The following is a 72089-nucleotide window of genomic DNA, read 5'->3' as shown; positions in this document are numbered from 1 at the left end:
GATCATTACATCTACCTAAGCTTCCAGAGTGCTACCAGACCAGCTTGAAGTGGGGCGCTGCTATGGCTGGAGGTGTGTGCAAGACAACAATACATTGGAGATATCCTCATCCTGGACTCTAGGGCTCACTAACTGATTTGCTCATCAGGGCAACAATCCACCAGTGTGTCAGGTGTCGGTGTGGTCGGCCAGAACCTGAACTTGCTAATTTAAGAGAAGATTTCCATATAAGACAGGTATGGCCAACCTGCGGCTCTCCCACTGTTGTGAGACTACACATTCCAGCATGCTCTGCCACAGTTTTAGCATTTCCTAAAGTGTAGCATGGCATGTAGTTTTTATGACAGCTGGAGAGCCACAGTTTGACCAGGCCTGACCTATGAGTCTCCTACTAATGAACTAAACCTGTTCTGGTAACTTATCCTATATTATTCATCTGCAGTTTATATAAGTAGATTTTTTGTTTGAACTGTTTTAATATATTTTTCTTACAATTGGTAAAACCATTTACACCCTAAATGAATAAGCTAATTTAGCTAAAAAGGGCTTTGATATTTATGTGTTTTTATATGTTTATGTGAATTTTGTGAAGGTTTTATATGTGTTCAGCATAATAAATACTGTTTTATTTGTATAAAGAGAAGCCTTCTACCAATTTTATCAATAGGCAGAAATATACCAACAATATTTTGTGCAGTTTTCACCCTTTTTTACGGGGGACACAATGCATGTCACGGCATAATGTGAGTGACCGGTATTTATGTGTCTGTTGTGTGGTCAGTGAATGACGGTGAGTGAAGAGTATTTGTGTGTCTCTGGTGCAGTCAGAGAATGAAGGTGAGTGAAGGGTATGTGTGTGTCTGTTGTGTGGTCAGGGAATGATAGTGAGTAAAGGGTATTTGTGTGTCTGTTGTGTGGTCAGGGAATGATGGTGAATGAAGGGTATTTGTGTGTCTGCTATGTGGTCAGGGAATGATGGTGAGTGAAGGTTATTTGTGTGTCTGTTGTGTGGTCAGGGAATGATGGTGAGTGAGGGGTATTTGTGTGCCTGTTGTGTGATCACGGCATGATGGTGAGTGAGAGGTATTTGTGTGTTTGTTGTGTGATCAGGGCATGATGGTGAGTGGGGGTACTTCAGTGTGTCAGTTACAGGGTCAGAGAGTGGTGGTGAGATGAATTACAGATGGTTAAATATGGGGTTAGGAGTGGTGGTGAGTGAGGAGTATTTCATTTTTTTGAGGGATGATATCTGTGAGTGGTAGTAGTAGGTAAGAGGTTCTGTATTCAGCACTGATTGATGGGCGACAGTTATTCAAGTGGGTGGTTGGTAAGGTAGTGTAGCACAGGCAGCAATACTTACACCTGTGCCTGCACTAAGGTGGTGTGATATGTGCATTTCACCAGAGATGACTACTGTCAGCCTACATATACAGTATATAGGGACATTGAGGTGGCTGAAGGTAGGCGGTAGCTATGCCCATCATGGTGCTAGCCTCACCCCCTGTATGGTTTGTACCCTAAAGCACTAGTCACTCCCTCCACATCATTAGTCACACCTCCATTACACTGATCAGACCACTTATGTCGGCACAAAATAGGCCCATCATAAATTTCAGCTCTTTCAGCAATCTGGCACTGAATTTACCTGAAAGTATCATGCACAATAATTCTAATAGAGAAATGCTGGAGACAGAGACAAGTGATTCAATATTCTGCCACCATTGCCAGATACTTATAGCCATTGAGTTCCACCAGGTGTTACTGGTGATCACACAGCATTTTCAATAAAGCCCCATTTCTGTAGTCTTCTGCCCTAAAGATGGCTATAAACCTTAAAATTATTTGTCAAACCATCCAACTAGTTGGCTGGTTGGAACGAAAATCTGGTAATGTATAGGAATAAATTACAATTTACATTCACTCCTAAACGCCAGAAAGTAGACCAAAATGGTTGTTCAGACAAATTGGTTAAATCAAATGGATTTAAACAATTTGTCTTAACAACCATTTTGGTCCATTATTCAGAGTTTGGGAGTAAATGATTGATTGCCATTTGCTCATATACACTACCAAATTCGTTGGATGTTTGGACAGTGCTGCACTGTTATATTATGTGCAGCACTTGACTCTTGTCACTGTCTAGGAGCCAGCACTTCAGGGACAGCTCTCCCCGGGAGTCAGCCTCCCACAACCCCTAAGTGACAAAAAAAAGGGTGTCGGGACTTGAAGCCCCGTTCCTTCCCGCAAAGCTCTGCCCCCTTTTCGGTCCTTCTATGGACTAAAAACGGGTGCCATCCGCGAAGCCCTGCCCCTATAAGCCCTGCCCATTCCCACAAATCCCCACCCCCTTTTTCCCATTGCCACACCGGGTGTTAAGGAGGTGAGTGACGCCTCTGTGTGAGATGCCTGGCACACTGAGAGGGGCGGTTTGGCATGACTGCAATGATGTATGAGGACACATCTGTATGACAATATGTGAACCTTTAAATATGTCAGCCAGCCTGTCTGACAAGTGTACCAGATTTAAGCTCTTTATGTGTAACCAAATCCTGTCACCAATTAAATATCTCTTAGCTGGCCTGATTCAATAGGTTTCTGTTCCCTAAAACAAGATTATATTAAACCCTTGCAAATATTTAGTGACAAGGGTTTTTTAGTAGACCCACTGATCATTCTGGAGTTTCAGTTCAGGCACACGCTGGGAAAGCATCAACATAATTAAATATTTTCTTTAGTGATGAGCGGGTTCGGTTCCTCGGAAACCGAACCCCCCCCCCGAACTTCACCAATTTTACACGGGTCCGAGGCATACTCGGATTCTCCCGTTTGGCTCGGTTAACCCGAGCGCACCCGAACGTCATCATCCCGCTGTCGGATTCTCGCGAGATTCGGATTCTATATAAGCAGCCGCGCGTCGCCGCCATATTCACTCGTGCATTGGAAATGTTAGGGAGAGGACGTGGCTGGCGTCCTCTCCGTTTATTAATCTTGATGCAAATATTTGTGCTTATTGCTTAATTGTGGGGACTGGGGAGCAGCTGTATTATATAGGAGGAGTACAGTGCAGAGTTTTGCCGACAGTGACCACCATTATACGTTGTCTGCCTGAAAAACACTCCATATCTGTGCTCAGTGTGCTGCATATATCTGTGCTCACACTGCTTTATTGTGGGGACTGGGGACCAGCAGTATTATATAGGAGGAGTACAGTGCAGAGTTTTGCTGACAGTGACCACCAGTATATATAGCAGTACGGTACGGAAGGCCACTGCTCTACCTACCTCTGTGTCATCAAGTATACTATCCATCTAGATTCTATACCTGTGGTGCATTTTAGTTTTGCAGTTTGCTGACACTGACCACCAGTATATATAGCAGTACGGTACGGAAGGCCACTGCTCTACCTACCTCTGTGTCGTCAAGTATACTATCCATCTAGATTCTATACCTGTGGTGCATTTTAGTTTTGCAGTTTGCTGACAGTGACCACCAGTATATATAGCAGTACGGTACGGAAGTCCACTGCTCTACCTACCTCTGTGTCGTCAAGTATACTATCCATCTAGAATTTATACCTGTGGTGCATTTTAGTTTTGCAGTTTGCTGACAGTGACCACCAGTATATATAGCAGTACGGTACGGAAGGCCACTGCTCTACCTACCTCTGTGTCGTCAAGTATACTATCCATCCATACCTGTGGTGCATTTCAGTTGTGCGCAGTATATATAGTAGTAGGCCATTGCTATTGATACTGGCATATAATTCCACACATTAAAAAATGGAGAACAAAAATGTGGAGGTTAAAATAGGGAAAGATCAAGATCCACTTCCACCTCGTGCTGAAGCTGCTGCCACTAGTCATGGCCGAGATGATGAAATGCCATCAACGTCGTCTGCCAAGGCCGATGCCCAATGTCATAGTAGAGAGCATGTAAAATCCAAAAAACAAAAGTTCAGTAAAATGACCCAAAAATCAAAATTGAAAGCGTCTGATGAGAAGCGTAAACTTGCCAATATGCCATTTACGACACGGAGTGGCAAGGAACAGCTGAGTCCCTGGCCTATGTTCATGGCTAGTGGTTCAGATTCACATGAGGATGGAAGCACTCATCCTCTCGCTAGAAAAATGAAAAGCCTTAAGCTGGCAAAAGCACAGCAAAGAACTGTGCGTTCTTCTAAATCACAAATCAGCAAGGAGAGTCCAATTGTGTCGGTTGCGATGCCTGACCTTCAGGGCCGGAGCTTCCACTAGGCAGCTTTAGGCAGCTGCCTAGGGGCGCCGGGACCTGAGGGGGTGGCCTGCTACAGCTAAAAAAAGGTAGCATGGTCCTACCTTTCACAGCCACTGCAATCCCCCAGAATGCGTATCTTACAGTAGCCGTGACTGCTAAGCTCCCGTATTGCAGCCTCCAGCTCCACCTCCACCCGGCACAGGCAGTAACCTTGACAGCTCCTGGAGTCCTGGCTGGGGGGGACATGGAACACTGCTCTTCATTCCAGGCTCTTTCACAGACTATTCAATTCCAATTCTGCACTGCAGCCTGCAGGTAAGGTGGCTGCACAGTGCATTCTTTGCATTGGTAAGGAAAGAGAGCGAGAGCAGCGGTGTGGTGAGGGGGTGGGGGGGGGAAGAGATAAGGAGCAGGCATGCACACAGTCTGGGGGTGGGTGAGCAGCAGCATGCACACAGATTTTGGGGGAAATAGAACATCAGACATATAACAGAGTAGGGGGGAGGGGGTGAGAGCAGCATGCCTTTCACCAGAAGGGTTGGTAGGGGGAAGGGGCAGAAGGCAGAAGTTTTGCCTAGGGTGCCGAGAAACCTTGCACCGGCCCTGCTGACCTTCTCAACACTGGACGGGAAGAGCTTGCGCCTTCCACCATTTGCACGCCCCCTGCAAGTGCTGGAAGGAGCACCCGCAGTCCAGTTCCTGATAGTCAAATTGAAGATGTCACTGTTGAAGTACACCAGGATGAGGATATGGGTGTTGCTGGCGCTGGGGAGGAAATTGACAAGGAGGATTCTGATGGTGAGGTGGTTTGTTTAAGTCAGGCACCCGGGGAGACACCTGTTGTCTGTGGGACGAATATGGCCATTGACATGCCTGGTCAAAATACAAAAAAAATCACCTCTTCGGTGTGGAATTATTTCAACACAAATGCGGACAACAGTTGTCAAGCCGTGTGTTGCCTTTGTCAAGCTGTAATAAGTAGGGGTAGGGACGTTAACCACCTAGGAACATCCTCTCTTATACGTCACCTGGTCCGCATTCATCAGAAGTCAGTGACAAGTTCAAAAACTTTGGATGACAGCGGAAGCAGTCCACTGACCACTAAATCCCTTCCTCTTGTAACCAAGCTCCTGCAAACCACACCACCAACTCCCTCAGTGTCAATTTCCACCTTACACAGGAAAGCCAACAGTCCTGCAGGCCATGTCACTGGCAAGTCTGACGAGTCCTCTCCTGCCTGGGATTCCTCTGATGCATCCTTGAGTGTAACGCCTACTGCTGCTGGCGCTGCTGTTGTTGCTGCTGCGAGTTGATCGTCATCCCAGAGGGGAAGTCGGAAGACCACTTGTACTACTTCCAGTAAGCAATTGACTGTCCAACAGTCCTTTGCGAGGAAGATGAAATATCACAGCAGTCATCCTGCTGCAAAGCGGATAACTCAGGTTTTGTCAGCCTGGGTGGTGAGAAACATGGTTCCGGTATCCACTGTTAATTCACAGGCAACTAGAGACTTGTTTGAGGTACTGTGTCCCCGGTACCAAATACCATCTAGGTTCCATTTCTCTAGGCAGGCGATACCGAAAATGTACACAGACGTCAGAAAAAGAGTCACCAGTGTCCTAAAAAATGCAGTTGTACCCAATGTCCACTTAACCACGGACATGTGGACAAGTGGAGCAGGGCAGGGTCAGGACTATATGACTGTGACAGCCCACTGGGTAGATGTATTGCCTCCCGCAGCAAGAACAGCAGCGGCGGCACCAGTAGCAGCATCTCGCAAATGCCAACTCGTTCCTAGGCAGGCTACGCTTTGTATCACCACTTTCCATAGGAGGCACACAGCTGACAACCTCTTACGGAAACTGAGGAACATCATCGCAGAATGGCTTACCCCAATTGGACTCTCCTGGGGATTTGTGACATCGGACAATGCCAGCAATATTGTGCGTGCATTACATGTGGGCAAATTCCAGCACGTTCCTTGTTTTGCACATACATTGAATTTGGTGGTGCAGAATTTTTTAAAAAACGACAGGGGCATGCAAGAGATGCTGTCGGTGGCCCGAAGAATTGCGGGCCACTTTCGGCATTCAGCCACCGTGTGTCAAAGACTGGAGCACCAGCAAACAGCCCTGAACCTGCCCTGCCATCATCTGAAGCAAGAGGTGGTAACGAGGTGTAATTCAACCCTCTATATGCTTCAGAGGATGGAGGAGCAGCAAAAGGCCATTCAAGCCTATACATCTGCCCACGATATAGGCAAAGGAGGGGGAATGCACCTGACTCAAGCACAGTGGAGAATGATTTCAACGTTGTGCAAGGTTCTGCAACACTTTGAACTTGCCACACGTGAAGTCAGTTCAGACACTGCCAGCCTGAGTCAGGTCATTCCCCTCATCAGGCTTTTGCAGAAGAAGCAGGAGACATTGAAGGAGGAGCTAAAACAGAGCAATTCCGCTAAGCATGTGGGACTTGTGGATGGAGCAATTAATTTGCTTAACCAGGATTCACGGGTGGTCAATCTGTTGAAATCAGAGCACTACATTTTGGCCACCGTGCTCGATCCTAGATTTAAAACCTACGTTGTATCTCTCTTTCCGGCAGACACAAGTCTGCAGAGGTTCAAAGACCTGCTGGTGAGAAAATTTTCAAGTCAAGCGGAACGTGACCCGTCAACAGCTCCTCCTTCACATTCTCCCACAACTGGGGGTGCGAGGAAAAGGCTAAGAATTCCGAGCCCACCCGCTGGCGGTGATGCAGGGCAGTCTGGAGCGAGTGCTGACATCTGGTCCGGACTGAAGGACCTGCCAACGATTACTGACATGTCGTCTACTGTCACTGCATATGATTCTCTCACCATTGAAAGAATGGTGGAGGATTATATGAGTGACCGCATCCAAGTAGGCACGTCAGACAGTCCGTATGTATACTGGCAGGAAAAAGAGGCAATTTGGAGGCCCTTGCACAAACTTGCTTTATTCTACCTAAGTTGCCCTCCCTCCAGTGTGTACTCCGAAAGAGTGTTTAGTGCAGCCACTCACCTTGTCAGCAATCGGCGTACAAGGTTACTTCCAGAAAATGTGGAGAAGATGATGTTCATCAAAATTAATTATAATCAATTCCTCCGTGGAGACATTCACCAGCAATTGCCTCCAGAAAGTACACAGGGATCTGAGATGGTGGATTCCAGTGGGGATGAATTAATAATCTGTGAGGAGGGAGATGTACACAGTGAAAGGGGTGAGGAATCGCAGGATGATGATGAGGTGGACATCTTGCCTCTGTAGAGCCAGTTTGTGCAAGGAGAGACTGATTGCTTCTTTTTTGGTGGGGTCCCAAACCAACCAGTCATTTCAGTCACAGTCGTGTGGCAGACCCTGTCGCTGAAATGATGGGTTCGTTAAAGTGTGCATGTCTTGTTTATACAAAATAAGGGTGGGTGGGAGGGCCCAAGGACAATTCCATCTTGCACCTCTTTTTTCTTTCATTTTTATTTGCATCATGTGCTGTTTGGGGACAATTTTTTTGAAGTGCCATCCTGCCTGACACTGCAGTGCCACTCCTAGATGGGCCAGGTGTTTGTGTCGGCCACTTGTGTCGCTTAGCTTAGTCACACAGCGACCTTGGTGTGCCTCTTTTTTTCTTTGCATCATGTGCTGTTTGGGGACTATTTTTTTGAAGTGCCATCTTGTCTGACACTGCAGTGCCACTCCTAGATGGGCCAGGTGTTTGTGTCGGCCACTTGTGTCGCTTAGCTTAGTCACACAGCGACCTTGGTGTGCCTCTTTTTTTCTTTGCATCATGTGGTTTTTGGGGACTATTTTTTTTAAGTGCCATTCTGCCTGACACTGCAGTGCCACTCCTAGATGGGCCAGGTGTTTGTGTCGGCCACTTGTGTCGCTTAGCTTAGCCATCCAGCGACCTCAGTGCAAATTTTAGGACTAAAAATAATATTGTGAGGTGTGAGGTGTTCAGAATAGACTGAAAATGAGTGGAAATTATGGTTATTGAGGTTAATAATACTATGGGATCAAAATGACCCCCAAATTCTATGATTTAAGCTGTTTTTGAGGGTTTTTTGTAAAAAAAACACCCGAATCCAAAACACACCTGAATCCGACAAAAAATTTTCGGTGAGGTTTTGCCAAAACGCGTCCGTATCCAAAACACGGCCGCGGAACCGAATCCAAAACCAAAACACAAAACCCGAAAAATTTCCGGTGCACATCACTAATTTTCTTATACATTCTCAGCCACCAATAATATCAGTAAGATAGAAAAAAAGTTTGGTATTTTCCAAGATAACCAGCAACCCAGGAATAATAATGTTGTTGAAAGATATTTTGTCTTAATTGGTGGAGGGAAGAATATCTATAAAATCCTTGTTAAACAACCATTTCAGTGAGTATGTAGCTCAGCATGTCTTAATTACGCTTTCAGTAAAAACACAATATTTAAGTGTGTCAATTTTCATCTGCATGGGAAATACAGTGATTTTTTAGAGAGGTGGGCTGGACCATTATAGGGGGTCATTCCGAGTTGTTCGCTCGCAAGCTGCTTTTAGCAGCTTTGCACACGCTAAGCCGCCGCCTACTGGGAGTGAATCTTAGCTTCTTAAAATTGCGAACGAAAGATTCGCAATATTGCGAAAAGACTTCTCTGTGCAGTTTCTGAGTAACTCGAGACTTACTCGGCATCTGCGATCAGTTCAGTGCTTGTCGTTCCTGGTTTGACGTCACAAACACACCCAGCATTCGGCCAGACACTCCTCCGTTTCTCCAGCCACTCCCGCGTTTTTCCCAGAAACGGTAGCGTTTTTTCGCACACACCCATAAAACGTCCAGTTTCCGCCCAGAAACACCCACTTCCTGTCAATCACATTACGATCACCAGAACGAAGAAAACACCGTGAGTAAAATTCCTAACTGCATAGCAAATTTACTTGGCGCAGTTGCACTGCGGACATTGCGCATGCGCATTAGCGACTAATCGCTCTGTTGCGAGAAAAAAATAACGAGCGAACAACTCGGAATGACCTCCATAGTTGGTTTCTTCGTTCAGATTTGGTTTTAGATTCGGTTTTACCCAAATGCTGTGACTTGTTTTTGTTTTGTATTTATTCCAAATATTGACAAAAAAGCTAAATTCACATACAGTAAGTTTGGCCTTTTTTTGTTCCTAGAGTATTATTAACCACAATAACATTCATGTAAAAACATTTCCAGTTATTGCTGTTCCTCACTACACGCTCCACATGGGTTAACTTACCTGAAGAAAAGGCTTAGCCTTGAAACGTTGTAAGACTTCCATGTTTTGATTGCTTGCACAGTTTTTTTGGATTTGCCATGCTTTGCATATAAAGTATTTTCAAAGTCCTTGGAGTGCCGCCTCTGTCCCTTCCAGATATACCTGAGCCACAGGTGGGAAAGGCATGCTACTTGCATTAATTTAAGGAAGGCACCCAGGCATTTCCTTGCTTCATATTGAGTGCCGGATGTATACATCGATATATATATATATATATGTATATATATATATATATATATATGTATATATATATATATATATATATACTGTAACACTGTAGGGGTGCAAGGCGCCTTTTCCTGGGGAATATGGCCGCACGCAGCAGCTGAGGAACAACACAAGTCCAGTTTCTGGTACAACTGACCCCGGCCAGTTTTATTGAAACAGAAAATAAAACAAAACCCAAAAATAAAAATACCTTGCCTGTCCGGCACTAACTAAACATAAGATATTCCTAACTGTCACTAAACAAAACACAGAGTTCTTCAGTACATACTGTATAGCTTACTTGCATCAGAAAGCGTGTCTCTCACACACAGATCCTGCAGCCTTCCCAGGCAGTCTGCCCCTACTAATCAGGTTAGAAGCACTATAACACTCTTACACAGCTGAAACCCTGATTAGCCCTCTGTGAGGCCAAAGACCCGAACTGGGCCCAATGTCTAGAACTCGCCTTATCTCTCTCTCAGAGCCTTTACCCAGCTTTTACAGCAAACTGAAAAGGTTCAGACAAAACAAAAAGCATTTTTCCTAGAAGTTAACATTTTCTAAAACATGTAAGACAAGAACCTGGGACAAATATACCTGCCCTCAAACACTATCCCAGTGTTCTTGTCACATATCCCCCTCCCCTGTTTCGACCTAGGGGCCGGAACACTTGTAGCCCCCAAACAGAAGATGCGAGACAATGCATCTGCGTTGGCCAATTGTGTTCCCGGTCTATGTTCGACAGTAAACTTAAAGTCCTGCAACGCTAGAAACCATCTAGTTACACGAGCATTCTTGCCTCTATTTACATACATCCATTTTAAAGGGGCATGGTCTGTCACTAGTCTGAATTGTCTACCCAAGAGGTAATACCTCAAGGTATCTAGTGCCCACTTAATGGCCAAAGCCTCCTTTTCCACAATGGCATACCTTTTTTCATGCTCATTGAGTTTCCTACTCAAATAAATGATAGGGTGTTCGTCCCCATCTCTGGTTTGGGACAGCACAGCACCTATCCCTACCTCTGAGGCATCTGTCTGTACCACAAATTCTTTTGAAAAATCTGGTGTTATCAACACCGGTTGTGAACACAAAGCCACTTTTAACGCTTGGAACGCCTTTTCTGCATCAGGGTTCCATTTCACCACATTTGACTGCTTCCCTTTGGTAAGGTCTGACAACGGCACCGCTGTGGTCGCAAAATTAGGAATAAACCGTCTATAGTACCCAGTAATTCCCAAAAAAGCCCTTACCTGTTTTTTATTCACTGGACGAGGCCAGTTTTGAATAGCATCAACTTTATTCAATTGGGGCCTAATCAGACCTCTGCCTATGGTGAAGCCCAAGTATTTGACCTCCTCCATTGCGAGGCAGCACTTCTTTGGGTTAGCAGTTAACCCTGCCTCTCTGATTGAGTCCAGTACTGCTTGTACTTTAACCAAATGGGACCCCCAGTCTGTACTGTGAATTACCACATCATCCAAATAGGCAGCTGCATATTTTCTATGGGGCCTCAAAATTTTATCCATCGCCCGTTGAAAGGTTGCTGGAGCCCCATGCAACCCAAAGGGTAACATCTTATACTGGTACAGCCCCTCCGGAACCGAAAAGGCTGTTTTTTCTTTGGCGCTATCAGATAAAGGTATTTGCCAGTAACCTTTGGTCAGGTCCAATGTGGTGAGAAACCTGGCTGTTCCCAGCCTTTCTACAAGCTCATCCACACGGGGCATGGGGTATGCGTCAAACTTGGACACCTCATTTAACTTACGAAAGTCATTACAGAAGCGTATGCTACCGTCGGGCTTCGGGATGAGCACTATGGGACTGGACCACTCACTGTTAGACTCCTCTATGACTCCCAGTTCTAACATGGTTTTAACTTCCTTAGAAATAGCTTCTCGCTGAGCTTCAGGAATCCTATATGGCTTTAAATGAACCCTGACCCCTGGTTCTGTGACAATGTCATGTTTTATTATGGTCGTTCGGCCAGGCAGCTCTGAAAATACCTCCCTATTTTGGATGAGAAATTCTTTAACCTGATTGTTCTGATCAGCTGATAATGTCTCTGACACCTTCACTGCGGGAAGCAACCGGGGTGAAGACACCGAAGGGCAAGGCTCCGCTGACAGAGACAACCTATCTTTCCAGGGTTTGATTAAGTTAACATGGTAGATCTGTTCGGGTTTTCTCTTTCCCGGCTGGTATACTTTGTAATTAACCTCATTCACTTTTTCCCTAATCTCAAATGGACCCTGCCATTTAGCTAGGAATTTGCTTTCCACAGTGGGTACCAAAACAAGAACTCTATCGCCAGGAGCAAATTCCCGTATCTTGGCACTCCGGTTATAGACCCTCTGTTGAGCACTTTGGGCCTGTTCCATGTGCTCTCTGACAACAGGTACCACGGCTGCAATCCTATCCTGCATTTGTGTTACATGCTCAATAACGCTTCTATAAGGAGTGGGCTGTCCTTCCCACGTCTCTTTGGCAATATCCAACAGCCCTCTGGGGTGTCTACCATACAACAAATCAAATGGAGAAAACCCCGTAGAGGACTGAGGAACTTCTCTGATGGCCATTAACAAGTAGGGCAACAAACAATCCCAGTTTTTCCCATCTCTCTCAACAACCTTTTTTAACATACTTTTTAATGTTTTATTAAACCTTTCCACCAACCCGTCAGTTTGGGGATGGTAGATGGACGTCCTGAGGTGAGTGACCTTAAATAACTTGCACAACTCTTTCATGATCCTTGACATAAATGGAGTACCTTGGTCAGTCAAAATTTCTTTTGGTATTCCCACTCTACTAAATACCTGCACCAGCTCCCTAGCTATCGCCTTGGTTGTGATAGTGCGTAAAGGGACAGCCTCAGGATATCGAGTGGCATAGTCCATAATTACCAGGATATACTGATGGCCCCGAGCAGACTTTAACAAGGGCCCCACGAGATCCATGGCTATTCTGTCAAACGGGACCTCTATAATAGGCATGGGAACTAGTGGGCTCCTGAAATGGGGTCTAGGGGCATGATACTGGCATTCAGGACAGGAAGAACAATATTCAGACACTTCTTTATAAACCCCTGGCCAAAAGAACCTTTGTAAAACTCTTTCAGTGGTTTTTTCTGCCCCTAAATGTCCTGCGGTAACGTGACTATGAGCTAAATCTAGTACCGTTCTCCGATAAGGCTGGGGAACTACCAGCTGTTCCACCACATCCTCACCCCTTTTGACAATGTGGTACAAGAGCTCATTACAGATGGCCATGTGGGGATACGTAACCCTGTCACCTGGTACCACAGGTTCCCCATTAACAATCTTAACATTCTCTCTAGCCTTTATTAAGGTAGGATCCTTTAACTGTTCAGACGCAAACAGATCCTTCTTTACCTCCAGGTCAGGCACGCTTTCAGTTCTAACTACTATGTCTCTGTTCCCGGCAAGAGGGTCCTCACTGGACTCCCCATCTGTCACTTCCCCAGCCAAACTAGCAAAAGGCAAAGGGCCAGAAAGTTCCAAAGACCCACGTACATCCATAAAATCACCGGTATTATCAACTGGCTTTTTACTTCTCACATCTGTTGATAACCGTGATTCCCACAGTTTCCAAAAATGAGGAAAATCCCTCCCTATTATGGCCTCATGCACCAAGGTAGGGACCAGTCCCACTTTAACCATTGCTGACCCACAACAAGTTTCTATATTCACCTCAGCAGTGGCATAATGTTGGGTATCCCCATGTATGCAAGTTACCCCAATAGGTATTTGCTGGACCTTTAAGGGGTTCACTAACCCAGCTTTCACGAGGGTAACTAAACTTCCTGAATCTAGCAAGGCCTCTACCCGGTTACCCTCTAAGAACACATCACACATTTGTTTTTCCAGCTCAGGTGAAGGTACCACAGTACAGGCTAACCTAGCAAAGAAAGACATTCTGCGACATTCAAAGGCAGCATCACATTGCATGGGTTCTTGCGTGACTGGGCAATTGGCAATAACATGACCTGGCATACCACACCTAAAACATTTAACCACACGATTATCAACCCGTTTGGGCAGCATAGACCGTTCTAGCCCCATTGGCCTGTCTCCAGGGCCAGTGTTTACAGTCTCTCCAGCCCTGCGTTCTCTTAACCGCCCAGCAACGTTTTCCCACGGAACAGTCTTACCAGTCTTTACTGAAGGGCGCTGTCGAGGATCTATGGGTTGCTGGGTGGTCATCAGTAGTTCCTCTGCTGCCAAATACCTCTCTACCATGTCCACTAATTGGTCAGCAGTACCCGGGTTTCCATGGCTCACCCACTTGCGCAGGACCATGGGCAAAGATCTCAAGTAGCGGTCCATGACGACTCTTTCCACCATCTGGGGACCAGTTAATGTCTCTGGCTGTAGCCATTTTTTTGTTAGCTGAATAAGGTCGTGCATCTGGGAGCGCGGAGGCTTCTCCATGGCGTACAGCCAACGGTGCACCCGTTGTGCTCGTACTGACAGCGTGACTCCCAGGCGGGTCAGGATCTCAGTCTTTAGTTTATCATAGTCCCGAGCCTCAGCAGGGCTTAAATCAAAGTAAGCTTTTTGGGGCTCACCTGACAGGAAAGGTGCCAGCAGACTGGCCCACTGTGCTTTTGGCCAGTTCTCACGCTCTGCAGTCCTTTCAAACGTGGTCAAGTAGGCCTCCACATCATCAGCCTCTGTCATTTTCTGCAGGAAGTGACTGGCCCGTATAGAACTAGAGCTGGTCGGAGCACTGACGGCCACATCTCCAATCCGGGCTGCAAGGCTCTGCACCACTTCTGTTAAGGCCTCTCTATCCTGACGCTGTTGCCTGTAAAGTTCATCAACAACTGCCTGCTGTTGTCTCTTATTTTCCTCCATTGCCACCTGCTGCTGTCTTATATTTTCCTCCATTGCCACCTGCTGCTGTCTGTTGGCCTCCTGCTGTTGTCTCCTATTTTCTTCCATTGCCACCTGCTGCTGTCGGTTGGCCTCCTGCTGAGCCGCTGTAGCTTGCAGCAAGGCTTTAAGCAGATCCTCCATGTCGACAGATTTTTCAGGCGGCTTTGTAGCTGCTTTCACCCAGGACATATCAAACCCTCAGGGGTGAGTCTCAGTAACTTCACACTGGGCTGTATCTGCATAAACCACCGTTTTCTGCAGGCCTCACAAAGCTGCTGCTTTCACTTATGCGCAGAACGGTGTGCTCGCATTCTCCACCAAGTTGTAACACTGTAGGGGTGCAAGGCGCCTTTTCCTGGGGAATATGGCCGCACGCAGCAGCTGAGGAACAACACAAGTCCAGTTTCTGGTACAACTGACCCCGGCCAGTTTTATTGAAACAGAAAATAAAACAAAACCCAAAAATAAAAATACCTTGCCTGTCCGGCACTAACTAAACATAAGATATTCCTAACTGTCACTAAACAAAACACAGAGTTCTTCAGTACATACTGTATAGCTTACTTGCATCAGAAAGCGTGTCTCTCACACACAGATCCTGCAGCCTTCCCAGGCAGTCTGCCCCTACTAATCAGGTTAGAAGCACTATAACACTCTTACACAGCTGAAACCCTGATTAGCCCTCTGTGAGGCCAAAGACCCGAACTGGGCCCAATGTCTAGAACTCGCCTTATCTCTCTCTCAGAGCCTTTACCCAGCTTTTACAGCAAACTGAAAAGGTTCAGACAAAACAAAAAGCATTTTTCCTAGAAGTTAACATTTTCTAAAACATGTAAGACAAGAACCTGGGACAAATATACCTGCCCTCAAACACTATCCCAGTGTTCTTGTCACAATACGTATATATATATAGTCCTCTAGATACTCTCCTGGCAGAGAGAGCAAAACACGGCACTGCAGGGTTTTCAAATAGCTGAAGTTTAATATATATATATGTATGTATATATATATATGTATGTATATATATATATGTGTATATATATATATATACATTAGAGATGAGCGCCGGAAATTTTTCGGGTTTTGTGTTTTGGTTTTGGGTTCGGTTCCGCGGCCGTGTTTTGGGTTCGACCGCGTTTTGGCAAAACCTCACCGAATTTTTTTTGTCGGATTCGGGTGTGTTTTGGATTCGGGTGTTTTTTTCCAAAAAACCTAAAAAACAGCTTAAATCATAGAATTTGGCGGTCATTTTGATCCCAAAGTATTATTAACCTCAAAAACCATAATTTCCACTAATTTTCAGTCTATTCTGAATACCTCACACCTCACAATATTATTTTTAGTCCTAAAATTTGCACCGAGGTCGCTGTGTGAGTAAGATAAGCGACCCTAGTGGCTGACACAAACACCGGGCCCATCTAGGAGTGGCACTGCAGTGTCACGCAGGATGTCCCTTCCAAAAAACCCTCCCCAAACAGCACATGACGCAAAGAAAAAAAGAGGCGCAATGAGGTAGCTGTGTGAGTAAGATAAGCGACCCTAGTGGCCGACACAAACACCGGGCCCATCTAGGAGTGTCACTGCAGTGTCACGCTGGATGTCCCTTCCAAAAAACCCTCCCCAAACAGCACATGACGCAAAGAAAAAAAGAGGCGCAATGAGGTAGCTGTGTGAGTAAGATAAGTGACCCTAGTGGCCGACACAAACACCGGGCCCATCTAGGAGTGGCACTGCAGTGTCACGCAGGATGTCCCTTCCAAAAAACCCTCCCCAAACAGCACATGACGCAAAGAAAAAGAAAAGAAAAAAGAGGTGCAAGATGGAATTGTCCTTGGGCCCTCCCACCCACCCTTATGTTGTATAAACAGGACATGCACACTTTAACCAACCCATCATTTCAGTGACAGGGTCTGCCACACGACTGTGACTGAAATGACGGGTTGGTTTGGACCCCCACCAAAAAAGAAGCAATTAATCTCTCCTTGCACAAACTGGCTCTACAGAGGCAAGATGTCCACCTCATCATCATCCTCCGATATATCACCATGTACATCCCCCTCCTCACAGATTATCAATTCGTCCCCACTGGAATCCACCATCTCAGCTCCCTGTGTACTTTGTGGAGGCAATTGCTGCTGGTCAATGTCTCCACGGAGGAATTGATTATAATTCATTTTAATGAACATCATCTTCTCCACATTTTCTGGATGTAACCTCGTACGCCGATTGCTGACAAGGTGAGCGGCGGCACTAAACACTCTTTCGGAGTACACACTTGTGGGAGGGCAACTTAGGTAGAATAAAGCCAGTTTGTGCAAGGGCCTCCAAATTGCCTCTTTTTCCTGCCAGTATAAGTACGGACTGTGTGACGTGCCTACTTGGATGCGGTCACTCATATAATCCTCCACCATTCTTTCAATGGGGAGAGAATCATATGCAGTGACAGTAGACGACATGTCCGTAATCGTAACCACGGTTAGGTGGTATATACAATTATGGACGGGCTGCCGAGTGCCGACACAGAGGTAGCCACAGCCGTGAACTACCGCACTGTACTGTGTCTGCTGCTAATATAGACTGGTTGATAAAGAGATAGTATACTCGTAACTAGTATGTATGTATAAAGAAAGAAAAAAAAACCACGGTTAGGTGGTATATACAATTATGGACGGGCTGCCGAGTGCCGACACAGAGGTAGCCACAGCCGTGAACTACCGCACTGTACTGTGTCTGCTGCTAATATAGACTGGTTGATAAAGAGATAGTATACTCGTAACTAGTATGTATGTATAAAGAAAGAAAAAAAAACCACGGTTAGGTGGTATATACAATTATGGACGGGCTGCCGAGTGCCGACACAGAGGTAGCCACAGCCGTGAACTACCGCACTGTACTGTGTCTGCTGCTAATATATAGACTGGTTGATAAAGAGATAGTATACTCGTAACTAGTATGTATGTATAAAGAAAGAAAAAAAAACCACGGTTAGGTGGTATATACAATTATGGACGGGCTGCCGAGTGCCGACACAGAGGTAGCCACAGCCGTGAACTACCGCACTGTACTGTGTCTGCTGCTAATATATAGACTGGTTGATAAAGAGATAGTATACTCGTAACTAGTATGTATGTATAAAGAAAGAAAAAAAAACCACGGTTAGGTGGTATATACAATTATGGACGGGCTGCCGAGTGCCGACACAGAGGTAGCCACAGCCGTGAACTACCGCACTGTACTGTGTCTGCTGCTAATATAGACTGGTTGATAAAGAGATAGTATACTCGTAACTAGTATGTATGTATAAAGAAAGAAAAAAAAACCACGGTTAGGTGGTATATACAATTATGGACGGGCTGCCGAGTGCCGACACAGAGGTAGCCACAGCCGTGAACTACCGCACTGTACTGTGTCTGCTGCTAATATAGACTGGTTGATAAAGAGATAGTATACTCGTAACTAGTATGACTATAAAGAAATAAAAAAAAACCACGGTTAGGTGGTATATACAATTATGGACGGGCTGCCGAGTGCCGACACAGAGGTAGCCACAGCCGTGAACTACCGCACTATACTGTGTCTGCTGCTAATATAGACTGGTTGATAAAGAGATAGTATACTACTAATATTATATATACTGGTGGTCAGGTCACTGGTCACTAGTCACACTGGCAGTGGCACTCCTGCAGCAAAAGTGTGCACTGTTTAATTTTAATATAATATTATGTACTCCTAGCTCCTGCTATAACCTATAACTGGCACTGCAGTGCTCCCCAGTCTCCCCCACAATTATAAGCTGTGTGAGCTGAGCACAGTCAGATATATATATACATTGATGCAGCACACTGGGCTGAGCAGTGCACACAGATATGGTATGTGACTGAGTCACTGTGTGTATCGTTTTTTTCAGGCAGAGAACGGATATATTAAATAAAACAAACAACTGCACTGTCTGGTGGTCACTGTGGTCGTCAGTCACTAAACTCTGCACTCTCTTCTACAGTATCACAGCCTCAGGTCAATCTCTCTCTCTCTCTCTCAACCCTAATCTAAATGGAGAGGACGCCAGCCACGTCCTCTCCCTATCAATCTCAATGCACGTGTGAAAATGGCGGCGACGCGCGGCTCCTTATATAGAATCCGAGTCTCGCGAGAATCCGACAGCGTCATGATGACGTTCGGGCGCGCTCGGGTTAACCGAGCAAGGCGGGAGGATCCGAGTCTGCTCGGACCCGTGAAAAAAACATGAAGTCCGTGCGGGTTCGGATTCAGAGAAACCGAACCCGCTCATCTCTAATATACATATGTATATATATATATATATATATGTAGAGAGATATTTTCAAAGAAGGCACTCACCAGTCTCGTCCAAAGTGAAAAAAGAATACATTTAATACCTCATCACGTTTACAGGGTCAAGGTCAACGTTTCGGTCCCTACCAGGACTTTTGTCAAGACCAAAGCTTCAGGGGAGGTGGCAGCCTGAAGCTTTGGTCTTGACAAAGGTCCTGGTAGGGACCGAAACATTGACCTTGACCCTGTAAACATGATGAGGTATTAAATTAACTCTTTATTCACTTTGGACGAGACTGGTGAGTGCATTCTTTGAAAATATCTCTATTATTGGGACTTGGCCTGGTTTGGAGGGTCTCTGGATTATGCACCCCAGCAGCTGTGGATGATGGATATTGTGAGTGCAACGCTTTGTACGAAAGGATATATATATATACACACACACACACACACACACACACACACACACACACACACACACATATACATACATATATTTGTATGCTGTATATTGTATTCCATGCCCCCATCTATAAATTCACTACTGACTACCCTCCCTCATACAGTATGTACTTTATTGTGCCTCAGTGACTGTGTTTTCCCTGTTACACTGTATGCTGTTTATAAGTGCAAACCACCCACCGGGCTGTAAGATCTGTACTGTGTGTGGTCCCACAGAAACCCCCATGGGTTACTTACCTAAAAGTTGTTTCCATGTTTTCCCTTCTAATTGGCATGGTTCTTAATATATAGGTGGCAGCAGCATTACAGCAATGCTGCTGGGTGTAGACATGTAGTCAGGTGCTGCTTGCAGCTGGAGAGCCAGGATCCAGGGTTCTAGAGGAGATGCATCAGGGCTATGTGTGAGCTTGAACTTTCTGTCAATGTACTTGCAGAGAAGCCGCCTTCTACCATTTCTGCTCCCTCTGCAAATGAGGGGATGAGCAGCATAAATATAGTTGATGACATGGCATTTGAGGATGCCACTGGGAAAGTGCAAGAGGATGATGGGGATATTTGTGTAGCTGACACTGGCACTAATGAGAATGTTGAAGATGAGGATGTTGTTTGTTTAACTCAGGCACCTGGAGAAGCAGCTCTTGACCATGATAAGAAGAACGCCATTATCATGCATGGGCATAGGATCAACAAATCCACCTTTTATGTGTAGAATTATTTTTATCAAAATCTTGACAAAAATTGTCATGCCCTCTGCAGCATTTGTAATGCTGCAGTAAGTAGAGGTAGGGACGTTAACTATTTAGGAAATTACTCGCTGTTACATCATTTGCAGTGATCTCATGAAAAGTTTTTGTCAACATCAGAAACTGGTGCTAAAAAAACAAGCAGTCCAGCATCAGCTAGCTCCCTTCTCTCAACTATCTCATAGCATCTGCAATCTCCTCTACCAACACCTTCATCCTCAGTATCCTCAGGAATGATCAACAGTAGTCCTGCATCCAATTTGTTAAGGCTAGGTGACTTCCCTTATCCAGGCTTCTTCAGAAGAATCCTACAGTACTAGGCCTGCTATTGCTGCTGCTGCTGCTGCTGGGGATGGATCTTTATCCCAGAAGGGGACCAAGAAGACTACAAGTAGTTACAAAAGAAGGTGGCACTTAGAGAAATTCGGATAGAAAAAACAATTATAAATAAAGTTAAGTTAAAACATATTACAATTTATTAAAACATTCCACATATAATTGGAGTTCAAAAATAATAAAAAGCTATGACTGCCTCATAGGGAATCCTTCTAGTGGCAGTCTCTGAATTCTAAAAGGCAAATCAAGGATTTGAAGGACAACACAATCTGGATATTTTAAAAAGTACAGAAAACAGACATAATTCTCAGTCCTTTTAGGACAAGCAGGCACATAAAAATGGTTAGGATATAAGTAAAGTTTTTAAATCCAGAATAATACCCATTTATTAGGAGGTGAATTACCCAGTCAGAAGTATGCTTTCCGTGCAGTTCGTTTGTCTCACTTAATGCCGGTAACCTGATATGACATGGGATTAGATGATTCTCTCCACGATTTTCTCAAGCTGGTTCAGATGTAAGTGCAAAGTCCAAATAATGTCCAGAGATGTTGTCAAAATGTTTGGTAATGGCTCAACATGTTTCCATGTGGAACACCCCATACCTTCATCGAAACTTTGTTGACCAGGGGATTGCAGGAGATGCTATCTGTGGCATGGAAAATGTTAGGACATTTTTGCCAATCATCCACAACAAGAAGGAGATTGCAGCACCTGCAAGAACAGTTAAATATGCCCTGCTACCAACTATAGCAAGAGGTGGTATTGAGGTAGAATCCCACCCTCTATATGCTTCAATGGATGGAGGCTCAGCAAAAAGCAATTTAAAACAAGCCATTACATTGGTAGAGGAGATAGAGTGTACCTTAGCCCAGCATAGTGGAGAGTACTATCTGTCTTCTGTAAGGTTCTGAAAACCTTCAAAGTTGAAATCTGAAGTGAGTTGAGAAGCGGATAGCTTGAGGTAGGTAGTTTCCCTAATTAGACTTTTGAAATTGAAGGAATAAATTAAATGAACAGATACTGCTAAGTATATTGGACTTGTAGATCAAGTCCTTTATTCGCTTCGTAAGGATCCAAAGTTTGCCAATATCTTGAAAATGGATCACTACATTTTGTTGACCTGGCTTGAGTCTAGGTTTAAGTCGCATATTGTGTCTTTCTTTTTAACAGACCCAGATCTTAAGAGAGGCACAGCAAATTTGCAGCTCAAGTGGTACATGACACGACATCTCCTCCTTTAGTTTTTCCAGCAGCTGCGAGGAAAAAAAGCAACTTTCTCAAAAGACTCAGTGGAGATGTAGAGGAGTCAACACAACATTTTGACATCTGGTCATGTCTAAAAAAGTGCATAAAATGAGTGGCACCTCTGCCTTAAGTCCATCTGATATGGCCACCATACAATGGATTGTGGAGGATTATTTTCGTGACTCCATACATATAGGCATGTCACAGAGTCCCTTTGTCTGAAAACAGAAAAGGCAACTTGGAGGTCCTTGTACAAACTGGCTTTGCATTACTTAAGCTGGCCACCCGCCAGTGTGTACTCAAAAATAGCTTTCAGTACAGCTGAAAATCTCATCAGAATCAACGTAGGATGCTACTTCCTCAAAATGTAGAAAATATGGTGTTCATCAAAAGGAACTACAAATTTCACAAGGAACACCTTTACTGGCAATCACATGAAAGTACAGAGACTTCTGTAATGGCGGATTCCAGCTGGGATGTTTTGATATTTTCTGAGGATGATATACACACTAGTGAGTGTGAGGATAATGATGATAATGACAATGACATTTTGCCACTGCAGAGGTATTAGCTTAGCTGCCTTAAATCCACTGGAAGCTTGCTTAGTGGGGCCCCAAAAAATCAAGCACTTTAGACAGAAAAGTAGCAGTTCCTGTTGCTGATGTGCTTGCTTTGTTAAGTGGTGCATATATTTATTTAATATCCAATATATGGTGGATGGGAGGATCCAAGGACAACTCCATCTTGCACCACTTTTCATTTATATAAAAAAAAATGATACGCTACCTGACTCAATATGAAATTTGTAAAATGTTTAATAAATATAGTACGTACAATACATTGGTTATTATACCACATGGCTGGTGATTATATTACAAAAAAAAATCATATCACATGTGTCAATAATAACACAACCACTTCTGTCATATATTGGATGTTAATGGTAGTATATTAGTAATAGTGATGAATTAAAGTCCATTATCCAAACAATTGTCAGAATATTTGTAAAGGTCTTGAATTAGAATCCACTGTTTAACAGGTCCAGGATAGGAATGCATGCAATTTAAAAAGCGCTTAATGATTCAGCATATCTGTGTTACTATTAGCATGAATACTTACAGGCTTATAACCACAGTTCATCTGTTAATACATGGTCCATAAATATATTATAATTGCGTGGCCACGTTTGTAGTTATCTAAGCACAGTTCAGCGTGTAGCAGACCGGTGTACAGCTATTTTGTCCAGTTGATATCTCACCCTTTATGTAAGCCTCTGGTTCTCTCACCATCAGTGCAGCAATAGGTAAGTGTTACTGCCAGCTGCGTGTCCCACTCCATGTCCTCTATGCATTTATCTGCCTTAGCAACCTCAGCAGCTTCATCAGAAGAAGGGGCGTGCTCAGACATAATGGGGACCCATAGCAACTTTTTCTCACCCCCCCTTCCCCCTTCCCGCTCACAGCCCTGCTGCATCAGCTTCCTGCAAACCTGTCCCACAACCACCACCAGACACTGTGCGGGTGGGCACTCACCTCTTGTGCCCCGCAGCTTCTCCTCTATCAGCAGTGTGCTGCTGCAGGCACATCTGCTGTCAATGTCCTGGCCGCTGGCTCCATGTCTCTCCATCCTTACTGATGCTGGGAGGAGCCAGACAAAGCAATGCCATGGCTCCTCCCAGCATCAGTGAGAACAGGGAGTCAGAGCCATCCATTACCCGTAAATCACTGACAGTAGATGTGCCTGCAACAGAAAGTAGGCATATTATCCAGGTGCAGGGGGAGTGGAGGGCCGGGCCATTGACATGGCCAGGGCACCGTAGCAACCACACTCCCTGCACCTATGATACCTACGCCTATGATCAGAAGGATATTGGCACCCTCTTATTACTCTTTTTTTAAAGCCAGATGATGCGCCTCCACTTCCGGTTGTGCGTCTGGTTGCACATGCCCATTTCATGTGTTCCAACATGCGTGTTACTGGTTTAAAGCACTTCCGCTTCAGATTATTTGTAATTTACATCTGTATATTGTATGGGTTCAGTCCCACGGATCTGTGACTCTTGCACACGTGCATTGTGTTCAATGGCAATGTTACATTGTGATATTAATGTACATTGTGTCTAAAGTTCATCCTATGGATCACTTTATAGACACAACATTTTATAAATCCATTCAATTCAACTTATCAGCCATAGAAACACACCATACTTTAAGTGTGTATATAGAACGGCTTTTAGAAGAGATATAGATAAAACAGCATTTTCATATTTGCTGTATTAATTTAATATTACACTATATTTACATGATCCGTTGATGCCACCAATACATTTAATATTTGGTCGTGTCTTAAAATACCTTTTAAAAAATAATTATTATATAAAAATATACATATAAAAATGCAATATTTTATTATGACTATTGCAGGAATTATCATAAACAGCTTGATATAATACTGAGACTACCTGATAATATACACATACAGTGCATCCAGAAAGTATTCACAGCGCTTCACTTTTTCATTTTGTTATGTTACAGCCTTATTCCAAAATGGAATAAATTAATTTTTCCCTCAAAATTCTACACACAATACCCCATAATGACAACATAAAAAAGTTTTTTTGAGATTTTTGCAAAATTATTAAAAATAAAAAACTAAGAAATCACATGTACATAAGTATACACAGACTTTGCCATAAATCTTAAAATTGAACTCAGGTGCATCCTGTTTCCTCCGATCATCCTTGACATGTTCATACAGCTTAATTGGAGTCCACCTGTGGTAAATTCAGTTGATTGGACATGATTTGGAAAGGCACATACCTGTCTATATAAGGTCCCACACTTGACAGTGCATGACTGAGCACAAACCAAGCATGAAGTCAAAGGAATTGTCTGTAGACCTCCAAGACAGGATTGTCTCGATGCACAAATCTGGGGAAGGGCACAGAAAACATCTGCTGCTCTGAATGTCACAATGAGCACAGTGGCCTCCAACATCCGTAAATTGAAAAACTGTGGAACCACCAGGACTCTTCCTAGAGCTTGTCAGCTGTATAAACCGAGCGATCGGGGGAGAAGGTCCCTAGTCAGGGAGGTGACCAAGAACCTGATGGCCACTCTGTCAGAGCTACATAATTCCTCTGTGGAGAGAGGAGAACCTTCCAGAAGGACAACCATCTCTGCAGTAATCCACCAAACAGGCCTGTATGGTAGAGTGGCCAGACGGAAGCCACTCCTTAGTAAAAAGCACATGGCAGCCCACCTGGAGTTTGCCAAAATGCACCTGAAGGACTCCCAGACTATGAGAAACAAAATTCTCTGGTCTGATGCGACAAAGATAAAACTCTTTGGCGTGAATGCCAGGCATTATGTTTGAAGGAAACCAGGCACCGCTCATCACCAGGCCAATACCATCCCTACAGTGAAGCATGGTGGTGGTATCATCATGCTGTGGGGATGTTTTTCAGCTGCAGAATCTGGGAGACTAGTCAGGTTAAAGGGAAAAATGAATGCAGCAATGTACAGAGACATCTTGGATGAAATACTGCTCCAGAGCGCTCTTGACCTCAGACTGGGGCGACTGTTCATCTTTCAGCAGGACAACGACTTTAAGCACACAGCCAAGATATCAACTCTGTGAATGTCCTTGAGTGGCCCAGCTAGAGGCCAGACTTGAATCCAATTGAACATCTCTGTAGAGATCTGAAAATGGCTGTGCACTGACGCTTTCCATCCAACCTGATGGAGCTTGAGAGGTGCTGCAAAGAGGAATGGGCGAAATTGTCCAAAGATAGGTGTACCAAGCTTGTGGTATCATATTCAAAAAGACTTGAGGCTGTAATTGCTGCCAAAGGTGGATCAACAAAGTATTGAGCAAAGGCTGTGAATATTTATGTACATGTGATTTCTTAGTTTTTTATTTTTCATAAATTAGCAAAAATCTCAAAAAAAATTTTTTTTCACATTGTCATTATGGGGTATTGTGTGCAGAGTTTTGAGGGATTTTTTTTTCTATTTTGGAATAAGGCTGTATCATAACAAAATGTGGAAAAAGTGAAGCGCTGTGAATACTTTCCAGATGTACCGTACTACTCAAGTTTAGATGTTATTTAACTCTACCATATCATTTAACCCTTGTGGTTTTAAGGTACATAATCTACACAATCCAATACGCCTCGTTTTTACTTAACGTATTATAGCGATCCCTCCTCTAGGGGTACATTCTACTTGTTCGTTCCCTATGAGCTTTATCTTATCCAGAGATCTCTTTGGGCAATTCAATACATGATTTGATAGACAATAAAGTTTATTCCCTTTTTCGCTATTGCGTCTGTGTTCCATCAATCTGACGTGTAGCATCCTAGTGGTACGTCCGACCTACATATTGCATGCCACATCCGCAACTGAGGACGTAAATCACAAAGGTTAAATTACAATTAATGAATTGATTGATTTTAAATTGTTCCTGTCAAACAAATAATTGGATAGACAATACTTTTCTTTCTATATAACTACATGAAATACAACAATCCTTTCCACATTTATAAAATCCATTGGGTCTTTCTGGCAACCATGATGTTAGACTATTATTCGTACTTTGTTTTTTATTATTATAATGGCTTGGAGCTAACCTCATTTTCATATTCCTAGATTTCCTAAAAGTCACTCCAATGTTATCTGGTATATAAGCAAATCAATCAATTCATTAATTGTAATATAACCTTTTGTGATTTACATCTTAAGTTGCGGATGTGGCATGCAATAGGTCGGACGCACCACTAGGACGCTACACAACAGATTAATGGAACACAGACGCAATATCGCAAAAGGGAATAAACTTCATTATCTATCAAATCATCTATTGAATTGCCCAAAGGTATCTCTGGATAAGATAAAGATCATAGGGATCGAAAAAGTAGAATGTACCCCTAGAGGAGGGGGTCACTATAATAAGTTATGTAAAAGGAGATGAATTGAATTTTTGTATTATGTACCTTCAAACCACAAGGGTTAAATGATACTGTAGAGTTAAATAACATCTAAACTTGAGTGGTATGTGTATATTATCAGGTAGTCTCAGTATTATATCAAGCTTATAATAATTCCTGCAATAGTCATAATAAAATATTGCATTTTTATATGTATATATTTATATAATTATTTTTTAATAGGTATTAATTGTAAGACACAACCATATATTAAATGTATTGTTGCCATCAATGGATCCTGTAAATATAGTGTAATATTAAATTAATACAGCATATATGAAAATGCTGTTTTATCGATATCTCTTTTAAAAGCCGTTCTATGGTGGTTATTCCGAATTGATCACTCGCTAGCTGTTTTTAGCAGCCGTGCAAACGCTATGCTGCCTCCCAGTGGGAGTGTATTTTTGCTTAGCAGAAGTGCGAACGAAAGGATCGAAGAGCGGCAGCAACATTACTCAGTGCTTGCGATCACTTCAGACTGTTAGGTTCCTGTTTTGACGTCACAAACACGCCCTGCGTTCACCCAGCCAAGCCTGCGTTTTTCCGAACACTCCCTGAAAATGGTCAGTTGACACCCAGAAATGCCCACTTCATGTCAATCACTCTGCGGTCAGCAGTGCGACTGAAAAGCTTCGCTAGACCCTGTGTGAAACTACATCGGCCATTGTGAAAGTACATCGCGCGTGCGCATTGCGCCGCATACGCATGCGCAGAAGTGCCGATTTTTAGCCTGATCGCTGCACAGTGAACGAATGCAGCTAGCGATCAACTCAGAATTACCCACCATATACACACTTAAGTATAGTATGTTTCTATGGCTGACAAGTTGAATTGAATGGATTTATAAAATGTAGTGTCTATAAAGTGATCCATAGGATGAACTTTAGATACAATGGATATTAGTATCACAATGTAACATTGCCATTGAACACAATGGGGGTCATTACGAGTTGATCACTCGCTAGCAGTTTTTAGCAGCCGTGCAAACGCATAGTCGCCGCACACGGGGGAGTGTATTTTCACTTTGCAGGAGTGCGAACGCCTGTGCAGCAGAGCGCCTGCAAACACTTTTTATGCAAAACAAGACCAGCCCTGTAGTTACTTATCCTGTGCGATGATTGCGGTGATGAGTGACACGGTAATGACGTCAGATACCCGCCCAGCAAATGCCCGGCCATGCCTGCGTTTTTCCAAACACTCCCAGAAAACGGTCAGTTGACACTCAGAAACACCCTCTTCCTGTCAATCTCCTTGCGATCGGCTGTGCATTTGGAATCGTCGCTAGAACCAGAACAAAACCACAAAGGACTTTGTACCCATACGACATGCATACGCATGCGCAGATTAGCCATTTTTTTCACTCATCGCTACGCAGCGAACAATGGCAGCTAGCGATCAACTCGGAATGACCCCCAATGTGCGTGCAATGATGCGCAACCGGAAGTGGAGGCACGTCACCCGGCTTTAAAAAGAGAGTAATGAGAGGGTGCCAATATCCTTCTGATGAAGATGCTGAGGTTGCTAAGGTGGAGAAACGTGTAGAGGATGTGGATTGGGACCCGCGGCTGGCGGCAACACTTACCTATTACTGCACTGATGGCGCGAGAACCAGAGGTTTACATAAAGGGTGAGACGTCACCCCGACAAAATAGCTGTGCATCGGTCTGCAACACGCTGAACTGTGCTTAGATAACTACAAACGTGGCCACGCAAGTATAATATATTTATGGACCATGTATTAACAGATGAACTGTACTAACACAGATATGCTGAATCATTAAGCGCTTTTTAAATTGCATGCATTCCTAACCTTTTGAACAGTGGATTCTAATTCAAGACCTTTACTAATTTACTAATATACTGACATTTGTTTGGATAATGGACTTTAATTCATCACTATTACTAATATACTGCCATTAACATCCAATATATGACAGAAGTGGTTGTGTTATTATTGACACATGTGATACGATTTTTATTTTGTAATATAATCACCGGCCATGTGGTATAATAACCAATGTATTGTATGTACTATATGTATATAAAAAAAAAAAAATTCATATTGAGTCAGGCAGCGCATCATTTTTTTAAAAATATATATTCTTTGATGTGCATAATAAGAGGTTCATCGACCTCTGTTGATGAAGCAGCAGCCTTGACTCTATACTACTGCAGGAATTTATATTGTCATTGCCTATGGATTGCAATATTGTAGTATTTTTTATATACAGTATATATATTCTTTTCATTTCTGCCACTCCTGTTTGGCAATGTTTCATAGATGTGCTATTAACTGCCGTGTGTTTTTGCAGCTGTTCTGTTGCTTAGTAATCAGCCAGCTTGCTGCAGCCTTTGGCCTAAAGCGGATGAAAACAATATTGTGACATGTGAGGTGGTCAAAATTGATTGGAACTGAGTGGAAATTAATGTTATTGAGATATATAATACTCTATGAACAAAAAAAGTCCCTAATTACATGATTTTAGCTTTTTTTTAAATGTTAGGAAAAAACACAAAGACAAAACCAATCCCACTCACGGCAAAATAAAAAAAGTAATCCAAAACCAAAACCGGATGACCAATTAGAACCAAAACAGCAGAAATGGCCTTGCGCAAATCTCTAATATTAATACATTTGGGCTGAGGAGACTTGTATGAAAATGTGAACTCAGTTGAGTGGGAAAAAAGTATGTGACGTAGGAGTCTATTGCATGATCATTTTCAATCATTCCTGCTGATCTTATAACATGATTTGTCTGGGTGACTACCATATCATGTTGTTTAATGATTTGCAAATGAAGTTATATAACATTGTCTATCTTCCTGTCAATCCTTACACTTTAACTAGGCAACTGGTGGTTCAAAGCCATGTGTCTTTCCTAAGATTATTAACACAAAGTAGGAAAACAACACTGTACTGAAGCTCAGTACTAACTACAAGTTTCAGCCAATTAATATGTAATGAATACAGTATGTCCTCGCCTGTATTTTTATTTGCCTTTATCTTCTCTGTTTCTGAACATTCTAGAACTTGTTTTTTTTTATTTATGGACTTGCATTGCAGTCAGCATGAAAATCACATATAAAGTAACTATCTGATGCATATTCTGTTGTTTTATACACTCAGCTGCATACAGAATTATTATGTTCCTATCTAGTCCAAGTTCCTCAGTGTTAACTTTAACTAGTATACATGTGAGCCCTAACATTAACTATCTATTGGCCATTGTACATGTAGGTCAAGACATTGGGGGTTATTCCGAGTTTATTGCTCGCTAGCTGTTTTTAGCAGCCGTGCAAACGCTATGCCGCCTCCCACTGGGAGTGTATTTTAGCTTAGCAGAAGTGCGAACGAAAGGATCGCAGAGCGGCTACAAAATATTTTTATGCAGTTTCAGAGTAGCTTAAGACCTACTCAGCGTTTGCGATGACTTCAGAATGTTCAGTTCCTGTTTTGACGTCACAAACACGCCCTGCGTTCGCCCAGCCATGCCTGCGTTTTTCCTGGCACGCCTGCGTTTTTCCGAACACTCCCTGAAAATGATCAGTTGACACCCAGAAACGCCCACTTCATTTCAATCACTCTGCGGCCAGCAGTGCGACAGAAAAGCTTTGCTAGAACCTGTGTGAAACTACATCAGCCGTTGTGAAAGTATGTCGCGCATGCGCATTGCACCTCATAGGCATGCGCAGAAGTGCCATTATTTGGCATCATCGCTGCGCAGCGAACATTTTCTGCTAGCGATCAATTCGGAATGACCCCCTTTGTCCTTCAAACTCTACACTAGACCGAGTATTCTATAGTCGGGGTGTAGTATGGTATGCCGGCGGCCGGGATCCCGGCAGACAGCATACCAGCATCAGGATCCCGATCGCCGGCATACTGACAGCTGGACAAGCGCAACTGAGCCCATTGTGGGTTCACTGCACTCACCAAGCTGCGGGCGCGGTGGCGCGCTATGCGTGCCGCGCTATTTATTCTCCCTCCAGGGGGGTCATGGACCCCCAAGAGGGAGAATAGTTGTCGGTATGCCGGGTGTCGGGATTCCAGTGCCGGTATACTGAGCGCCGGGATCCTGGCCTTTGGTATACTGAATACCATCCCTATAGTTGCATTCTAGGAATTCTACCCAAGCCAACAGTGTCATGATTATAATATAGTAGATCATCAATGTTAAATATACATTTTGTATAAGACTAATTTCCTTTCACACTATGGAGCATTTTTTATTCTAAACTTGTAACGAGTCCTTATAAACTACTCTATAATAATCTTTTATATCAGCATTCTGTTTTATGTTGCATCATACCACTAGCTTAAAAATTCAATTTGGTCCTGCAGAAAGCATTGTGATATGTTTAGTATTCATCTACAATGATAGTCTGAATATGTTAATGTATAAAGCAGTACATGTGAAAAAAAATATCTTTTTGTTTCTATATTTGTTTTGAACAGTTTGTGCCAGCATTTATTTTTCTTTTCTTAGAAACATATTTCAAATAAATTAGCATTAGGCTCTTACAAAATAAAACACTTTATAACAAAATGATTTCAGACAATATCTCGTCAAAACACAATAGCAAATCCACTTTAAAATGTGCACAGCATTTTTCAGATAAAATGTAAATATGATGGGCCATGTTACATTCAAGTCTTGTATTCGTAAAAGCAGACAGCACAAACTACATTAGTCTAAGAAGAAAAACAACTTAAGGAAAAAATAAAAATGATAAATGCTTCAAATTGATTGCTTGGTTAAGTATTTGTATATTTGGGCATCACAGGTCAAGTGGAACTTATTATTTATTAATCAAAATGTAAAAGAACTTAGAACACCTCTCTGATGTCCAATGTACAGTACAATGCATAAACCCACTCTGATATCCAGTATACAGCTCTGTGCTATATGCAGTGGAAAGCTTCATGCTGAACTTAAGAATAAACCATAAGCTCCTAGGAAAATAATTGATATACTCCTGCATGGTAATACAGTAATACAATGCAGCTGAGTTAGTACTATGCCAGTTTACATAGAATAACTTTTGAGGAATAATTCAACATGTGCGATTGTATATCTGACACTTGTGACTCTTCATGACCGGAGAGGCACAACAGGTAAAGGATATGGCTAGTCTGATGTAGACAGTAAGAGCAGGTTTATGCAAATGAGGACAATTCAGATCTGCAGAAACACATATACGCCTATCAGGACGTGTATCTTTACATGCTAATGATGATGACTTGGAATATATATATTCTTATCTGCTTTCAAATTCTATGTTTATCTATCTATCAAAACATACAGTAGAAGTTGACAGCAGATCAAAACCATTTGGCCCATCAGGTCTGCGCTAAACACATGTACATGCAAACACTTACACACTAGGGTTATTTTTTGTCAGAAGCCAATTAACCTATAGTATTAGTATATTTTTTGATTGTGAGTACCCAGAGCAAACCCACCAAAGCACAGGGAGAATTTACAAACTCCACATAGTTAGGGCCATGGTGGGAATTGAACCCATGGTCCCTGTGCTGTGAGGCAGTAATGCTAACCATTACACCATCCATATATGTGCAAGTCACTCAATTGCAAAAGTGATAATGTCTAAATGCAAAAATATTCCAACATGAATACCCTCCGTAAGAAAACCAAAACTAGCAATACCAGAACAGTGCTAATATACAATAAAACACTATATTTTCTGAAACTACATTTTCTGTTTGTGTGAAACCTGAATGTTTCACACAAACTCTATATCAGGGAACTCCAGCACTATTTGGGTGAGACCCCTAGAGCCAATGAGAGTGTCTTCCGCCAAGAACAGCTGCTCCTATTCCCATAGAGCTGAATGCAATCACCGGTACTTGAGATGCCACCTGATCTTAAACCTATTGCAGTTGGGGCTCACACAATAGGCTGGAGTGTAGCAACAAGCAAGACCAGAGCTAAATGTAAGCATACTAGACACAGCAATGGTAATTGCAGACAGACTTTGGCAAGATATTCTGGATGAAGACTGTTGTACTAGATGTGCACTGGTTACATGACAGGACAATGATTACTGAAGTAATAAGGTATTTGTAGCAGGTGCGGTGCATACAGCCAGGTGATGGTTAACTGCAGAAGTAATCAGAAGGGTGTATACTGTCAACTTAGGCTGAGAGCTGGGAAAAAGGCAAACAGCTGCAGGGATTTGCTGTATGACCTGTGGCTAGGCCGCAGCCTGAAATAACAGATAATACTGACTAAGCTGCGACTTAAGAACAGATCTATGTATATCTTGGATATAGTTAGCTGTAGACTTAGGGTTATAGGCACAGCTGTAACAAATGTACTTTGCTGCAGTAGGTGTCCACAGACACACCAGCTGGATGTGTGTGGAACTAGGATATGACTGATAGTATAAATCCACAGGAACTTGCTGGAACTGGACACGGACCGAAGGAGACACAAAAAGTAAACTGGAGTGTCTTGGCAAGGCAATGGCACAAAGCTGTGATAACACAGAACACAGTTGCAGAGCAGAATCCAGTAAGATACAGGAGCAGAACTGGCAGGAACAACACACTGAGGACTTAAGGCAAGGTACAAGGATACAGGTGCACAAAGATAGGGAACCAGTACTTAGGCAGGACTGGGAACTGTACAGGATACAGCAACTGTGTGACAAGCTCACTAGGTGCAGGAATTAGGAATCATCACTGGCAACAGGAAATGGCTAGGATCCCTAATAAAAAAGCGAGAGACCAATCACAGGACTCATCAGGCTGGAGTCAGGTAACATGGTATTCCAAGCGTGCTGCTGCATGTGACAGCCAGCATCCTAGCTGCATGTAGACATCCAGAATACAGACAGAAATGAGCCACAGCAGCGACTCATAACTCATAACTCTCTACACAACAAACTGAAGCCCAGCACAACATAAACCCACATATTGTACCATATAAGTAAATACCATATATGTTCAAATTTAACCTGTGTGATCTTCAGGCAAAATTATGATATGAGATGCTAAGAGGAGTTAACAAAAAACATTTTTCATTATGTTAGGAGTGGGTTAATTCCATACATTGCCTCACTTGAAAGGCATAATTGAAACATCTTGATATAACAGATAAAATGTGTTTTGTTTACTACTCATTTTCTAAACATTTATCTCCATACATTTGTTATCTCTATAGTTTCTTACATACAGTATTTCAATAAATTGTGTAATGGTATCCTAATTGTCATCAGCAGGAATGAACAGTTTATGTTAATGCCAGGGTTCTTTATTAGGAACTGTTTCTGGTCAAATCAAGCCAATATAGTTCAATTACATACTGTATTTGCATATTTTACTTTATTTGATCATTTTTGCTTAACTTCCTGTGTCTGGTCATCAGATTAATGCTTATATGGCCATGTTTCTACCATCATCCATAAGCTTGCACAAGTCATTCACCACTTAACCACATGTCCAAAACAAAAGAGCATTTGAGCACTCAAAAGAGCACTCATTTCCAAAAAGAACACAAGAGTCAGGCAGGGCCGTCATAATATTTATAGGTTGAGGGGGCAAGTTAGATCCTCATTTTGGTGCCCCCGGAGGTGGTGCCACCATGGAGGAGGCGGCAGTACTATGGGGACGAAATAGAGGCAGCACCACAGTGGGGAGGAGGTGGGTAGAGAGGGAGAATGTCAGGGATAGAAAGAGGGAGAAATATAGAGACAACATGTCAGGGAGAGAGAGAGAGATACAGCATCAGGTAGAGATAGAGATAATGTCAGCGAGCGAGAAAGAGTGTCAGGTAGAGAGAGGAGCAAGAGGAGAGAGAGTGTTAGGTTACAGAGAGATAGAGAGAGAGAAAGGGAGGAGCAAGAGTGTTAAGGAAAGTGAGTGAGACAGGGAGAAAGAGAGAGGGAGTGGAGCAAATGGGAAAAAGACTGATTACACAGCATGGCCACAAGTCTCTCATGGGGATGGGCACTCCTCTGCATCAGGCCAAACTGCCTAAACACCCGCTCTGCTGGGAGTCAGGGCTAGGGGAGTGTTGCTTGGTCCCTGCACTGTACGGAGGTTGTGATGTGCGGTCTTTCATCTGAATCCACATCGCTCCTCCTGTACATTGGCTGGCGCCTCTCATGTTCCAATGCCTCAGGTAGAGGTGTGAAGTGGTGAAAAGGCAAAAGATCTTAATGCCAGAGAATTGGACTTGCTCATCTCTAGTTATGTATTTTCGGTGCACGTGACATACATATTTCACATTAATAAATTAATATATGTCAAAATATGAATGAGACTGCAGCCTGCACTCACATTGATTGTTTATTTGCATTTCCTCTGTCTGCCCTACTATCCTTTAGATGTCAAGCTTTTTTTGTAGCTCCGACTCAAATGCAAGACTTCCCTCTTTACTCACATATTTCACTAATGTTCCTTTACTTCCTAAAAAAATACAACCCAAATGCTTAGTTCTCTCTTCTGTTAAGCTTATTTTGAATCTTGTGGGGGGTTTATAAAATTAAAATGTAAAGCACTTGGGGGGAAAAGAACAAAGTAATAATAATAATAATTAGTTATCTATCTACTTTTATCTTCATCATCATCATCATCATCATCATCTAATAAGGGCACAGCAGCTGTCTGGTCTATGTGCAAATTGCTAGGAAACAGACAAGAGATGAAAGGAATATTAATCTGGTCAGCTACTGTTATGCATTATGAAAAAGCTATTCTAAAAATAATTCTACAGGTTTATTTGGCAGAAAAAATGGTTTAATAACACCAAGAACTGGAAGCAATGACTCTTTAAAATTGAAATTGCAAGAAAGCTTGAAATTACAATAATCATGGATTTGACATGCACCATAAAAACACAGCTCTATTTACTACAAGATTCATATGATTAGTGATATATTAATAACTTACGCATTAAGATTATGTACTCTAAGTGCAATTAGAAAAGATATCTCATTTTTCAATATAATTACCGGAATCAAAATTTCTGCTACAAAAGTAGCCAAAAGTCCTTTATGATCAAATTGTTTACAGTATAATTATTATCAGACAAAATTATGGTTGTACAGTATTTTGCCACAAATTCTAAGTGGTGTAAGATTTTGTTATAGAGCTGTAAGATTTATTTTAGAAATCATAGAATCTTGGAAAATCTTGTACCATATGAAACAAAATATGGCATTATTGAAAACAGTTTGCAAACTCATAAATAATACACATTTTAACATTATAATTAAAAACAATGCATGATAATTTAATTTACTTGAAGTTAAATATACATGGAAGCTGAATTCCCAGGGGCAGAACTCCCAGACCCAATGGATCTACCTGCCTACGGGCTCTAAGCCCTGATGGGAAACCTGCATGTACAGCAGCACCTGTGTGGTTCACAGCAGTATCCAAGTGTTACCACTACTCTTCCAGCGGAACTCTACAGTGCACCCACTGCTGCTGCTGTAGAGTTAATTGTCTCTGTCCCACGAGACCTGCTAACACCTGTATTAGAGGACAGGAAGGCTCTCTCCTGGTATCACTCAGCCTGTGCTGCAGCAAACAACGATGCCCCCGCCACTGCTGATGGACTATAAGATGGTATCCACCAGTGTTGCTGATTCTGCATGCTGCAGGTTGCTGAAACTATCTGACCCTAACCCACTGGCCATTGTCACACAGTTTAGCTGGAGCCCTGCCAATTCACTGCGGACTCCGGACCATGTAGACTGCTGAGAGCACTATCTATATGTAGTGTAGGTGCAAGGTGCTGATAATTGAAGATGGCATATCTAAATTTTGAAGGGCAAAGTTTAAAACATGATGTGCTGCTAAAGCCACAGTATCTATAGCGATACATCATGTCTAACATTTGGTCCTCCAAAATGTTAATATGCCCTCCTCACTGATCAGCACCCTGCACCTAGAGTGAGCACTATAAATATTTCTGTAAGTCTTGTATATATACAAACACCCCGTTCCCCAACTCCGCTGCTTGGGTGTTACTCTTGACTCCTCCCTCTCCTTTGCACCCCACATCCAAGCTCTGGCACAATCCTGTCATTTCCAGCTACGCAACATTGCTCGTATCAGGCCATATCTCTCCCAGAGTGCAATTAAACACATCATCCACTCACTGGTCATCTCACGACTTTACTACTGTAATGTTCTCCTGACTGGCCTCGCTTGCTCCCATCTTGCTCCCCTCCAATCTGTCCTAAACTCTGCAGCTAGGCTTATCTTCCTCTCCCGCCACACCACATCTGCCACTCCCCTTTGCCAAAATCTACACTGGCTCCCATTCCCCTACAGAATCCTCTTCAAACTCCTCACCCTCACATGCAAGGCCCTCTCTAATTCCACTGCTCCCTACATCTCCAACCTCCTCTCCCTTCATACTCCCTCCCGCCCCCTACGGTCGACCAATGACCGTCGCCTCTCCACCGCTCTGGTCACTGCTTCCCATGCTCGTGTTCAAGACTATGCCCATGCTGCACCCCTTCAGTGGAATGCACTCCCCTGCTCCATTAGACTCTCCCCGACCTTGCAAAGCTTCAAACGGGCACTAAAAACCCACCTATTCATCAAAGCATACCCTCCCGATGCATAACCCAGTCCTGAAGCCGCGCCTCCACCCCCTGCCTCATACCATGAACATCTCAGCTTTGCTTGCATACTGCCATCAGGCTGACTCACGCTTGCCTGCACCTCTTATCATCTGTATGTCGCCCCTCCCCACTAGATTGTCAGCTCTTCAGAGCAGGGCCCTCTTTCCTCTTGTTTTCTAAGCCCTCGTCTCGACACATTTCACTCGCAGCTCTCCCCTACTCAAAGACCATCTTTACCCTGCTAGTAAAGGCTCATCTCCATCTATGGCCACCAGCCTCTAGTAGTACGATGATCACTCCCTCAATACTTACATCTTAGCTGTATTATGTCTTGAGAATGTGTGGTGCTCTATGTTACCTGTACTCTATTTCTGTTATTTATTTACTGTAATACTATGTTTTGTCTCCCTGTACTGTCCTTTGTACGGTGCTGCGAAACACATGTGGCGCCTTATAAATAAAATGTAATAATAATAATAATTTGTTTTCATTTTTTTTTAAGGGAGAGGGCACCAAACTCCAACTAGCCTCTGGGCAAATGGGAAGAACTTATGCCGCTGTGAATACCAGAATGCTTAATTGATAGTCAATCTATAAATAAGATTTACTAAGTTCTTTTTTCGCCAAACTAGCACAAGTTCAGATTTATCTTATTGGCTATCCAAAACAAGTGATAGCCGAATAGCCAGTGAGATGCCGTTTTATGAGATCCCAACATAAAGTAAATCCAAACCATAATCTCTACTATAAATACATCAACATAATGGGTGTAATCAGGATCAGAGCCGGATTAACGGCGGGGCGAAAGGGGTGGTCGTCCCGGGGCCCCCACTCACTGTCCTCACAACTGCAAAAAAACATTGGAGTAGGAGTACAGCATTTATCTGTCTCCTCACCGTCCTCCTCAGCAGCTGAGACATTCCATTACAGCTGCGGCCGCCGAGGAGCTTCACTCATTGCAGTGTGAAGTCTCGCAAGATTTTACATTATCTCACGAGACTTCACAGTGCTGTGAGTGAAGCTCCTCGGCGGCCGCAGCAGTAAAGTTACAGCTCAGCTGCTGAGGAGGATGGAGAGGAGACAGGTGAATGTTGTACTCTTACTCCGATGTTTTATTTACAGTTGTGAAGACAGTGGGGGTAATTCCAAGTTGATAGCAGCAGGAAATTTTTTAGCAGTTGGGCAAAACCATGTGCACTGCAGGGGGGGGGGCAGATATAACATGTGCAGAGAGAGTAAGATTTGCGTGTGGTGAGTTCAATCTGCAATCTAAATTGCAGTGTAAAAATAAAGCAGCCAGTATTTACCCTGCACAGAAACAAAATAACCCACCCAAATCTAACTCTCTCTGCAAATGTTATATCTGCCCCCCCTGCAGTGCACATGGTTTTGCCCAACTGCTAAAAAATTTCCTGCTGCGATCAACTTGGAATTACCCCCAGTGTGTCCGGCCCTAATCAGGATGTAACCAAAACTGTCAGAAAAGGAGTAAACTAAATTGTTTTCTGTGGACATTTATTTTGTAGAAGACATATCTGGGTGAAAGAAAAGAGTTGACATTATTTACTATTGTAATTTTTGTATTCTCATGGAGCAGTCAGTGGAAGACAAAATAAAAGATCAAACTTGTTGCAATATATTGGTCTACAGTTTCAGCTTTCTTTGCAAAACACTGAAGTGAATGCATAAATTGAGATATTTAATAGAATAAAAAGTGCCCAATTGTTTAGTGTATATTTAAGTTTATGCACCGATGTGCATAAACATAGTACAATAGTATACATAGTAAATAGTACAATATAATACATAATAAAAATAAAGGGAGATTTAGTCTACATACCCAAAATTTTTGGGATATATGAAAAGTTACATCACCACTTTGACTTATAGGGAGATTATCAAAACTTGAAGAAAGATAAAGTACCAACCAGACAGCTTCTAATTGGCATTTTTCATACACAGACTGCAAAATGACTGGAGCTAATTGGTTTATTTTACCTTTCTCCACTTTATTGTTCAAGTTTAAAAAATCTCTGCCTACTGTATATACAGAAAACGAAACACTAAAAATTACTTAGCACAATAACAAATATTTATGTATTACACTTTGGGGTAGTTGTATTAAACCTGGAGAAGTGATAAAGCACTGATGAAGAAGTGAAAGTGGAAGGTGGTAACGTACCAGCCAATCAGCTCACAACTGTCAGTTTTCAAACCCATAATGATTGACTGGTGCATTATCACCTTCAAATTATTACTTCTTTATCACTGCTTTGTTATTCCTCCAGGCTTAATACATCTGCCTGTATGATCAATATGCAATGTTTTTTTAAATGAATATTAGGTTCTTGATGCAAATTTTCATGAAAATTCTGAATTGAGAAAATAGAGAAGGTACGTCCATGTTTGGCATAGGAGAAAACGCAAGCAGTTGGTCAAGGTCCCTTGATCATTAGCCTGAACTATCTATGAACATGCTTCAGAGTCTTGACAATCCTGTGGTGTAATACTGTAGATCATTATTTTACTATAGGAAAAAAAAAATTCAACTATTACAAAAATGTAAAGTCAGCTCAGTGAGAAATGACATTGAGTTTTATAGCAGAGCAGCTATAACACTCTGCATTTGTGAAAGTCTCACCAAAGTCAAAAAGCCATAGATGAAACACTGCAGTTTAATTTTGCTGAATGAAACTCATCACATATTAGCTGATGTATTTCATTATTTCTTACAGCAAATATGAGACTTCAATGGTAATAGCCAAAGAACTCTCATACTATAAGTCTCCAGTAATCATGAAAAACGGTGACTTTTATAGTACAAATATTGAAATATAGATTAAAATGTAAAGTATTATATGTGACACCACCATCACAGAGCCAGGAGTCAGAGTCCAGCCACAGACCCATGGAGACAAGCCTGCCCTACACAGTAACAGTAAGTTTGCCTGTATTAACATTACTAAAAGCTTCATGTATTACAGCGCTAACCTATGTGATTTACAATTTATACTAGGACTAGCTGAATACCCGTGCTTCGCTATGGAATTTCAAGTAGAATCACAAAGAGATGAAAAGCACTGGTATATAAGCAAATTTAATACTGCTTTTAAAATAGGCTCATTTGTGGTAGGATGTGTTTGAGAACTGGAAGCATCAAAGTGCCCCTCCATGAAACTGCCCGAGAACACACCAAAACAATAAACTGATTTTATTGTACGGGAATCTGTAGTCTCTGTGTCTTATTTTCTGGACAACAGGCTACACCTAAAGTAAACTGGTTAGTTTATCACAGAAGATCAGCAATTCAGATATTCTCCACTGCCAGTCTTTGTCAGTCCGCACCTCCAGGTGGGCCTTCCCCGGATTGATGCTGTCAAAAAGCCGATGCTGAGGAGAATAATCTACCTCTTTCTCTGCCCCATCCCGCCTCTGATGTTGCCCTGCTTAGTGCTGTTAATACTAGAACAAAAGTCCAAGCTCCGTCCGCTGTACGTTAAATATGTAAGGTTTGCAGGGATAAGCTGACTGTATTCCAAAAGGCCCTAGGTCTCCTTGCTTAGCTTCTCGCTCTCCTTAGGGCTTGTCCTTTGAGGTAAAAAGGTAAATATTTTTGCTCAACACTTAAGGTCACTGGGAGAGCTGTCGGTACACTTTACACAGCAGATAAGAAGTTGCTGACTATAAAGCTTTCCTTTAATGCATTTAAGAGTCAAATATTTATCTCTCCTTTCCTTCTATTGCTCTCTGAGAGGTTTGGCAATGTTTAGGTCAAGTGACAGGTTAAGCTGTGATAATTGAGACACTATCCTCTCCTGACTGGAAGTAGGTTAATTAAGTACAGTACTTATGTCTGACATCTATATATATATAAAAGGCAAATACCACTGACTCATCACAAAATCTCCTGAACCATAAGGCTGGAATTCCTTGCCTGTGGCAGTTGCAGAGCAATCCATTATTTAAATAGGGGAGCCACACCCAGCAATGTTTGACAGTGTTTAGGAGTGGCAGTTGATGAGGCCTCCATTTGAATAATGGACTGCTTTGCAAGTGGCACTGACAAGGAAGTCCAGGAACATTGTGTCCTCCCCCATCTGCGACTTGATATATTAAGTAACAACATTTAAAACCATAAAAATTCATATTTTTAGAGGAAGGGAACATATTGCTTATTAGTAGAATGGGGGGCAGTAAATCTCATACATAAAAAAGCAGCCATATAATAAATTCAACATTTTTTTAGAAAATACAAACATTTTTGAAAAATCATATAAAATGAGAAAATAGAGAGACCATGTATGAAAAAAAATGTTATAAAAATAATTTCATTTCAAAGTCTTTGTTCAGACCCTCTGGTGCCAAAATTTTCAATTTAAAAATCCATTCTATTTCCTTTTGGACCATGCATGTATCTTTGTTTCTATTTATCCATGTATTCTATACATTCTCTGTGGCCGGCTTTTTCAACCAGTGTGCCGTGGCACACTAGTGTGCCGCGACCAGTTGCAAGGTGTGCCGTGGAGCCAGAGCAGCTTTCTGCACCTTCAGAATGAACTGTTGGCCCAGGCTCTTCTTAGAGGATCAGTCGTGCTCTGGCCATGAACTATGCCTTGAAAACAATGTGATATCATATGTCACGGCCGCTGCCTCTCACCACCCAGCCAACCCACCCGCCTGCATACACATCTTCAAGTCCCGCCTGCATACACAGCTTTCCTTTCCCACCCACATCCACACCTGCCCGACCACCCGCTGCTCAGTATTCGCAGAACTCCACTATGAACAACCCCCGCCACTGAGGGACAGGGAGGAGGACAGCTGATAATTTGTTATTGTATTTCTCCTGTGGGTAACAATAGGATTTCAATAGAATTTATGTGGGGAGAATAAGGATCTATGGGAGGAACAATGTAAGTAATTCATGTGGGAAGCAATAGGATTTATGTGGGGTGCAAAGTGATTTATGTGGGGAGCAATGTGATTGTTTTTTCTGTGTAGGCCAATGTATGTGTGGATTTTTTATTTTATTTTTTACTGTGGGGGCCAATGTGTGTGTTTTGTTTTTTTCTGTGGGGAACTGACTGTGGTGTGCCTTGGCAATTTTAAAATATTGTTTGGTGTGCCGCGAGTAAAAAAAGGTTGAAAATCACTGCTCTATAGCCATAAAGTTCTTAATGGAATCACTTGAGCAGTGATGTACAGTATGGTCTTAAAATGTTCCAACAAAGAATGAATATCCATCATTTTTTTATATTTCTGAAATACTAACTCATTCTACTTTTGAGTCACTCTGGATGTGCAGTCGATGTATATTAGTCCGCATTTGCATTCTATTAGATAAATGACGTATGGTGTATTGCATGTCATGAAGTCTAAAATTTTGAACTCCTTTCCTTTTACTTTGAAAGCTGTAAATTTGGATTTGCCATTCCTAACAGCCATACACATGGCACACATTTCACACCTGTGAAAACCTTTAGTTTTTATGTGGTTCATGGTTGTGTTCATCAAGGGGCTTCTTACCACTGTATGTTATATTTTAGATTCTTTGCTCTTCTATATACAAAATTGGGGAGAGCAGGAAGAACTGTTGCTAAGGTTTGCCAGTGTTTATTGATGGTCCTTTCAATCAATTTGTGGTGTGAGCCATACTGTATAATGAAAGAAAGTTCATTTTTGTTTGCAGTTTGAGGTTTGGAAGAAAGTAGGGAGGTTCTTTCTAACGACATTGCTTCTGTTTTGTTTCTTCTATTTTCTTCAGTTTGTACTCTTTTGCTTTAAAGTTTGTACCCAGAATTTTCCTTTGTTCTTGACATATGTTTTCTTCCTTACAGGTTCTTTTGATCCTAATGAATTGGCTCTTTGGTACTTTTAACCATCTGGAAAGTTGTTCACTATTGAGATCAATGTACTGTAGATGTTTGTGCCCGTGGGCTTTTGTTAACATTTAGTATGTCAATTTCTATCTTTGATGTATAGCATAAAATCTAGGAAGTTTGTTTCATCATTACTGATGTTGAATGTCAGGTTGATGTTTAGTGAGTTATTATTCAGATACCCACAAAATGAGTGGAGATCTTCCTTGGAACATAGCCATATGAATAAAATGTTGTTGATGTATCTATACCAGGATACCAGGCTTCTGCCCCAAGCTTCATATTGCCAAATGGTATCCTCTTCCCACTTGCCGAGGAAGAGGTTGGTATAGCTTGGGGAAAACCTGGTACCCATGGCTGTAAAATGAATAGTGGTTACAAATGAATTAATTTCCTTCTTTTAAAAATTAAGTCTTTTAAGAGACTATATTTGATCTTTTGAGATGCCAAGTTCTAGCACCAAGACCCTTTTCATGGTCTATAATGATGTACAGAGATGCCATGTCTGATGACACCACATACATCTCTTCATCCCATGTTATGTCTTTTAATTTATTAAGCGTGTCCATAGTGTCCTTTAAGTGAGATGGGTTGGTGACTAAGGGTTGTAGGTGGTGATCTATGTATGTGGAAAAATTGCTTGTTAAACTATTGGTTCCAGATACATTTGGTCAACCTGGAGGCTTTGTTTCACTTTTATGTACCTTTGGTAAGGTGTAAATTGTTGGTTTAGAGGAATTGATTATGGTCAGGAAATCTTGTTCTTCTTTCATGATCACCATCTCTGTGACTGCTTTTTCCACCATTTTGTTAAAGTTGTATGTTATTCTGCTGGTGGGATCACTCTTCAATTTTTTATAAGTTTTGGGTTGAAGTTGGTGTCACACTTCCTGCTCATACCATGTGCTATCCATTATGATGATCCCACCTCCTTAATCTGATGGTTTAATTACAATGGAATTGTCTTCACAAAGATTCTTTATTGCTGCTTTCTCCTTTCTTGTTAGATTCCATTTCTTCATGTATTTCTTTTGTTCTATTTTCTGCATGTCATCGACTACAAGCTTGGTAAAACTTTCTATTAAAGGACCTTTCATATGTGAAATGTAGAAAGTGGATTTATCCTGAAACCACTAAAGTTCAACTGGGTTTCTTGTGTGGTGAAAAAATTCTTTAAAGTTAATTTCCTAACAAACCTTTGTATAACCACAAAGGCTCTTAGAGGATACATTTTACACGTGGGTGCAAATTTCAGAACTCTTTGTAAAACTTTTTTCTTCTTTAAGTATTCTCAAACTTAAATTGAAGATTCAGCAGGTTTGTTCTGGTGATTCTTCTTTTGGTTCATAGGTTTTATAGCTTTAATATTGATTACCCTTTCTTGAGATTGCCTAAAGGATAAAATAAAAAAGGGGCAGACTAGATGGGCCAAGTGGTTCTTATCTGCCGTCAAATTCTATGTTTCTATGTTTAATTATTTTCTTCCCCCATCTTGTTCCTCTTCGTCTGTGCTATTCCCTTTAGTTTCTCCAATTTCTTCCTTTCTCTAAAGGTGTTCTTTGGTTTCTGTCATCTACCAATGGTGCATATCTATTTGTTGTTTGAACATTGGGATAAAAATATTTTCTTATGAGTCTTCTGTTTGGTCTTCTTGATGGCTGCCGATTACTGTCGGTATTTTCATATCTGCTGCGCCCAATATTCCAAGAGTTTGCAAGATGTTCTCATCCCTCAAAATTCTTCAGTTTGTCTTTGTAACTAAATTCTTTATGGTTTAGAAAAAAAGGATTAGTCTATAAGGTGTTGGTGGTTGCTGGTTTGTTATGTGTCTTTCCATATTCTCATATTCCGTATTCTGGTATTCTTATACTTTTTGGTCTTTTTTTTGTCTTTACCTGTTTGTAGGAAATCAAAATCTTGTTGGAGTTTCATACATTTCTTTTTTTACTAATTTCCAATTTTTTCTCCAATTTCCCTTTGTAGTTCAATGCATTCCTCTAGTTCTCTAGTTCTCTAAAGGGGTGTATTAATGTTTTCAGGATCTCAGTTCGCTCATTCAATGCCTCCAGTTCCTTTTTTTCATTTAAAATTAGGTCAATTAAAGCAAAGGAGCAATGATTTAGGACTGCTGTCCATCTCCTCATGAATTCTTCTGATGAATCTTCAATGGATGGTATTACCTTTGGGTAACTTTTTCCACCTGGTATTTCTCTAGTGCTGCAATCTCCCACCATAAATGTATCTTAACCTCATGAGGAAACAGACAACTATTTTGCCTCTCCTCCATGATAGATATATATATATATATATATATACTGTATATATATAGATCTGAATTTGCCAGCAAATGCACATCATGCACACAACCATTTCAACCAATTAACACATTGATAAAGCTGTGAAAGAAAGGTATTGCTTAAACTATACACATACAGTCCTTTTTAAGTGAATGTACTGTAAGTTACAGAATAAATCCAAATAAAAATCATAAAAGTGGCTTACTAATATCTATGGTCAACGACCGCTTGTAGAATGAAGGTATGCCATCTATTTATATTGTTGTAGTCAGCTGGACTACCTGTGGGAGCAAATAAGGGGGATGTGGGTGCCATCAATCACCCCAGCACACTGTGCGTAACCATGATGCAGGAACCCAGACACAGGAGGAGTAAAGCACTTAGGCTTATTCCTTGTACAGTATATACAGTAGAGTGACATTTTATCAACTGGCTATTGGAATAAGGACTGTCTATATCCTTCACAGTGGATACTGAGGTTTCAAAGTGGTCTACTTGCTGTATGTTATGTGTTGTCATTGTAACTCCTTATTGTATTCATGTTGTATACCAGTATTATGGTGAGTATTCTATATAACTTTTATAAGAAAGTAACTTGTTTTTTTAAATATATCTGTTTGTGATTAATGGATTCTGCCAGGGTAAGCAGTGAGATATTGGTAATTTTAACTATACTACAATCCCCTACATGCCTAACTACCTGACTACACTATGAGTATCCCTACATGCCGCAGTACATCACTATAATACAGAAATACATACCCCCTACACGCCGCACTTCATCACTACACTACACTACATTATTATTATTATTATTATTATTTATTACTACCAGTTATTCATATAGCCCACACTTATTTCACAGTGCTTAACACTGAAAATTTGCCACTCATAAATTTTAAGATCTATGGCCATCCATACAGTTTACAGTCTATAGTTCCTACCGGTTGCAATTTTACCTATGGGCTGTAGGACTACAGCCCCCAAAGGTAAATTCTATCACCACGATCAGTGTCTGTGAAGCCAGATGTAGTGCATGACTGCACTGGATTTACTGTGACTGGCAGTGACTTCTTATTGGAAGTCCTTCCTATCAGTCACAGACACACTATGAGGTGTTTCCTCTCTCTGGGTCTGTCAGACCAGGCTGCAATAAGCAGAGAGTGGCTTCCTCTAGGAAGCCACTCCCTGCATTTCATGCCATTTAATCCAGGTTCTATGGGCTGCAGTTGATGCAGTCCATAGAAGCCGGGGGTTTACAGATGTGCAGTTTTACAATGATGTGGGCACATACGCTGGCCTCAGCACCTGTCAGTTCCATATCGCAGGTGCCTGGATCCAGGGCTGTGTATCAACTCTCCTCACTGGGCACGGCAGTAGTGGCAGCCCCCTACATTTAGTAAGAAGGAGCAGCCACTGTACATGCACACACATTTATGCTAGGGTTATCCCCACCTACATTCTGCACTACATCCCCCCTACACACCAAACTACATCACTACATTACAGCTCCCCTAAACACCACACCACATCACTACACGGCATCCTCCTATACATTGCACTACATCACAAACCCCCCTATACACTGTAGTACATCACTACAGAACATTGCCTTACACTACACACTACATCACTACACTACATCCCCCCATATGACACACTGCATAACTACACTACATCCCCCTACATGCCACACTTATAACTGCACCACACTACATTGCTCACAATATCATCCCAGTGCCTCCCTCCACATGAACTCACCATGAGGTCCTCTGCCCAATGGAGCACCACACTGTGTAGAATGAGGGCAGCAGCATGGAATGGAAGGAGGGGATGGGATTGGTCCACTGGTCAGGAGAGAGCAGAGTAGGGAACAAGAAGGGGGCAGACTTAGGTGAAGAATGTGGCAGGCCTGGTCCTATAGAAGGGAGGGAGCAGGGTAAAGAGGAAGAAGGGAGCAGGCTGGAGGAAACAAAAGGACAGGCTAAGAGGGATGAAGGGGTGGGCATGGTCCTATGGATGGGAGGGGGCAGGATAGATGGAAATAACAGGGCTTACTTGGTCCTGCAATATCTGTCTTCTAAAGGGAGAGGCTCCCCCTGTCTCCTCTGACCGGACTGCGGTCTCCATGGTAACAGGCTGGCAACAATTCGCTGACATACGGTAAAGAGTCACTTAGACTCATTAGTACAGCAAATATTGCCAGCTGTTGGCCCTTTCATTACCATAGGCCCTGAAGCACCGCTGGTAGTTCCGCCACTGAGATTGCTATCGGTGTTACCTCCATCGATGGTTGTCATCAATGCCAAAGGTGGCACAAACAATTAATGGATTGACACCAATGGTTTCACCATTGTTGCTTATGCACATGGGCTGCTGCTGGCTGTCATTCTCTGTGAGAGTGAAAGGGGCTGAGCTGTGAATGACTGCTCAATCTTTGAAAGAAAAGGGACATTAAATTCCTGCCTTTTAGACACAGTGGGGGGTTGACAGTCTAGCAGACCTGAGAGGCAATAGAAATATTGTAAATGTCAATGAAACCCCCCCCCCCACAACATCTGGTAAACAATTACCATTGATGATTTATATTCATCTGGTTATACACCATTGATGTAAAAGTATTCAACATCGGTCATGAACAACATCGGTCATGAACCATCAATGATTTAGAATCATTGATGGTTGATGGCCATCCCTAGCTTATCATCCATGAATACAGGAATGCATTATGGGAACCCCACTCAGTCCCTTTATAGCAAACTCCTACCCCTTTAAATTACAAATCTGTAAAAAAAAACTGTGTAAATCACTGAAAAACCCAGCTTTTGTCTGAAATGGGTCAACCCGGGAATTTCACAGATTTTAGGTGTAGTGTGAAAGGGGGTCTCATACTAAAGGTACTAATGAGAGAGTGAACTCTGGCGCACAAAAATGGTCAGCCCAATCAAAACCCCTAAAACCTGCCCAAATACAGGTGAAGATACAATGGGAAGAAAAAAAGGGAGGGATATGATCAAAGGCGCCCAATAATGGAATAGGTGGAAAAGTAAGGAAGCAATAAGCATGAAAATTGGAAAAATAAGGAAAAATTAAAATTCAACAATACGGTTAGGTTTTCCAAATGGAAGTCCTTGGGTCATCCGACTTGAGCCAAGTGTCCTCAGTAAATATGCAAAACAAAATATCAAGAAAAACCAATGTGTAGTAATGTATGAAAAGTCAATTTTCGTAATATCTTTAAAAGATACATACACACCTTGAAAAAGCTTATTGCTGCCTCACTTTTCCACCTATTCCATTATTGGGCGCCTTTGATCATATCCCTTGGTCTCATACTAAAACCTGGGATTTTGCAGAGGATTAAATCCCAGGTCTAAGCAAGGTAATTCCTGGGTCGTTTGTCTGAAAGTTGTATTAGTAAGCAAGGGCAATCACTACTTATGGCACAAAATACGGAAAAAGCACTTAGTGCTGATTTGAAGGAAGCTGCTCAGTTAGGCTAAATAATAAATACTGGGTAATAAATGAGTGCTTATAAAGTAAGATATAAGTGTTCACTAACATATATAAAAACATATTAAAAAACATATAAAAACAAACACAAACATATATTGCTGCCTTTAGTCCATATTGCAGCATTTCTTCCCCGATGAGAAATGTTTTTACTTGGATGATAGTAACCCTACACATAGAGCAAATGGTCAACCAGTGGTCCTGTCAGCATGACACTGATGTTAGCCATATGTTATGGCTTTGTGAATAACTAGATCTGACCCCAATTGAGCACTTTTTCTGAGATAGTTTTATCCACCACCATAAAGTAGGCATCAGGTGGCTGATTTTCTAATGGAAGATGGTGCTGCATCCGTCTAACCCACTTACATCACATGAAGAAGCCATACTAGTGGTATATAGTGGCGCAGTGCCCTTCCAATTGACTTTACAGTGGTGTTTCCATCCTACAGTTTATACCTTTAGTGATAAGGCTATTTTGCTTAAATGGTAGAAACTCAGTAGGACTTAGAACAGGCACTGAAATATTGCACAATGATAGCAGGAAACCAATCTTTCAGTGCTTTCAGCTGGATGTTGCTTCCATATTTTCATCTGCCTTTGAATAAAAAAAATCATACTTGCAATGTGTCTGGAGAAAATACTCCCCTCAAAAATGTTCTTTGCCAATGTATGAAGATACACTCTTCCATTACAGGGATAGTTTTAATAGTCCCCCCCCCCCCCACACACAGCGTACACTGCAATATACTATGCAACCTTTCAAATGTATTTCCTTAAAATATGTCTTTTTAATTTTTGCATTATTAAAAGAAATTGAAGGTCTGAAAAGTGCTGACACAGACCCATACTTCTGAAAGATTGCTATCATGTTTTGGCTGCATCTTTAATGAATCTGTAGTGCCCCATGAGCATTGAAAAGAGGACCCCCTTTTATTTTTTCTATATGTATAGAAATAATAAAAGGTCATTATACCCTTTGGCATGTTAAGGCTAAACTTTGTGTGAAAGCAAAATAAGCTGAGCGCTCAGTGAGTGGTGGTGTATAAATGATTGTCAGCAGTGACTTGGAAAGGGAATGCCAATCCCCTAAGATAAACCTATGTGAAAAAAATATACCAAGTTGCGCTCAACAATCGAATGTAAAAAACATTTATTTTAGTACATGAAATATGATGATGGTTACAACAGATCTCCCGGGAGTATATTATAACAATTCGACATAAGAATACCTTATCTCTATGCCTAAATGATTAATAATTTTCTTTTAACTAGAATGAATATTCCTGTTATTCCAAAACATATAACCCCGGAGGTATCATTTTAAATTTATCAGCAGCAGTGATTAATAACTGTTAAAAATGGATTAAGGGTCTACAATGTGAGATACTATGATCATGTAACTCACTTGGTCCATGAAAGTCCCGAACAGTCCTGAATGTAAATAGCTGGGTATTAATTCCAGTGGTCCTGGAGTGAAAGGGACCCTTGAAGCAATAAAATAATGCTCAAATGAATGATAATGTGAACAAATGAACAGGGAGTTTGGTGTCACTACAGATTTTTCACCCCTGACCAGCAACAGCCCTAACAAGGGAAAATCCCTGCCTGTCCATTGAGTCCCTGGGTTACAGGGCAGAATGACCAGGTGGCAGCCCGTTGCTGGTATGCCGGGAGCCTGTCACTGTCAGGGAGTTCAGGAACATGGGCACCAGAGTTCTTCTTAATGGAGCCTGCAGCACTGTGAAGGGGTCTGACCCCTGGGGAGAAGTGCTGCTGGACTGCCTTGTGCAGTAACTTAGCTGGCTCAGCGGGCTCAGCAGTGGATATAGATACAGAGAGGACCCCTCCTACTTGACCAGCCAAATCAAGGTGGACCTGCATTCCACTGCAGCTATCCACTGGCAGCATAAGCCTCTGGATGAGTGCGCAGAGTTGACAGAGTAGGGAGAGCAGCAGACTGTTTCAGGAGAACCAGAGACCTGAAGGACCCTTGTCAGTCACCAAATTGTTCCATCCACTGCCCGATGAGAGAGTCGTCTTAGGGAAGGAAGAAAGAAGACATCAGTGGATGCAAAGCAGCGTAGAGGACATGGCAGGAGTGTAGGTGTAGCAGATTATTCCCCCCAGCAGCCACCCCAAGACTACAAAGGACCAGGCAGTGGGACAAGGGCATGCGGTCATCTCCAGACATACCCACTCAAGTCAGCTGGCTCGAGGACTCCTGAAGAACCCCTACCAGAGACCAGATGACATACCAACCAAAATAAGCAGTGAAGACCCTGGCAGAGGACTGGAGGTGACACTGGCAGTGGGAGGACTTTGCTTGGAGACCCTAGATAAAGAGCACAGCCCAGTGTGGTGTTTATCAGCATGAAAAGCCAGATCGGAGGTGGCTAATGAGCCATAGCATGGGTGAGATACTTGGCCCCATTGTTAGCCCTTGTGCTGCACACTCTATTTCCAGTTTAAGTCATTGGGGGGTAGGCTCCCCTCCTTCATCATAAAACTTTACAGCCATTCTGCTGCATACTCTGCCTACCCAGGACAAAAGTTATGTAGAGGGGTAGGCTCCCTTTTTGTGCCTCTGCCCCATTAGTGAACATCACGGAGAGGGTAGGCCCCCTCTGTCTTCTTCTGTCCTTGCCTAAAAGTTATTAAGTTCCCCTTTTTCCCTTCCAGGTGCCTCGTATTTTTAAGGAGTTATTTAGGGGGTGGTCTCCCCTTCTCCTGTTCTCCTCTGTCCATTGAATATGTTTTAAATAGTGGGTAGGATCCCCCCCACTCTCCTGCTGCTCTATTGTTTATAAGTTATAAGGGGGTTGGATCCCCTTTTGTCTAGCTTTGCCCCATTGTTATAAGTTGTAAGGGGGTGGGCCCCCTTTCTTTGTCAATGCTGAAAGCAAAATATGTTGATGCTGCAAGTGATTTTATGCAAATCTCCTTATGCATTAATGACACCAATACCTTCTGCTAAAGTTACTGATGCTGATGCTACTGGTGAGTTTATGCAAATGTCTTTATTCCTTTATGCTGTCAATGCCTTGTGCTGAAGTATTTAATGTGGTATACTGCAAGGTTATATGCTGATCCTATTTGTGGAATATGTTACTTTTTTCAATGCTGCAAGTGTTATATGCCAATAACAATTATTTTAAATACGGCAAGTGAGGTTTATGCAAACTTCTTTACTTATTGATGCAGTTTATGTCTTTTGATACGTTATTGATGTTGTATATTGCAGTGTTTGTTTCTGCTATGTCATTTGGGGTCAGTCTTAAGGCCCATACACACTTGCCAATAAAATGAGCGACGTCGCTAATTTTCCCCCTCCCTGAGTGACGTTATTAATTTTATCGGCAAGTGTGTGTATGCTGCCAGCGACAACCGATGTGCGGCCCCGTTGGTCAACAATGATCGTCTCTGTCGGCAGTGCATGCACGCTCTATCTGGACTGTCATCCAGGAGCTGCATGCATGGCCGGCGGAAGCATGATGTCACTGAGCGATATGAGCTGTCATATCGCTCAGCGTGTACAGGCGGCCACCGGCCGGCCCTGGAGGGGAAACATTAGACGACGTCGCTCACAGAGCAACATCATCTAGGGTGTAGGGGCCTTTAACTGGTGGAATAATGTAGTTAGGGTTTTGTGTGCTACCTGTTTCAAGCCTGTTATTAGAGACTGGGCATTGTAAATCCTGGGAGAAACACACCTGTACCACATTGCTAATTACAGCCTGCTAGTGACATACCTGCTTGCATGTGCTTCTGTACTTGCTTCAAGCCTGTTATATGAAGACTGAGCATTGTAAATCATGGCAGAAGCACATCTGTACCTGCATTGCTATTTAAAGCTTGCTGGTAACATTCCCTGCTTATATGCTACCTGCTTTAAGCCTGTTATGAGAGACTGAGATGTACCTGCATTGCTAATTTTGCCCTGCTTAGTGACATTCCTGATTGTGTGTGTTGTACCTGCTTCAATCATGTTATCAGAAACTGAGCCTTGTCAGTATTGGGAGTGGCACCAGTGGTAAAGCTTGTGAATGGTGGGCTCAGGTGTAAAATATGCATTGGGTCCCCCTCCTCTGCCTCACTCCAAGTTAATAATATGCCACATGGCAGTGAGTAGCAGTAGAGGTAGAGGGTGACATGGGGAGGCAATGGGTGACAGTGAGACTGAGATTGTAATGGTGAGAGATGACATGGATGGCGGTGGGTGACATGGAGAGGATAATAGCATGAAGCAGTGGGTGACAGAGAGAGGAAGTGGGCAATGTGCAGTAGGTCATGGGGAGAGTCAAAGGGTGGCAGGGAGAGGCAGTGGGTGACAGGTAAAGGCAGAGTATGACAGAGAGTGGGTTAAAGATGAGGGGAGAGGCTGTGGTCAAAGAGTAACTGGGAGAGAAAGAAGGTGACAAAGAGAGGATGAAAGGGAGAGGCAATACCTTGAAACAGATCCTCCATAGGATCGAAACGCGTCGGTGGGACTTCTTCTTTCTATGGTGTACCTGTCTGGAAAAGCGGTGAGACTTTTTTCCCCATTTTTTGGGATCCATATAACATCTAGGGAATTAAGTCTCCCCTAAACTGGACAAAATAGGTCACCTTTTTATGTTAATTTTTAAGTGTTTTTATTGAATATTTTGTGTACTTTGGAGAATATTTCCAAATTTTGTGGATTAAAACTCGTTGTTTTTATACTACCGGGTGGTGATTGCTCTCCATAAATGACGAGGTGGATGTGAAATTTATGAGGAAGACGCCTGAGACACACTATATGCAAACAAACCAAGAGAACCACAGTGAGTTGGATGTAGAGGGGGGAACCCCGACACACTTGTCCTGTATGGTGGATTCGTTTAAAGAGAAAAATACTATGAAAGGCTTGTAATATAACCCCTTCTTGTGAGTGTTCTGTAATAGGGGGTAACCCCAAGAACAGTTCTACACAGGTGGTGGGATAACTTCAGAAAGGTGTTAAAGAAACTCCAGAATATTGTGGAATATCAGCATAGGACTTTAACATCTTCAGTTCATACCATCAACACTTTAGTGTGAATGCTTTACCTAGGGGGTAACCCCGATAATACATGTGTATGAAGAGTGGTGGTGAAAAAAATCCAGGGATTCACCAATCAGTGTTGAAATATTGTGCAATATTGTTAACAGTATTACACTATCTTTTGCATTTTGTCTTTTTCCTTTTCATGTTAATTGAATCCTCACCTGGGAAGATTACAAGAAGCTCATGTGAACAGGGGAGTAGATATTTTTCTATACTTAGCGCTGTTTCTGTTTGATCGAATTTCTATTTTCTGCATTGTGTGAAGTGAGTGGTGTATCACTTAGATCTACGGATTGGCTGCTTTGTATTGCGCCCAGTAAGAATCTCCAAATCTTTGTTTTAGTAGCATGAGGTGTTTGCGCAAATTTTAGATGTTAGTATGCTATGTCAGCATTACAATTTCCTACTTACTGATCTGGGAAACACAGCGATAATGATCATACTGATGATGATGATGATGATTAGGAGCAGAATGTGTTAAATATAGTACTGTAATTATAAACCCATGATGCCAATATTCATAGGAACTGCAGACTTAAATTATGTGTTAACATCACTAGTGCTGAAGTAGACATGCATTCTGGTTTCGTTACATACAGTATACTAATTAGTAATGTGTTTTATATTATCAGTAGGGTGTACAACAGTGGCAGAAGCTGCAGGAAAGGTTAACGCTTTCATTGCCAAATTAGTAGAGCCTTCTATCGACCATTCTTTCTACTCCTTTTTCAGATTAAAGCAGCAATCCCACATAAAAGATTTGTTTATTTTTATTTTAATTTTTAAAATCTCTTTATCTAAGGATTTACAGCAAATGAGAGAAGGGACATTGTCAGCACACATATGTAGAAGGAATGCCCTTTTTTCACCTATGATTTCTCCTACACAAATAGACATTGCGTCATAATGTTTGTCACAGCCAAATTTATACTACTGTATATTTCTTTAGTTGCCAAGGGATATTGTACAGTACCACTAATGGACATACAACAGATTGTTGACTAAATTATTGACAGACACAATGCAAAACAATGGGATAGGAACCAGCTGGCGGCGCAAAAAGAAAAACAATGGGAATCAAAACAGAAAGGTACGATTACCTAAACACAGCTGAGACTACGCAATGTCCTTAGCATGGAGCATAGCATGCTGCGGTGGCGGCAGACTTTTTGAAGAAACCACTGCGGGGATCCGGAGCACACCACGAAGTGAGGAGACATTTGAGGACGACAGGATGACTTACCTATAAAGAAACCGCTACATGGAAGAACGGCATCTTTTGAAGTAAGCCTGAATGTGAGCTGCTATTTTAAAATTATACGATATTCATTGCTATTCGAGTATATAAAGTTTATACGTCAAGAATCTAAAGAAACCTTTATAAGTTTGTTTGGAAGTATATTAAAGTAAGCATACATGTGAGGAGCCTATATTACCCTTCACACCGAGGTGAACCTGTACGGCTAAAACACCACCTCCCATAGACATCTCAGTACAAGGAATCCAGGAAGAAGCACTTTTCACTGAAAAAATCACATCAGGGATGGTTTTCTGAACTATTGTATACCATTTGTGTTTTTTTACATGTAACCACTTGGTTTCGAACATTTACGAGAAGCATACTTGAGAAGTCCAAGAACTCTGGACTCTTGACATATAAGGACATTGCGTAGTCTCAGCTGTGTTTAGGTAATCGTACCTTTCTGTTTTGATTCCCATTGTTTTTCTTTTTGTGCCGCCAGCTGGTTCCTATCCCATTGTTTTGCATTGTGTATGTCCTTCAGGTGTGTGTGGTGACACATCAGGGTAAGGGACCACTAAAGGCTGCAAATAGAGTGCGCAGGATTTTACCTTGAATCCAATTGCATAAATTATTGACAGGATTTTACAGTGGTCAGTATCCAGCGACGCATGAAGGTGGATTTGCAAAAAAGAAAATGACACCTGAGATTTCTTACATTTATTTATGCAGTCATTGGCCTGACACGATAATGTTACTCTGTAAGTAATTGATGACAAGAGCAAAAATTCTGTCATTTATTTTTAAAGGTTTGACAGTTAAAGTTAATATAAATCTTTATTTTCAACTTTTCAAATTGGTCATGGCCTTAACTACATTCCCTGTTGAGTCAGCGTTCAGACAATGAATAAGAAAAGACAAACTATTATAACATTGATTTATTTCTAAAATTGTCAGTGAAATATTTTTCATAAACATTTTCAACAACTTTTTTTGTTTAAAAGTTTAAAAATCTAGAGTTGTAATTGCGTATAATAATAATAATAATAATAATAATAATAATAATCAGCTACATACATGCTTAAAGGTAACCTTCATGAGAAATCTTTATTTTACAAACAGTCTTTTTCTAAACTATATTATTCATGCCCTTACACTGATGGCATTTTTTGCAAATTGATTAATATTTTGTGCACATGGGAATTGTGTCACAGTCTCACAGAACAGCCCGTGTTCTCCTGTAATATACTGGTAATAATTTTATGCACAACTTAGTAACAAGCTATTTTTTTTTCTAACGAGTGCATCCAATAATTTCTTCAAAACACAAAAGCATTTACAATTAGATTATATGCTTTCCATTAGTAATTGCGTTATTAAATATTATTAAATATTGTTGCTGTTAACATGCTCTGTAAGTGAGATTTCCAAGGTGTGTGTAATCGCGTGGAATATAGATTATTACATTGTTATTGGAATGATTTTTTTTTTCTTGCTAGGAAAAATTGCATTTTGCATACTGTATACTAATGTAATTGAATCACTTATAATGTTGAAAGAACAATGGCAATAAACAAGAAATGCAATATAAATTGAACTATCAAACTAGTACATTAAATTAGTTTTTTTTAACTTTATAAGTTTTTACATTTACTTTGAAGTGCTTCACAAGGAAGTGCATAACTGTCAATGAAGTAAAACTTGCTTTGTTTCAAATCAAAAGTTTTGCATTATAGGGAACATCTTACGCCTTACTGTAAAACAAAAATGGTATTAAAAGTAACATTTGCATTTTGTGACCTACTGTATTTAAAAACATTGAGCATTTAACCTAAACTACAGGTAGGGATGTGTATACATGATGTCAGATACTGTAGGTCAGGAACTTGCTGTTTGTGCGAGTGGCTGGAACTTGATAAAGCCTGAGACTACCACTGAAGAATATTCCATTCTGGATTTCCTTTGACTTTCTATTATTGTGTACAGTTGTAAAGGATTATTTATTTTATTATTAGCAGTTTCTTATATAGCGCAGCATATTCCATTGCGCTTTACAATTAGAACAACAGTTATAGAACAAAACTGGGCAAAGACAGACAGACATAGAGGTAGGAAGGCTCTGCTTGCAAGATTACAATCTATAGGGAAATAGGCATTTATACACAAGGATAGATGCTACCTGTTGCATAATGGTCCACCAGATTGCTAGTTTCTTAATGGATTGTATGATATGATCACACAGCAATGTTGGAAGACAAAATATGTGAGGTTATGTGGACTGTACAGAGAATATGTAATTGGATAGGGAAGCATTGAAGGTTATGTGGGTGGGTCTGGAATTTGGTAGGCTTCTCTGAAGAGGTGAGTTTTCAGGGAACGTTTAAAGGTTTGGAGACTAGAGGAAAGTCTTATTGTGCGTGGTAGGGCATTCCACTGAGTGGGTGAAACCCAGGTAAAGTCCTGTAATTTTGGTTGGGAACAGGTAATACATGTGGATGAGAGACGCAGATCTTGTGCAGAGCGGAGAGGTCTGGTAGGGAGATATTTTTGAGATGAGTGAGGAGATGTATGATGGTGCAGTTTGGTTAATAGCCTTGTATGTAAGTAAAAGTATTTTATATTTAACACGGTAGAATACCGGTAACCAATGGAGGGACTGACAGAGTGGATAAGCAGACGAAGAACATCTAGCTAGGAAGATTAGCCTCGTAGCTGCATTTAAAATGGATTGTAGTGGTGAGAGCCTATGTTTGGGAAGAAAAGTAAGGAGACTATTACAACAATCAATGCGGGAGATGATGAGTGCATGGATTAGAGTTTTTGCAGTGTCTTGTGTAAGATAAGGGCATATTTTGGATATGTTTTATAGGTGCATGTAGCATGATTTAGAGACAGATTGAATGTGTGGAAAAAAGGACAGGTCAGAGTCAAGGGTGACACCTAGGCAGCTAGCTTGTGGGGTAGGGTGGATAGTCGAATTGTCAACAGTTATGGAGATATCAGATAGGTAACTACTCTTGGATGGTGAAAAATAATTAATTCTGTTTTGGAATTATTGAGTTTGAGGTGGCGAGATGACATCCAAGATGAAATGGCAGACAGGCATTCAGTGACACGAGCCAATACAGATGGTGATAAATCTGGGGAGGATAGGTAGATTTGAGTATCATCAGTGTACAAATGATACTGAAATCTGAAGGAGCTGATTAGTTTACCAAGAGATGAGGTATAGATTGAGAACAGCAGAGGACCCAAGACTGAGCCCTGTGGTACTCCAACTGATAGAGGTAGAGAAGAAGAGGTAGAACCAGAGAAGTGAACACTGTAAGAGTGATTAGATAGGTAGAATGAGAATCAAGTAATAGCTGTGTCCTGAAGACAGTGTGTAATGGCCTTTCGATCTAGCAGTGACTAGATCATTCACTACTTTGGTCAGTGCCGTCTCTGTGGAGTGTTGGGCATGAAAGCCTGACTGAGGAGGGGCCTGAAACCAGTTTCAGGGGCAATGACTGTGAAGATACAGTTTCGCTGATCACTCATGTAAACAGTTCATTAAAATGGCATTTGCATTTATACACACACAGTACTCAGTACACAGTATAACAAGCCAGGGTTGTTTATCACTTACTAAGTCCTCACAGTAGTATTTGATTACAGATGTCATTGGTCTCCAGCTGTTACATGCTTGCAGTATTCCTGCCTGGGATACCAGCTCACACACCACCCTTCACTATGAATTCTAACCACTGACTGCACTGCAATGCCTAGTCAGCGCCTGCACGTCAGAAGTCCTACTAATTCTAAGACCTTCTCTGCACATATGCACCCACCAGTGAAGCTCACTGCTCTTTTTATACCCTCCCTGTCTGTTCACAAGACAAGCAGGTCACTCAGAGTGTCACAGAGTCTGATGAGGAGTGGATATAAGATGTCTGGGTTCCTGTGTCACAATCCGGGTTATTGGACATGATTATTTACCTTCCAAGTGTCTCCTGAGACTGGCACAGCATTCCAAAATGGGATTCCATCTGTCTGCGTGCAGCGTGCTGTATATCTTTACCTCAAGTCTCTTCCCTGTGATCCCGCAGCGCTGTCATGGCAGCCTTACAGTTTAGTTGCACTGTTTTAAAGAATGGCGTCTCCTGCCCTCTGCGGCCTCCGCCGCCTTTACTGTTGTTTTCCACATGGAATACACAAACAGACTTCCCCTCCAAATGCATACATGGGCGCAACCATGTTTTTCCTCATGTCATTTCACAACCTATCCACTGCACTCTGGACTCTGCCTAATTATCCAGCCAATGCCTGCTTCCCAGCTGGTATAAATATCCTGCTCCTGGGCTGGATAATCATCAGTGCTTTGGTTGTCTCTACTGCTTGTGGATTCTACTGCTTGTTTCTACAGGTATTCCAGCTCCTGTGATTCAGCTCCACTAAGAGACCGGCACCTGTTTCCATCCTGTGGTGCAGCCTGACTACTGCAGTGTTCCAGCATTGCTCCTGATTACTCTCCACGATCAGGCACTGGCTTCCTGCTTCCAGCATTGGTCCTGCTTCGCTTCCAGCCTCCAGCGGTGTCCTGGTATTGTTTTCAACTCCTCCTTTCTGCAGCACCGCTCTCCATACTCCACAGCGTACTTACCATGGCCTACCAGCTTTCCACAGTGCTCCATAGTCGCTGGTATTATGCTAGCGGTGCTCCACAGTGTCTTCAGTTTACTTCAACGTCATTAGCGGTATTCCTATATCACCTGCATCAGTGACCATTCTACCATTGAACCACAGCGTCCATCGATGCTCACCATCGAACTCTAAATCTACAGTGGTGAGTTCTGCACACCTTTCATTCATACCGGTTCCATCCGACACTCTCTGCAATTACCAAGTACCATCTACTTCTGTGCATCTGTGTTTCTCCAGCCTCTGTGCACCATCTGCTGGGCAGTACCAGTTCATGCCTCTCCTCAGCGGTTAGCTGTGGCATATGGACTTACCATCTCCAGTTCTGGCAAGGACTCTGTGACATTCTGTTCTGCAAGCCACAGCACTAATTACCCTATGTTTCTGGGAACTGTACTGTAATTTACCATTGCACATCTCCTGTGATGTTTTGCATATCTAAGGTGTCTTAAGCTGTGTGTTCAATAAAACTGACTTTACCTTTTACAACTTCGTTGTCATGGTCACGCCTTCGGGCAACTGGTACTAGATCTCCTGTATGTCAAGGAACCCAATACTACCTCCCAGTTCACCTACACATCAGCCCCTACATCTGAGGCTTCCCCAGGCCAGCCTCAGCCCTCAGTTGTGACATCCTGTACACAATGGGGTTTATGCGATCCATTACCTGCAGCTCCAGAGATTATATGTATACTACTTATGCTAACATACTCATCCTACTCATATCTGATTATACAGTCAGGAGTCTTAGTATTACAATGGACTGCTTTAACTATATAAAAAAAACCTCTGTCATAAACTTATTTCTAAAGTATTAACAACTGCACACATTAAACAGTATAACCAAATAAACTACATATTCCAAATAGAACAGATACAATTTAACTATACAATATAGTAATACTCTAATTTATATTAAAATCTATTATAGGGACAAGGGATAAAAAGTAGTCACTCATCCTTGTGTGAAATGATATACAGCATGTACAGTATGTGCAATAAGGGACCTCTCATTTTGTTACAGTGACATGCAAGCATCACATGACTAAATTAATAAGAAATAGTTTTTTAAACATTATATACAAGTTACTTACAGTATATGCAGTATTTACACAATACAATGCAAATCATCATACACCAATTAAAATAAGTATTGACATCAATATACAGTTATACAAATTAACAGAAATATTAAATTACACATATAAGGATTTTTTTTAATAGAATTTGCCATAGTTGTGCCAGGGAAGAGGCTGACCTTTATCACTGCCTTTGGGAGTGCCTCACCTGGTCATCTTTGTGCCTATTATTATTATTATTATTATTATTATCCTTTATTTATATGGCATCCTAAGGGATCTACAGCACCCATTACAGAGTATAGAGACAAATGAGCAAAACAAGAAAACAGCACTTACAGTTCAAGACAATATAGGACAAGTACGGAAAACTAGGAGTTAGGTGCCATCAAAGGGAGTATGGCATATCATGTAGTGTAAGTAAGAGATGGAAAGGCACATGGGGGAGAAAGCCCTGCTCTTGCGAGTTTAAGCTGAGTAGTCCATTCTGGCCATTTTTCCGAGGGGGCGGAGGCTTTCTCCAGGCAGTAGGAAACTATTGCTTGCTAGAAAAGAGCATTCTATAGTACAAGATTGGATACAGCCAACCTCTTTTAATTTCCAATTACACTGGAAGAAACTTTTATTTTTCAAGTGGACTGGGTGGAGATGGTTTTTGACAAGGAGAAGAAGGCCCCTTGCTTTTTCAATACATGGGGGAGTTTCATTGCAACTTTGCTGACCTCAACACAATCCCAGATCTATCACAGAATGCATCTGACCCAGAGGTATGAAATTTGCATTCTTCTGGGTGATCCACCCATTACTCAATTCAAAGGTTGTCCTAGGAGATGGCACTCCTTTCTGTTCTTAATGTTCAATAGAAGTAAAAATTTCACAACATAGTGTAGTTTGTTTATATACACAATTCCAGCACTTGAGCTCAGTCAATGGAAAGAAAGTGGGGACCAATCACCTCTTCAGTACCCCTCTTATTGCTCCAATTACCTTAAAATTTACCTCAAGGTTAGTTGAGGTAAATGCGCTTTAATTACAATAGAAGAATAGATGTCCACAACCATTCAATAAATACACCCCCTGTGGAGATAATAAGATAATATCCCCAGAATGAGGATCTACAGCATTGTTATTTTATTCCAAAGCAAGCAGCAAGCAAACAAATCCCATTTGTTGAAATGGATCCACTTCAAAGAATCCCAGATTAATATGAAAAAAGACACATATGTCGCATAGTGTGATATAGTTTTAAAAGAATTTAATAAAGCACACACTAACAATTAAAAGTCATAAAAAGGGAAAAAAACATCCAATGTATATGCATGCCTACCAGATGATTATTGTCTGAGTAAAAGATCAGACCAATATACGATTTAGAGTCCCGGTTTTACTCCAAAACAGGTGGTCCTCACTCCTCAGGCATGGGTAGTCAGGTGCACTTTATATGGGGTCCTCCCTCCGGTGGCAACGCATATCGGTTTCCCTTCATCAGGCCTCAGATAAATGTGTCCTTCCCAGAATCCATATTTATACCTAACACGATGATGTACAGCTGCTATGAATTAACAATTCACCAAAATGGCATAGTTAAAACATCCAATCTGCTGCGTCTATTTCCTGGTTTGTGGAATGCACAATGCGCTCCAACATCACGGTGATACATCACTTCCGCCCCGATATACTTCCGGATGCACGGAGTGCACTACAAAGTGGAATCCCTGACGTTCTCTTCACGTTCAGGTTACCTCAAAGGACCTTTGGAATGCAGCGTGCATTCTACAGAAGACGCAGAGAGTCTTCCTCTTAAGATACCCTAAAAAAAGATTCAAAACAAATCAGGCTTCTAGAAAACATTTCAATTCAAAATCAGCATTCAATCCATTTGGACTCAAAGTTCCTAAATTATATACCCATCTCATTTCTAATCTAGATATATCATCAAGTATATTATCAAGGTTCCTAAATCTCCAATTAGGAGTTACTTGTTCTATAGCCCAAAAGGAGGCAATCTTACTGGGGTCAAAGTTATGGAATTTTTTTAATTGCTGTGATACAGAATGGATTTCCAATCCTTTTTTAATGTTATACTGTAGATATGTTCTGATATCTGTATTTTTAGCGGCATAGTAGTTTTACCAATATTCATCAGACCGCACACACATAGTAAACAATAAACTACATTTTTCGAATCACAAGTTAAAACTTGTTTTAATTTTATATTTATTACTATTACTCTCAAACTCAATTAATTTCCTTGGGTCTTTACTCTTATATGTGGTGCAACACGATAAACAATTTCCACATCGGTGGAAATCCAAATTATGGGTACTTGCTCTCTTTTTTCCACTAAGGCACTTCTTACTAATTTGTTTTTTATAGTTGGTGCTTTCCTATAGATAAAAGAAGGCTGTGCTAGTAAGTGGTTATTTAGGGTCCTATCTTCCTGCAATAGCTTCCAATTTCACCTAATAATATTTTCCACTTTCTTATGATATTGGCCATACTGTGTTATAAAGGCTTATTTGAAAGTATTTTCCTAGTTTGAATTCTTGTTCTTAATCTCTAAAAGGTCTTTTCTTTCAATATTAGAAACCCTTTCTATTGTTTTTTCCAAATTTTCTTTCTTATAACCCTTTTTTTTTTAAACAAAACAATTTTATTGGTATATCTATATGCAAGAATATAATATGCATACTGTGAGTATGAGAAAATACAAAGAAAACATCAAGAAGGACACATAATAGTACCTAATACAAGTTAAACGAGCACAGTATATCAAAGCACGATATGTGTGGCTAATAAGCTGAGCTATAAATCAGCATAATGAGTACAAATTCGAAGTTGATGTTTCCTGAAAAATAAAATATATAGTATACTGCAAGATTCTAAAATATACTAGTAATCACTATAGGATACGCATTTTTGCTATTTTATAACAGAAGAGTGAAGAAAGAGAAAGAAAAGAAAAAGAAGAAAAGAAGAAAAAAGAAGATAGCAAAGAAGAAGACAAATAAGACATAAGGGACGGGAGGGGGAAAGGGGGGCTATTGTATTACCACGGCTGTCAATATCCATAGCATGATTGTTGTTTGTCATAGACTTATAAAATTTTAAAAATATTCAAGGCATGTCAAGGCAATTCCAGGGGGAAGATAAAGTAAGGAGATAAATAGGAATGGTGGCAGCAATCCAAATCCACAATAATCTATATCAATTTATGTTTGAGTGCCCAGTAGGTATTCTCGAAGATTTGCATAATGTTGTCATGTATATCTTGTGGTAAAAATTCTAAATAAAGATTCCACTTTTTATAAAACATTTCTACCCCTCTCTCAATATCCGCCAAAGCCACTCTGTGGTCAAAATACATAAAATTAAGAAGTTGAACCTTTAATAATGCTATTGTGGGTACTGATTTTGAAATCCAGAAAGATACAGTAGTATGAGTTTTTTGGCCAGTGTTACCAACACAGTTAGAAAGGGGAGAGTAGATTGTCGTAGAAGGGAGGGTACCCATTCAGAAAAATCATTAAATAAAAACATATCCCAAGTGAAAGGTAGTCTAACTGTAGTAATCTGCTGTATAAAGTTATGAATTTTGCACCAAAACTTTTGTATCTTAGTACAATACCACGCATTATGTATAAAATTAGCGACGGAGGCAGAGCATTTCAGGCAAGTACTAAGAATGCCAGGGGCCATATGACTTCTCTGTGCCTGGGAGATATATGCTCTATTGAGAAACTTAAAATGTATTTCCTGTAATTGTGCCGAACCCAGACATTTATAAACACACGGAAATTGTTTAACAATACGGTCAGGAGAAATAAAATCTGGGAAGTCACGAGACCACATCTCTCAAACCGAACGCCAAGACATATGAGAAAACAATATTACTAAATCAGTGTAGAGATATCATATTTTAAACAAGCTTTGGGAGATCAGAGTAAAGAGGGAGGAGAAGGCAGACGGATAAAAAGAATCCATAAAGGCATCATAGGTGCCAGAAACCTTCTTACTATTTACATAATGTCTTAATTGTAAAAATAAGAAAAATTGGGAGTTTGGGATCTCATACATATCTTTTAGTTGTTGAAAAGAAAACAGTTCACCCCCAGGTCAAAAAAATTTTGAATTGATGCTATACCTTTGGATTTCCAGGAAAGGAGATATGGGGTCATCAGGGAAAGTGGAAAATCAGGAATTCCCCAAAGGGGCATATATTTGGTCATAAAAGGATTTGTTTCCAGCCATTTATGGATGGCAGACCACGCTCTATAGGAATCATGCAAAAAAAAATTAATTATGTATTGCCCCCTCAGGCCATTTGATTTTTGGTAAATGTAACAGTGCTATTGGGGAGTAAGGGAAGAATAGAGCTTCCTCCAAAGATAAATTTGAATACTGGGGGCAGTTTAAGCACCAATCAGATATGTATCTAAATGCGGCTACACAGGAAAAGGTGAAGATATCAGGAAGACCCAGCCCACCTTTCTCCTTAGGTAGGAGTAATCTAGCTCTAGCGATCCTAGTTTTTTTATTTTGCCATATACATTTTTGAAACATAGATGTACATTTGTTCTGATCTAATTTAGTTAAAAATAAAGGCCGTATTTGAAGTATAAAAGATAATTTATAGAATAACACACTTTTTATTACAGCCATCCTCCCCATCAAGGATAAGGGTAAAGGCATCCAATTGGCAGTAATTTGGGTCATGCATGTGATCATGGGGGTGAAATTAGCTGAGTAAATAACTCGGATGTTAGGAGTAATGAAAATACCTAAGTATTTCAGTTGTGATACAATCACATGGAATGGGGAAAGGGACGAGCAAGATGAGAGACGATCCGGTCTGGATAAAGGAAGTACTTCTGACTTCACCGTATTCACCTTACAGCCTGCGAAAGAGCTGAAAGTCGAGATCTCACACAGAATAGCTGGAATAGAAACAGAAGGTTGTGACACAAACAACAACATATCATCTGCAAACAGGGATAATTTAACTTCTTCTCTACCTAACTTAATCCCTGTAAAAAAGGGGGTTCGTACGTAAAGCTACAGCTAGGGGCTCCAGAGCAAGCGCAAATAGGAGGGGCAAAAGGGGGCATCCTTGTCGGGTACCCCGGCTGACATGTATGGGGTCTGAGAGAAAATTGTTAGCCAGTACTTTAGAGAAGGATGCAGAATTGAGCATCCGTATTAACAAGATCATTTGGGGTGGGAAGCCAAAATTACAAAGGGTCTCATAGAGGTCATCCCAAACCACAAGGTCAAATGCTTTCTCTCAGCGTCAAGCGATAGTAATATATGGAGATCATCAAAATGGATATCATCCAGATGTTGAAGAACCGCCAAGACTTTACGGATGTTGGTAACCGCATTGCGGCCCCAAACAAAACCCGTCTGGTCCTGGTGCAACAGGGTAGGGATCACCCTCTTGAGCCGTTCCGCAATTGTGTTAGTAAAAAGATTGTAATCTACATTCAATAAGGAAATGGGGCGATATGAACCAGGGAGAGTGGTATCCCTACCAGGCTTTGGAAAAACTTTAATAATGGTATCATTAAAGTAAGAAGGGAGGATATTATCTGTAAGGAAAGAATTAAAAAGTTTTGTGGGAGGAAGGGAAAGGGATGATCTGAGAGTTCTGTAGAATTCTCCAGTATATCCATCCGGGCCCAGAGATTTACCAAGTTTAAGACCCTTAAGAGCTGAAAGCACCTCATCTTCTGTTATTGGGTTAATCAATGACGTAGACTGTAATTCTGTTAACTTAGGGAGGGAAATTTTACTCCAAAAGAGAGTTTTATTATCAGTATCAATAGGGACTTGAGCAGAGAGATCAGAGTAAAAAGAATGCAAACTTGATATAATAGACTGTACCGTTGTATGTGTCACACCATCAGAATCCTTCAGAGCTAAAATAATAGAGCTATTCCTTTCACTCCGCAGAAGGTTAGAAAGTAGTTTACTATTTTTGTTGCCAATATGAAACAAAAATCTATTGGACCAAACTCTAGTATCCCCAACCTGCTGCATTAAATTATCAAAAATTCATTTGGTTTCAGCGTATCGTGATCTATGCATGGGGGATGGAACTTGCCTCAACTTCAGGAAGGCCTGCGTTAGAGCAGTTTGGGCCTCTATAATCATGGATTGTCTATGTTATTTATAGTGGGAGGCATAACATATAATTTGTCCGCGGAGAACCGCCTTGGCAGATTGCCAATACAGAGCCGGGTCGGAGACATGTTCCATGTTTACAGCTACATAGTCATTCCAAGTAGCCTGGAGCATATCTTTAAATGAAGTAAAAGATGCTAAGGAGGAAGGAAAGCACAAAAGTCTGTACCCACCCGAAGGGGTCAAAGGGGATAAAGCAAACCAAATGAGAGCATGGTCCATCAATCCCAGGGCTTCTATATGAGAAGTATTTATTCTTCCCACTAGTTCTGAAGCTGGTAGCAGATAATCTATCCTAGAATACATATCGTGTGGAGCTGAGTAGTAGGTAAATTCCTTATCAAGAGGATGCTGTAGCCTCCAAACATCTACCAAATGTAGTTTACGCATCAGATAGGAGATTCCAAATTTATGGGTTGGGGAAATATAGAAAGCATGAGATTGTCTATCCATAAAAGAGTCTACAACCATATTTAAATCACCACCTAGGATTATTGGGGATTCCAAATGAGGGTATAACAGGTTAACAAAATTAGTAAAGAATTTCTTATCATATGACGTGGGTGCATGTACTGTATGTTACCCAAAAAAATAATGCATACCATGAATTTAATCTCTTAGCAATATATATCGGTCATTCGGGTCCAATCTCAGCAAAGAACTGTTGAAGAACACACCTTTCCAAACTAGGATGGCAACATCCCTGGATTTTGAGTTATACAGTAGGAAGCAGATACCACCACTTTAAAACCCAGCATAGCTATTTGTTGGTGTTCTACCTCAGATAAATGCATCTCGTAGTAGGGCAATATCTATTTTATGTAAATTTAAATAGGAGAGAAGCTTGCGTCTTTTAGCTGGGGAGTGGATGCCTTGTACATTCCAAGAGCATACTTTAAGGCCATGCATTACATGAGAAAGATTAGAGTAAACTTGCAGTAATCAGGACCCAAATAACCGCCACCAGAAACATTTTCCAGGAGCAATCTAAAACAGCCTGAAAAAGCCAATGCCACTCATAACATAGTATATCAAATATGTAAAGAGAGGGCAAAGGGAGGGAGGGAGGAAGGGAAAAACAAGAGGACCAAAAGAGGAAAGAGAGTAAGAAGAAAGAGTAGAGAGTAGAAGGAAAAAGAGAAAAAACACTGCCATAAAATAATCCCATGCCAGTAAGGATAGAAGAAAAATAAAATAGAAAACAGACCCAAAAAGGGAACAGAGAACCACATAAAAAAATAAATGGAATCTCTCAGATCCCAAGCCAGGCAAGGTAATCCCAGCCTCCAAATCAGTAAACAAATTAAACATTCTGAAAATCACAAAAGATGCATGTCATAACCAACATATATGATCATCTTCCTGAAATAAACTGTATTAACGAAATAACAATATTATAGAAATATTTACGGTGAGCTGAATCTTAAAAGAGCAGTCCAGGTATGAACCCTTGGGCTAATAAGCCAAGAACATGTAAATATCAGGAGTAAAAATCCCTCAAGGTGATAAAGTCAAACAGAGACTCAACATCAGGTAGATTCGGGGGAAGAAGATGTTGTTCCTTCATCCAAGTAGGCCATTGCATCCGTCGGCTCCAGAAAATCTTTAAAGTCTCTGAAGTTTGAACCTGTAAAAATACGCAGTCGTGCAGGAAAAAGGAGAGCAAATTTGCATTGCAGCTGAACTAGCCTAGAGCAGACTGGAGACATCTCCTTACAAGCCTTGGATTCCTCAGTGGAGTAGTAGTCTTGAAAAAGAAGCAAGCGGTTGTTTTGCCATTCCAAAGATTTAAGTTTACGTGCAGCAGTCCATATCAATGTTGTGTGGGCGAAATTGAGGCATCAAAGGAGAACCACCCTGGAGCGTCTAGTATCTCTGACAGGACCAAGTCGATGAGCTTGCTCAACCACAAAATCTTTTAACATGACGTGAAGATCTAACATGCTCATAAGATCAGTAGACAGGAATTTATAAAGGTCAGGCCCCTTAATGGATTCTGGGAGGGCCACGAGCCTCAAATAATTTTGCCGTGAATTATTCTCCAAATCATCCAACTTATTGGAGAGGTAAGTTTTCTTTCATCATCAAGTTGTTGCTGTATCTCAAAAAGAGCTTGGTCATGTTCCTCCAATTTATGTTGATTTTCTATGGCCTGCAAGTCAGTAGAGTCCAGTTGTGATTTTATGTCCTTAATAGCGTCAGCAAATTTCCCAGCCTGCTTAGAGGCAAACCAGTTGCAGTTATCACTGTGACTACATCATCATTCATAACTTAAGGAGGTACAGACGAAGGGAGGATTGAGAGGAAACAGGGCCTCCCCCTTGTTCCGATTTGGATGCATCTGAGACAGTAACACTTTCCCCCTTTTTTGTTGGTTTTCCCCTTACGGGTCTCACCGGGGTGGCAGGTGTCACAAATTTTTCCATAGCGGATTCAAGAAAATGGAAAGTCACAAGTGAAATAATGATATGTGAGGAATCAGCAAACAAATCACCAGTATTGAATCAAAATGGATGACGGAAGATGCATAGAAAAAACAAATAGATCAGTCGAGATACATATGATATGAAAAAAGCAAAGTAGCCATATATATTGGCATGCTGTGATACCACCAAAGAAATATAAAATTATAAAAGCAGGTGTGGGAGAATGGAGGCTGGGAATCCATGCTGCAGGTTACATGTCAGCAACCCAGGCTTCCATCCTGTATGCTGTGCAGGCAATGCAATAGGAGGATTGGAAGATGGGAGCAAATGACTGCATAAGGAGAAACAGCAGGGAAGATATACAGAGGCTTAAGCAAGATGGCGCCCGCAGTGCTGTGCAGTACCTTTGGCAGGCTTGTGTGTATGCAAACACTGCCGATTTATAAGATCTCCCAGTCCTGGGAGTCTGGAGGTACCTGGTCCTTGCAATCTGTGAGAGACCAGCTTCACCCAGAGTGTGTATACAAGGAGCCGGGGGGATCATGGGTGCCATGAGAGCAAAACTTCAGGCTGCAGGCCGGCACCCTGTGTAGGCCTCAGAGCGCGTCTTCTCCACGGTGGACAGCAAGCATCCCTGTTCCTCTCCAGAAGGCGTCAGTCGTGTCCCGGTGGGTTCCCCAATGGTAATGAGGCTGGACAGTCCAGGTGAGTTACCCGTAGCGGCCAAACAAGCATCTCTTAGCTTGGTCTTTTGCAGAGACCCAGCTGCTCCGGTCCGTGTCCAAGCCATGCCCCATAACCCTTTTTCTTAAATCTTTCATTTAGTTCTAATGTTTGAGACTCCAAGTCTATTTGTTTAGAACAATTCCTGAGTCGCTGTAGCTGTCCAAAAGAAAAGTTCTCCAACCAATTTTTATCGTGTTCACTCTGCCTATCTATATAAGAATTGGAGTCTGTACTTTTTCGATAAGTTTTAGTCTCCAGTTTTCCATTTTCTTTGAATATACACAGATCTAAGAAGGTAATTTCTATTTCACTCATTATAAAAATTAAATTTATATTCATTGTGTTGGAATTTAAACTGTTGCATAAATTAGAAAGGCTCAACTATCACTCTTCCACATGAACAGGATGTCATCGATAAAGCGGTACCAACAGACCAGGCTCACCCCCAGAACGCCACCAATCCAGACCACTGACTCCTCCCAGTAGGCCATAAAAAAATAAGAATTTACTTACCGATAATTCTATTTCTCGTAGTCCGTAGTGGATGCTGGGAACTCCGTAAGGACCATGGGGAATAGCGGCTCCGCAGGAGACTGGGCACAAAAAGAAAAGCTTTAGGACTACCTGGTGTGCACTGGCTCCTCCCCCTATGACCCTCCTCCAAGCCTCAGTTAGGATACTGTGCCCGGACGAGCGTACACAATAAGGAAGGATTTTGAATCCCGGGTAAGACTCATACCAGCCACACCAATCACACCGTACAACTTGTGATATGAACCCAGTTAACAGCATGATAACAGAGGAGCCTCTGGATAGATGGCTCACAACAACAATAACCCGATTTGTTAACAATAACTATGTACAAGTATTGCAGATAATCCGCACTTGGGATGGGCGCCCAGCATCCACTACGGACTACGAGAAATAGAATTATCGGTAAGTAAATTCTTATTTTCTCTGACGTCCTAGTGGATGCTGGGAACTCCGTAAGGACCATGGGGATTATACCAAAGCTCCCAAACGGGCGGGAGAGTGCGGATGACTCTGCAGCACCGAGTGAGAAAACTCCAGGTCCTCCTCAGCCAGAGTGTCAAATTTGTAAAATTTGACAAAAGTATTTGACCCTGACCAAGTAGCAGCTCGGCAGAGTTGTAAAGCCGAGACCCCCCGGGCAGCCGCCCAAGATGAGCCCACCTTCCTTGTGGAGTGGGCTTTTACAGATTTTGGCTGTGGCTGGCCTGCCACAGAATGCGCAAGCTGAATTGTACTACAAATCCAGCGTGCAATAGTCTGCTTAGAAGCAGGAGCACCCAGCTTGTTGGGTGCGTACAGGATAAATAGCGAGTCAGATTTTCTGACTCCAGCCATCCTGGAAACATATATTTTCAGGGCCCTGACAACGTCCAGCAACTTGGAGTCCTCCAAGTCCTTAGTAGCCGCAGGTACCACAATAGGCTGGTTCAGATGAAACGCTGAAACCACCTTTGGGAGAAATTGAGGACGAGTCCTCAATTCTGCCCTGTCCGTATGAAAAATCAGGTAAGGGCTTTTACAGGATAAAGCCGCAAATTCGGACACACGCCTGGCTGAAGCCAGGGCCAACATCATGACCACTTTCCATGTGAGAAATTTTAATTCCACAGTGTTGAGTGGTTCAAACCAATGTGATTTTAGGAAATCCAAA

This window comes from Pseudophryne corroboree, chromosome 1 (assembly GCF_028390025.1).
Source record: "Pseudophryne corroboree isolate aPseCor3 chromosome 1, aPseCor3.hap2, whole genome shotgun sequence".
NCBI classification, from domain to species: domain Eukaryota; kingdom Metazoa; phylum Chordata; class Amphibia; order Anura; family Myobatrachidae; genus Pseudophryne; species Pseudophryne corroboree.
This window is presented reverse-complemented; position numbering follows the sequence as displayed.